Raw genomic sequence first — 71,243 nt, 5'->3', positions numbered from 1 at the left:
GCTGCTTTCTTTCCCCAAATCAGTAATGAATGTTCCTGATTCAGTTCCAATCTCAGTGTCTGTTGTTCTGGGACATTGAACAGTGGAAACACAGCCTGAGAGTGAGGATGTGAGGAGTGTCACAAAGTGCATCTATTGCAGGCACCAGGAGAGGAGTGTGACAGGAGACATTTCAATAATCGGTTATTTTGTTTCGGTGCGTTGAATTCTCTAGAACCGTGTTGCAGGTGATCGAGAGATACATTGTCGCTCCCTCAGATACATCTGTGACATTCTGTTAACTGTACAGGCTCTCGGCTCTGTTTCATTAGACTGAAAACAATTGTTGTACAGCCCAGATACCTGTGGTTATATTCCAGGAAGCGATTCAGAACTTTATAGATTGTCCCATGGAAGTGGGAGATATAAACCTGGACTCTGCCAATCGGGTGTTCCCATTCATGGACCAGTGCTGGGTTTGGGTTGTGTCTGGATGCTGATAACTTACTATAGAACCGTCTGACACAGCTGGTGTGGGGAATCTGATCACTCGCCACACCTCCACCACGACCGTCCCGCTCCTCTGCTCATGGTCGTGGCGGAGGTGTGGTGAGTGATCGAGGCGGAGGGGCATTGAGGGATCGTGGCTGAGATTCGGTGGGTGATCGTGGCGGAGGTTCGGCGAATGTTTGGTGTGGATGTGCGGTGGGAGATCATGGCGGAGGTGCGGCGAATGTTTGTGGCGGAGGAGCGGCGAGAGATTGTGACGGAGGTGCGGCGAATGAGGGTACAGGGCCCAGAAGAGCCGAGGGCCCAGGGGCAGCACAGGCCAGCCCACACTGGGTCTGTGCGCACTAGGTCTGTGCAGCCGAGCAGGTCTCCAGTCCTGGTCAACCCTTGCCACTGGATAAAGGCCGAGCTCTGTCAAGCCCGTGTGGTGGCTGATGTGTAATGGTCACCACACGTTTAAAAAATCCACGCACAGGCATCTTCCACCCTTTCAATTGGAGTTCAGGACTGGAATATCAGGTCCTTCATTGAAACATCTGAACTCACGTGGAAGCAAGTCATCCTGGTTCGAGGGACCGCCTATGATGATGATGATGATGAGAGAATCTGAGTGCCGCTGTACTGCAGTGAGGTCAGACAATGTCACTGTTTGTATCGCGCATTCCTCTCTCCAGATACTTTACTTTGTGATAAAAATACACAGTAATTATAACTATTGTTATAGTCTATGGGCACCTGTCCATGATTTGTACCTAATATTTTTCTCATTATTATTCTCAGAGCAAAATACTTCACCCCCAGAATAAATGTGATCCTTCCGCCACCTGGAACACAAGGAACAGTGCAGGCAGCTCCTTCTCACACACAGTAAGTACATTATCACTCACAGAGGCACAGAACTGATCTCAATCATATTGTCACAGGTAGCAGAAGCTGTCAGTCCCACAGTGATCCGAATCCCAGAGTTACATTATGACTCCCACTGTCACTTGGAACAGTACAATAAGATGATGTTTCAAAGTCCAAACATATCGCTCTGAGAGGCAGATCCATTTTTACTCCCTTACTCACACACAAGGACTGACTGACACGGTGTCAATCCACACTGATGTCTGTACACTGACTCTCAAACCCAGCAACTAACATACAAGAGCAGAGAAACGGAGGTAATGGACTGAACCAAACCTCCTCCTGAGACAATCGCGGATAATCTCAAACTAACATAGGCCTAAAGAAGGAACAGAATCCAACAGTCACACAGAGCAAGAATAGCACAGTACAGTGCAAATAGATGTTAACAAATATGATGTGATTGGGATTACGGAGACGTGGCTCCAGGATGATCAGGGCTGGGAACTCAACATCCAGGGGTAGTCAACATTCAGGAAAGATAGAATAAAAGGAAAAGGAGGTGGGGTAGCATTGCTGGCTAAGGAGGAAATTAAGGCAATAGTTCGGAAGGACATTAGCTTGGATGATGTGGAATCTATATGGGTAGAGCTGCAGAATACCAAAGGGCAAAAAACGTTAGTGGGAGTTGTGTACAGACCTCCAAACAGTAGTAGTGATGTTTGGGAGGGCATCAAACATGAAATTAGGGGTGCGTGCAATAAAGGTGCAGCAGTTATAATGGGTGACTTTAATATGCACATAGATTGGGTTAACCAAACTGGAAGCAATACGGTGGAGGAGGATTTCCTGGAGTGCATAAGGGATGGTTTTTTAGACCAATATGTCGAGGAACCAACTAGGGGGGAGGCCATCTTAGACTGGGTGTTGTGTAATGAGAGAGGATTAATTAGCAATCTCGTGTGAGACCCCTTGGGGAAGAGTGACCATAATATGGTGGAATTCTGCATTAGGATGGAGAATGAAACAGTTAATTCAGAGACCATGGTCCAGAACTTAAAGAAGGGTAACTTTGAAGGTATGAGGCGTGAATTGGCTAGGATAGATTGGCGAATGATACTGAAGGGGTTGACTGTGGATGGGCAATGGCAGACATTTAGAGACCGCATGGATGAACTACAACAATTGTACATTCCTGTCTGGCATAGAAATAAAAAAGGGAAGGTGGCTCAACCGTGGCTATCAAGGGAAATCAGGGATAGTATTAAAGCCAAGGAAGTGGCATACAAATTGGCCAGAAATAGCAGCGAACCCGGGGACTGGGAGAAATTTAGAACTCAGCAGAGGAGGACAAAGGGTTTGATTAGAGCAGGGAAAATGGAGTACGAGAAGAAGCTTGCAGGGAACATTAAGACGGATTACAAAAGTTTCTATAGATATGTAAAGAGAAAAAGGTTAGTAAAGACAAACGTAGGTCCCCTGCAGTCAGAATCAGGGGAAGTCATAACGGGGAACAAAGAAATGGCGGACCAATTGAACAAGTACTTTGGTTCGGTATTCACTGAGGAGGACACAAACAACCTTCCAGATATAAAAGGGGTCGGAGGGTCTAGAAAGGAGGAGGAACTGAGGGAAATCCTTATTAGTCAGGAAATTGTTTGGGGAAATTGATGGGATTGAAGACCGATAAATCCCCAGGGTCTGATGGCCTGCATCCCAGAGTACTTAAGGAGGTGGCCTTGGAAATAGTGGATGCATTGACAGTCATTTTCCAACATTCCATTGACTCTGGATCAGTTCCTATGGAGTGGAGGGTAGCCAATGTAACCCCACTTTTTAAAAAAAGGAGGGAGAGAGATAACACGGAATTATAGACCGGTCAGCCTGACATCGGTAGTGGGTAAAATGATGGAATCAATTATTAAGGATGTCATAGCAGTGCATTTGGAAAGAGGTGATATGATAGGTCCAAGTCAGCATGGATTTGTGAAAGGGAAATCATGCTTGACAAATCTTCTGGAATTTTTTGAGGATGTTTCCAGTAGAGTGGACAAGGGAGAACCAGTTGATGTGGTATATTTGGACTTTCAGAAGGTTTTCAACAAGGTCCCACACAAGAGATTAATGTGCAAAGTTAAAGCATGGGATTGGGGGTAGTGTGCTGACATGGATTGAGAACTGGTTGTCAGACAGGAAGCAAAGAGTACGAGTAAATGGGGACTTTTCAGAATGGCAGGCAGTGACTAGTGGGGTACCGCAAGGTTCTGTGCTGGGGCCCCAGCTGTTACACTGTACATTAATAATTTAGACGAGGGGATTAAATGTAGTATCTCCAAATTTGCGGATGACACTAAGTTGGGTGGCAGTGTGAGCTGCGAGGAGGATGCTGTGAGGCTGCAGAGCGACTTGGATAGGTTAGGTGAGTGGGCAAATGCATGGCAGATGAAGTATAATGTGGATAACTGTGAGGTTATCCACTTTGGTGGTAAAAACAGAGAGACAGACTATTATCTGAATGGTGACAGATTAGGAAAAGGGGAGGTGCAACGAGACCTGGGTGTCATGGTACATCAGTCATTGAAGGTTGGCATGCACGAACAGCAGGCGGTTAAGAAAGCAAATAGCATGTTGGCCTTCATAGCGAGGGGATTTGAGTACAGGGGCAGGGAGGTGTTGCTACAGTTGTACAGGGCCTTGGTGAGGCCACACCTGGAGTATTGTGTACAGTTTTGGTCTCTTAACCTGAGGAAGGACATTCTTGCTATTGAGGGAGTGCAGCAAAGGTTCACCAGACTGATTCCCGGGATGGCGGGACTGACCCATCAAGAAAGACTGGATCAACTGGGCTTGTATTCACTGGAGTTCAGAAGAATGAGAGGGGACTTCATAGAAACGTTTAAAATTCTGACGGGGTTAGACAGGTTAGATGCAGGAAGAATGTTCCCAATGTTGGGGAAGTCCAGAACCAGGGGACACAGTCTAAGGATAAGGGGTAAGCCATTTAGGACCGAGATGAGGAGGAATTTCTTCACCCAGAGAGTGGTGAACCTGTGGAATTCTCTACCACAAAGTTGTTGAGGCCAATTCACTAAATATATTCAAAAAGGAGTTAGATGAAGTCCTTACTACTAGGGGAATCAAGAGGTATGGTGAGAAAGAAGGAATGGGGTACTGAAGTTGCATGTTCAGCCATGAACTCATTGAATGGCGGTGCAGGCTAGAAGGGCCGAATGGCCTACTCCTGCACCTATTTTCTATGTTTCTAAGAGACTGTCAATTACATAATGAATCTCACACTCACACACATCACCAGTCTAACAGATACATAATCAATCTCACACTCAAACAGTAACAGAAACTGACAGTTACAGAATGAACCCCATACCCACAAACAGTGCCAGGGACTGAGAGACACAGAATGGACCCCACACCCACAAACAGTGCCAGAGACTGAGACACACAGAATGATACATACACTCGGGTACAGTGAATGACAGATTGCGATTGAATCACAATCACATATGGTAACAGACTGACTGACTGGCAGATATAGGTTAAAATCCACACACACCTATTGGAAAGTGACTGGTGCAGAGTAAAATGGATATTCACATAACTTTTATTCTGTACCCTTCAGCTTTTGTTAACACATTCTGTAAACCAATAGATACAGAATAAAATACACACTTGCATCCCAGAGTCAGACAGCTATAAAGTAAAACACACACTCACATACCAGAGACTGGAAGATATGACTAATATCCACACTCCTGTACAAGAAACTGGCAGGTACTGATTAAAATACACAATCACATCCTGGAAACTAACGGTTGGAGTGTAACAACAACAGACAAATGCCAGAAATTGACAGGTAAAGATTAAAACCAAACTCACATTCCAAAAACTGACAGATACAGAGTAAAGCCCACACTCACACCATAGAGTGACACATACAGTCTATGACACACTCACACATAAGAAAATGACAGCTACAGAGTCAAACCCACGTTCACATCCCAGAGAGTGACAGCTACAGAGCAAAATCAACAGCCACATAAAAGATACTGATCGATGCAGAGTCAAACAAACACACGCTCACGTACCACAACCTAAAACAGACTCACATATCAGAAACTGACAGATACAGCACAAAAGCAGCACTATCACAGCAGATACTGACAGGTACAGATTAAAACCCCTATTCATATACTAGAAACTAACAGGTACAAAATAAAACCCAACTCAGATTTGAGAAAATGAAAGTTACAGAGGACAACCCAGACTCACGTCGCAGATATTAACATACAGAGTAAAACTCTCACTTTCATCCCAGAGCCTGAATGATAGAAGAAAATCACACTTGCATAGAGTAAAACTCTCACTCTCACATCAGAGAGTAACAGATACAGAGTAAAATCTACACTTGCATCACACAGACAGACAGCTATAGAGCAAATTCTGCACTCCCATATCCAAGACTAAGCAATACAGAGTAAAACTTACACTTACATAAAAGACAGAGAGATACCCACTCTTACATATCATAAACTGACAGATACAGGCTAAAATCCACACTCGCATATCAGAAACTGGCAGGTTCTGATTAAAGCCCACGTTAACATATCAGAAAATGACAGGTACAGAATAAAACCCCACTCACATACCGAAGACTGACTGATAGAGTAAAACGCACACTCACATCCCAGAGACTGAGAACTACAGAGTTTTACCTACATTCCTATACCGGAAACGGACAGAATCAGAAAGAATTAACACTCACATCTCAGAAACTGGCAGGTACAGAGGAAAACCCATGTTACAAATTCAGAAAATGACAAGTACAGAATAAATCCCCAATCACATACGAGAAACTGACAGGTGCAGGGTAATACCTGCATTGACATACCAGAGACCGACAGGTACAGAGTAAAATCCACACTCGCATCCTGGAGACAGGCAAAAACAGAGTGGAACTCGCAGTCATATTCCAGAAGCTGACATGGTGTATAATAAAACCCACTTTTGCCCACCAAAAACTGAAGAAAGAACAACACTTACGTACCAGATACTGACAGCTATAAGAAAATAAGAAATAGCAGACAGTAAGGCCGCTCGAGCCTGCTCCGCAATTCATTACATTCATGGCTGAACTTCACCCTGAACTCCTGCCTGATACCCATTTCCCTTGATTCCCTTTGTTCTCTGTCTTGAATATACTCAATGACTGAGCGTCTCAGACCTATGTGCATAGAATTCCAAGGATTCACATCCCTCTGAGTGAATACATTTCTCCTCATCTCAGTCCTAAGTGCCTGATCCCTTATCCTGAGACTATGACACAGTCTAAGGATAAGGGGTAATCCATTTAGGACCGAGATGAGGAGGAACTTCTTCACCCAGAGAGTGGTGAACCTGTGGAATTCTCTACCACAGAAAGTTGTTGAGGCTAATTCACTAAATATATTCAAAAACGAGTTAGATGAAGTCCTTATTACTAGGGGGATCAAGGGTATGGCGAGAAAGCAGGAATGGGGTACTGAAGTTGCATGTTCAGCCATGAACTCATTGAATGGCGGTGCAGGCTAGAAGGGCCGAATGGCCTACTCCTGCACCTATTTTCTATGTTTCTATGACCCCCTAGATCGAGACTATCCAGCAAAGGGAAACATCCTCACAGCACCTACCCTGTCAAGCCTTCTAAGATTTTTTTTTTAGGTTTCAATGAGCTCAGCTCTCATTTTTCTAAACTCCAGAGTGTATAGGTGCATTTCACTCAATCTCTCTATCCCAGGATTCAATGTTGCACCCCCTCTAATATCCTTCCTTAGGCACTGAGACCAAAACTGTGCCCAGTAATCCAGGTGTGGTCTCACCAAAGCCCGACATAATTGCAGCCACACTTCTTTACTCTTATACTCCAAACCCCTTGTAATAAAGGCCAACATATCCTTTACCTTCCTAATTGCTTGCAGTAGCTGCAAGTTAACTATATGTGATTCGTGTACAATGATACTCAAATCCCCCTGAATAACTACATTTACTAGTCTCTCTTCTTTTAAACATTCGGCTTTTCCATTCATATAAAATTTAACAACACACTCACATCCCATAGTCTGATCAATACAGTGTAAAACCCACACTCACATCCCATAGTCTGAACAATACAGTGTGAAACACACACTCACATCCCATAGTCTGAACTATACAGTGTAAAACACACACTCACATCCCATAGTCTGAACAATACAGGGTGACAGATTGAGCAGAGACAGCGGCCTCTGAGCTTCCAGATCCACCTCCAAACTTCACAATCGAGCATTGAAATACTTGCCTGCTGCCCCCCCGCCCCCGGCCACTCGTCTCCCCGCCCAGTGTTTAAACCGACGGGAAGGGCCTATGCGACCTCCCCTCCCCCAACTCTGCCTGTGGCTGCCATTTCCTCTGTGCTGGGCTGATAATCGTTGAACACATCAGGGAGCGGAGATATCCCGGGCCAGTGTAAGGGAGCAAACAGCAGCCACCTTACAGCAGCTCATCGCGTTGGGACTGTGTCCGCAAATGGGCTTTGTGTCAGGGAATCGGGGGCTGTTTGTAAGAGGCAGAATGGAGCAGGAAGTAGTTCGGGAACGTGGAGTGAGTGGGGGAAGGGAGCGGAGATATCCCGGGCTGTGTGTGTACAGTGTAAGGTAACAGAGAAAGTTAATCACCACACTCTTTCAAATCATTGCTGGTTTCTGTCACCAAACCAGTAGTGAATGTTCCTGATTCAGTCCCAATCTCACCGTGTCTGCCCTTGGACATTGAACAGTGGAAACACAGCCTGACAGTGAGGATGTGAGGAGTGTCACAAAGTGTATCTATTGCAGGCACCAGGACAGAAAGTAGACATTTCAAATTTGGTAATTTTGTTTCAGTGTGTTGAGTTCTCCAGAACCGTGTTGAAGGTGATCGAGAGATACATTGTTGCTCCCTCAGATACATCATGATCCGGGCTCTGTAACATTCTGTTGACTGCACAGGCACTTAACTCGGTTCCAATAGACTGAGAACAATTGTTGTACAGCCCAGGTACCTGTGGTTATAATCCAGAAAGCGATTCAGAATTTTACAGGTAGTCCTATGGGAGTGGAGGATATAAACCTTGATTGTATTAATCGGGTGATCCCATTCATGGACCAGTGCTGGGTTTGGGTTGTGTTTGGTTGCTGATAACTTTCTATAGAACCGTCCTACACACCTGGTGTGGAAAATCTGAGTGCTGCTGTACTGCAGTGAGGTCAGACAAGGACACTGTTTGTATCACGGTTTCCTCTCTCCAGATATTTTACTTTATTATAAACATATACATTCATTACAACTTTATTTTATATTTTCCCCATCAGTTGTCCATATCATAACTAATATTTTTCTGGTATTATTATTCTCAAAGCAAAATACTTCATTGAGCCAGTATAAATATGATATTTCTTCCACCCAGAACACAAGACAAAGTGCAGGCAGCTCCTTCTCGCATACAGTAAGTACATTATCACTCAGAGCGCAGAGACACAGAACTGACCTCAATCCTGTTATCACAGGCAGCAGAAGCTGTCACTCCAACAGTGATCCGAAGTGGCTGAGTTTCATTGTGAATCTTACAGCCACACAGCGGTAGGATCAAATGATGCTTCACTATTGAAACATATCACATTCATATACCAGATACTGAAATATACAGAATAAAACCCACACTTGCACACCAGAAACTGATGGGTATAGATTAAACCCCACACAGACCAGAAACTGACAGCTATGGGATAAAACCAACACTCAAATACCAGGAACTGACAGGTACAGATTAATCCCCACTTTCACATATCAAAGACTGAAAGGTACATCTTAAAACCACTCTCTCATACCAGAAACAGACAGGTACAGAATATCACCCACACTCACATACCAGAAACTAATAGGTACAGATTAAAGCCCACAATAATAGACCAGAAATTGATAGGTACAGATTAAACTCCACACTCATCTACCAGAAACTGACAGGTACACGTTAAACCCCACATTCGCATATCAGAGATTGAAATGTATAGAATAAAATACACACTCACATATAAACTGACAGTTACAGAAAAAATACACAGTCACATACCAGAGACTGACAGGTACAGATTAAAGACCACACTCACAAACCAGAAACTGACAGGTACAGATTAACCCCACAGACATATACCAGAACCGAGAGGTACAGAATAAACCCACACTCACATAGCAAGCTGACAGGTGCAGATTAACCCACACTAACATACCAGAGACAAATGGATACAGAATAAACACCACACTCAAATACTAGGGAGTGACAGGTACAGATTAAAACCCACAATCACATAACTGAAACTGAGGGGTAGAGAGTAACCCCAACAATCATATACCAGTAACTGACAGGTACAGATTAAATGCCACATTCATATACCAGAGATAGACAGGTACAGAATAAAATACACACTCTCATACCATAATCTGACACCATCAGTTCCGGTGAGATCCAGACCGCCGTGCGCCTGCTGCTGCCTGGGGAGCTCGGGGAGCTCGCCAAGCACGCCGTGTCGGAAGGGACAAAGGCGGTGACCAAGTACACCAGCTCCAAGTAAAACTCCACGCTGTCCTGAGAGAACAAACCAAAAACACAACGGCTCTTTTAAGAGCCACCCACAACCTCTCTGAAAGACCTAAAGCGCATCACCCTTTAGACTCAATATTCTGTAATTATTTCCTGAACAAGTGTGTTTGGGAACCTTTGCAGTTCCAGCTGTGGAGTTAGTTTTGAATTCTCATAAGCAGCTTCACTGTCTGGTTCGACGTTAGGACCGCTGTTGAATTTCCCGCCATTCAAGCTACAAACACGATTCCTTGTCGCTCGTTCCCATTTACAGCGCCTGCCGAGGAATTAAGAGCTTGTTTAGGAAATGAGGCTCAGATTTTAATCTGTACCTGTCACTCCCTAGTATTTGAGTGTGGTGTTTATTCTGTATCCATTTGTCTCGCAAGCCCTTTACAAATTTATTTTTCAATTCCTGTTACGGTCAATCTGTTTATTAACTCGGGACTCCCTGCAATGTAAAAACCCAGAATGGGAGTTCGTACAGAGACCAGAACGGGAGCAGTGTGAACACTCTATCCCTCTTCCCTTTTCACATAAGGGCTCCCAGTTCTGGTCTCACTCCCGCCTGTGCGGAAGATCAATCCATGATTTGTGATTCCCAACTTTTACACAGTTTGAGCTGGAATGTGCCCTGTTACAGAATCAGTGAGGATTGATTGCCGTCCGTTACAGACAGATTGACAGTGAACGCGAATTTAATTTTGATTGTAACAGCCTGGAATTAGTAAGGGAAATATGGAATAAAATAAAAGGAAGTAAAACCTGTTTGTAAACCTTTGGCTAATGGTGCATTTATTAACATAATCCGCACTTTAAAAAATTATTGGCGGTGTTTTTGAAATTAAAAATAGTTCGAGGTGTGACTGTTGAGGACAGGAATTTCCGCCGTTGTTTCATTGGTGGTCTCAACAGACAATGGGTAAGGCGAGAGATTAACATTCAGCGGCAATTTCAGTAAAGAATCATGACTGGAGGAGGTAAAGGAGGCAAAGGACTGGGTAAAGGCGGAGCCAAACGGCACCATAAAGTGCTCCGTAATAACATCCAGGGCATCACCAAATCCGCCGCCTGGCTCGCCATGGCCGTGTCAAGCGGATCTCGGGCCTGATCTACGAGGAGACCCGCGGGGTGCTGAAGGTTTTTCTGGAGAATGTGATCAGGGATGCGGTCACCGACACTGAGCACGCCAAGCGCAAGACTGTCACTGCCATGGATGTGGTGTACGCTCTGAAACAGCAGAGCCGCACTCTCTATGGATTCGGCGGCTGAATAACGTGACCCTTTCCCCCAAACACAACACAAAGGCTCTTCTCAGAGCCACCCACCTCTTCACAGAGAGAGCAGTGACCTGGGGAACGGGGGCGAGATCGTTGATTTACATTTTGTTCTGTATAGATATGTTTTTTGCCAAGATCTATATTGTGGTGTTAGGTGTTTTAAATCAGCATATAAACGATGGACAGAATGTCCTTTTAGTCTTCAAATCATCGACATTTACGGGGCATTCCAGATGAAGGTAATACTGAAAAAACTAATGTAGTTAGAACATAAGAACATAAAAACATAAGAAATAGGAGCAAATGTAGGCCATACGGCCCCTCGAGCCTGCTCCGCCATTTAATACGATCATGGACTCTGGTCTACTTCCCTGCCCCATATTCCCTTATTAAGAAACTGTCTGTTTCTGTCTTAATTTTATTCAATGTCCCAGCTCTCTGAGGCAGCGAATTCCACAGATTCACAATCCTTAGAGAAGAAATTTCTCCTCATCTCAGTTTTAAATGGGCGACCTCTTATTCTAAGATTAAGCCCTCTAGTTCTAGTTTCCCCTAGCAGTGGAAACATCCTCTCTGCATCCACCTTGTTAAGCCCCCTCATAATCTTATATGTTTCGATAAGATCACCTCTCATTCTTCTGAATTCCAATGAGTAGAAGCCCAACCTACTCTACCTTTCCTCAAGTCAACCCCCTCATTCTGGAATCAACCTTGTGAAACTTCTCTGAACTGCCTCCAAAGCAAGTATATCCTTTTTGTAAATATAGAAACCAAAACTGCATGAAGTATTCCAGGTGTGGCCTCACCAATACCCTGTACAACTGTAGCAAGACTTCCCTGCTTTTATACTCCATCCCCTTTGCAATAAAGGCCAGATTCCATTGGCCTTCCTGATCACTTGCTGTACCTGCATACTAACCTTTTGTGTTTCATGCACAAGTACCCCCAGGTCCCGCTGCACTGCAGCACTTTGCAATCTTTCACCATTGAAATAATAACTTGCACTTGCACAAATCAAAGAGCATGACCTCACACTTTCCAATATTATACTCCATCTGCCAAATCCTTGCTCACTCACTTAGCCTGTCTATGTCCTTTTGCAGAATTTGTGTCCTCCTCACCCATTGCTTTTCCTCCTATCTTTGTATCGTCAGCAAACTTGGCTGCGTTACTCTCGGTCCCTTCTTCCAAGTCGTTAATATAGATCATAAATAGTTGGGGTCCTAGCACTGATTCCTGTGGCATCCCCTTGGTTACTGATTGCCAACCCGGGAATGAACCATTTATCCCCACTCTCTGGTTTCTGTTTGTTAGCCAATCCTCTATCCATGCTAATATATTACCCCCAACCCCGTGAACTTTTATCTTGTGCAGTCAGTAACCTTTTATGTGGCACCTTGTCACATGCGTTCTGGAAGTCCAAATACACCACATCCACTACTTCCCCATTATCCACCCTGTGCGTGACATCCTCAAAGAATTCCAGCAAATTTGTCAAACATGACTTCCCCTTCATAAATCCATACTGTTACATCCATGTTACAGCAGTGACAGATAAGAAAGGTGTTGAATTAAACGATGGGAGGAAGGCAGCATCAGGGCAGAAGGACAATGAGGGTCCCTTGCCATCATAGAAGGACTCCCAAGTCCTGATCAGAAGTGACCCTCAGGAAATCTCGGTTACAAACCGGTCAATGTCTCGAACATGTAGAAATGTAGATCGACAAACACAGCTGTTCAGATTATTGAATGTATATATAGAAAAAAACGTGAATGAACCTTCCTCATAAGTCCGGCCGTCATTAACCATTTTTGCCTGAGAGCAGAATAGAAACAAAAACGGAATATAAATCGGGAGGTGATGTCATTGATGACCTAATTTAAGAATTTGAGATTGTGGCAAACAATAAATCTGATTGGATGTTTAAAGATACCAATCAGAGAGATACAGAACAATGGAAATTGACAACGCAGCCAATGAACCAATCACAGTCATTGCCTTCACCCATCCCTCATTAGCATAAGGTTGTGGGCGGAGTGTGGGGCTACCTACATAATGCGAGCCCGGAGCAAAATTTCCTTCATATCTACCTGACTGAACAAGACAATGCCTGAGGAAAAGAAACCCGCTTCTCGGCCTTTTGGCTAAGATCATGCGTAACTGACCTGACAGGGGAGTAACCACCATAACCCCAAGGTGGTTCTCCCTGGATCAGGAAGGTATATGCTTGCTTTTTTGGAAATAGGAGGTGGGTGGGGTGGTTTGACCCATCCACCTCCACGGAGGTGTGTGGGGGACCTGACCTATCCACCTCCATGGCACGAACCTGGTATTGCAGTACTTCCAGGAACGGTGCAGTGGCTCTAGGCCTTTTGGCTAAGAGCATTGGCGCAGAGTGATCCTTGAATGGGCCCAAGGTGACCTCTGGCGTTTGTGATTTGACAAAGAATTGGAACGATTGGCTACGAATTAAAAAAAAAAGAAACCAGCTTCTCGGTTTTTTGGCTAAGATCATGCGTAACTGACCTGACAGGGGAATAACCATGACCAGAAAGTGGTTCTCCCTGGATCAGGAAGGTGGTTCTCCTATGCATTTTGGAAATAGGAGGTGGGTGTGGGGCTTGACCCATCCACCTCCATGGCACGAACCTGATATTGCAGTACTTCCAGGAACGGTGCTTGGGCTCGAGGCCTTTTGGCTAAGAGCATTGGCGCAGAGTGATCCTTGATGGGTGCAAGGTGACCTCTGGCGTTTATGATCTCACAAAGAATTGGAAAGATTGGCAACGAATAATAAAAAAAGAAACCAGCTTCGAAAAAGGGTGCCAAAAAAGTCATCAAAAAAACATCACCAAAGGGCGGCAAGAAGCGTCGAAATTCGAGGAAGGAGAGTTATGCTATCTACATCTACAAAGTGATGAAGCAGGTTCACCCCGACACCGGCATCTCCTCCAAGGCCATAGGCATCATGAACTCGTTTGTGAATAATATTTTCGAGCGCATTGCGGGTGAGGCTTCCCGCCTAGCCCATTACAACAAGCGTCGCACCATCAGCTCCCGGGAGATCCAGACCGCCGTGCGCCTGCTGCTGCCCGGGGAGCTGGCCAAGCACACCGTGTCGGAAGGGTCAAAGGCGGTGACCAAATACACCAGCTCCAAGTAAAACTCCACGCTGTCCTGACAGAACAAACCCCAAACACAACGGCTCTTTTAAGAGCCACCCACAACATAATTGAAAGAGCTGCACAAACATCACCCTTTAGACTGAATTTACTGTAATTATTTCCCGAACAAGTGTGTGTGAGAACCTTTGTAGTTCCAGCTGTAGATTTAGTTTTGAATTCTCATAAGTAGCTTCACTGACCGGCTTGACCTTGGCGTCGCTGGAATTTCCTGCAGTGAGTAAACTACAAACACGGTCCCTGGTCGCTTTCCCTTTGTTCTCAGACCCGTTCATTCACAGCGCATGCTGACGAATTTATTTTGGGGGGCGGAGAAACTCCGATTTCAGTCGCATTCTCACTCAAGCCCTTTTCACGAGTTTTTTTTTATTCCGTTGCGCTCAGTCCGTTTATTAACCCGAGACTCCCCGCCGTGTAACAACCCAGAATGGGAGTTCTTAGAGACTAGAACAGGGGCAGTTTGAACACTCTGCATCTCTTCTCTTTTTACAGAAGGACTCTCAGTTCTGGTCTCACTCCCACAGCAGCTCCTGTGAAAACAAGTTGACTTTTACAAAGATGGAGCTGGAATGTGTCCCGTTACAGAATCAGTGGGGACTGAGTCCCGCCCGTTACAGACAGTTTGAAACTGAAGCCGAATTTAATCCTGATTGCTACGGGCTGGAATTTGCAAGGGGAACATGGAATAAGACAAAAGGAAACAAATTGTATAGAAATATATGACTAATGGTGAAGTTACGAACATAATCCGCAATTTTAACAATTATTGGCGGGATTTTTGAATTTAAAAATCGTTAGGTTCTGGCTGTTGGGAAACCAGTAATTTCCGCCCTCCTTTCATTGGTGGACTAGACAGGCTGTGATTGGTCATCGGAAACGGCCAATGAAATCCACGACAGAGTGACCACTCACAAGTTCGCTCCCTGCATCCCTCCAGAAGGAATAAGAAGGGCAAATATGGGAGGAGTTTATCATTCTTTCTCTGAGCCTGTGGATTGTGGAAATGTCTGGAAGAGGAAAAACCAGCGGTAAAGCTCGAGCCAAGGCCAAGTCTCGCTCCTCCCGGGCCGGACTGCAGTTCCCTGTGGGCCGTGTTCACAGACTCCTGCGAAAGGGGAACTACGCTGAGCGTGTGGGTGCCGGAGCCCCGGTCTACATGGCTGCTGTGCTCGAGTATCTGACCGCTGAAATCTTGGAGCTGGCCGGCAACGCGGCCCGCGACAACAAGAAGACCCGCATCATCCCCAGACACCTCCAGCTGGCCATCCGCAACGACGAGGAGCTCAACAAGCTGCTGGGAAAGGTGACCATCGCTCAGGGCGGGGTGCTGCCTAATATCCAGGCTGTGCTGCTGCCCAAGAAAACCACCACTTCGTCCAAGGCCAAGTAATGCGGACAAGATTTAAACTAATAACCCAAAGGCTCTTTTCAGAGCCACTCACAGTATCTGTGAAAGGTCTGCTTACTGTATTAATGGAGACCTTGAGTTCAGGTACCGATAAATTGGTCTATTTCAGACCTCTATGCGGGAGTTTTCAGTTCCTGGTATTTCCATTATGGTTTTCTGCTCACACAAACTGTTCTAGTTAGCAGCTAATAATTAAACTACAGTTGTCAGAGACTCAAAACTTGTATAAATACCGCAACCGGTTCCCTAAATATTTAATCGTATCAATGAAAGCTGTATGAAGAAAGTCGGCGGTTATTAAAAGGGCCTAGTTTAATTCTGGTCTGGTTTGAGAGTTTGAATGCTGGTTCTGTTCCCGGGATCTCCGGGCTGTGTATTTTTCTCCTAAGCCGGTCAGTTTAGGCCTACACTGAGCAGCCAAGCGCAAGACGGTCACTGCCATGGATGTGGTGTACACTCTGAAACGGCAGGGCCGCACTTTCTATGGATTCAACGGGACTCTCTTCCCCCAAGCACAAAGCAAAGGCTCTTCTAAGTCCCACCCACCGCCTCACGGGAGGAGGGAGGGAGATATAGTTAATTTACATTTTGTTCGGTATCGATAGATATTTTAAATCAGCATATGCACGATGGACGGAATATCCTTTTAGTTTCAGAATTATAGATATTTATCATCGAAGCTTACAACACGGAATGAGGCCACTTCGGCCCATCGTGTCCGTGCCGGCCAACAAAAGGCTATCCAGCCGAATCCCACTTTCCAGCTCTAGGTCCGTAACCCTGCAGGTTACGGCACTTCAAGTGCACATCCAAGTAGTTTTAAATGTGGTGAGGGTTTCTGCCTCTACCACCCTTTCAGGCAGTGAGTTCCAGAGCGCAGCCACCCTCTGCGTGAAGATATTTCCCCTCTAAATCTTCTACCAATTACTTTAAATTTATGCCTCCTGTGCTAAGGGAAATAGGCCCTTTACGGTACAGAAGGTACGGCATATTCCAGGTGAAGGTAACACTGAAACAACTAATGTAGTTACAGCAGTGAAAGATAAGAAAGGTGTTGAATTAAACGGTGGGAGGAAGGCAGCATCAGGGAGGAAGGACATTGAGGGTCTTTTGCCCTCATAGACTTCCAAGTCCTGACCAGAAGTGGCCCTCAGGCAATCTCGGTTACAAACCGGTCAATGTCTGTCAAACATGTAGAAATCTAGATCGATAAAGAACAGAGTATAAATCGGGAGGGGATGTAACTGATGACCTAATTGAAGAATTTGAGATTGTGGCGAGCAGTAAATCTGATTGGTCTCTTTAAACATCCAATCAGAGAATTACAGAACAATAGAAATTGACAACGCAGTGAGTGAACCAATCACAATTGTTGCCTTCACCCATCCCTCATTAGCATAGGGCTGTGGGCGGAGTGTGGGGCTGCCTATATAATGCGAGCTCCGAGCTAAGTTTACGTCATGTCTGGGTTGGATTGAACAAGACGATGCCTGAAGAGAAGAAATCAGTTACTGCCAAGAAAGGCGCCAAGAAAGTGATCAAGAAAACACCACCAAAGGGCGGTAAGAAGCGCAGGAAGTCGAGGAAGGAGAGTTACTCCATCTACATCTACAAAGTGATGAAGCAGGTTCACCCCGACACCGGCATCTCCTCCAAGGCCATGGGCATCATGAACTCTTTTGTGAACGATATTTTCGAGCGCATCGCAGGTGAGGCTTCCCGCCTGGCCCATTACAACAAGCGCCGCACCATCAGTTCCCGGGAGATCCAGACCGCCGTGCGTCTGCTGCTACCCGGGGAGCTGGCCAAGCACGCCGTATCGGAAGGGACAAAGGCGGTCACCAAGTACACCAGCTCCAAGTAAAACTCCACGTTGTCCTGACACAACAACCCCTAAACACAACGGCTCTTTTAAGAGCCACCCACAACGTCTCTGAAAGAGCTGCACAAACACTTCACCCTTTAAACTCAATTTACTGTAGTTATTTCCTGAGCAAGTGTGTTTGACAGCATTTAAAATTCCAGCTGTAGATTTAGATTTGAATTCTCAGATAAGCGGTTTTACTGTCCGGTTCAACCTTAGCTTCTCTGATGCATTTTCCTCCCAGTAAACTGCACACACTGTCCCTGGTTGCCTGCCAATGAATTATGATCTTGTTTTAGGAGGTGAAACTCAGACTTTAGTCACCTCATTCTCTCTCAAGCCCTTTACAATATAAAAAAAATTCTAGTTCGGGTCAACCCGCTTATTAATCCGAGATTCCGAGTGCAACAGCCCAGACTGGGAGTTCTTACAGAGACCAGAACAGGGACAGTTGGAACCCTCTGTCCCTCTTTTCACAGAAGAACTCCCAGTTCTGGTCTCACTCCCGCCTGTGCGGAGGATCGATCCATGATCTGTGATTCCCAAATTGTACAAAGATTGAGCTGGAATGTGTCCCGTTACAGAACGTTTGAAACTGAACCCGAATTTAAACCTGATTGTAACATCCTGGAATTTGGAAGGCAATAAAGAATACGGCAAAAGGAAATAAAAAGTGTTTGGAAATCTTTGGCTAATGTTGAATTTATTAACATAATCCGCATTGTAAAAATTATTGGCGGGGTTTTTGAAATTGAAGATTCGTTGGCAGTCGAACAGTAATTTTCGCCCTGTTTACATTGGCGGGCTAAACAGACGGTGATTGGTCAGCGGAAAAGACCAATGAAATCCACTTCAGAGCGACCAATCACAAGTTCGCTCCCTGCATCCCTCCAGAATGTATAAGAAGGGCAGATGTGGGAGGAGTTTCTCATTCTTTGTCTGAACTTGTGAATCGTGGAAATGTCTGGAAGAGGAAAAACTAGCGGCAAAGCTCGCGCCAAGGCCAAGTCTCGTTCCTCCCGAGCCGGACTGCAGTTCCCTGTGGGCCGTGTTCACAGGCTCCTGCGAAAGGGGAACTACGCTGAGCGTGTGGGTGCCGGAGCCCCGGTCTACATGGCTGCTGTGCTCGAGTATCTGACCGCTGAAATCCTGGAGCTGGCCGGCAACGCGGCCCGCGACAACAAGAAGACCCGCATCATCCCCAGACACCTGCAGCTGGCCATCCGCAACGACGAGGAGCTCAACAAGCTGCTGGGAAAGGTGACCATAGCTCAGGGCGGGGTGCTGCCGAATATCCAGGCTGTGCTGCTGCCCAAGAAAACCACCACTTCGTCCAAGGCCAAGTAAAGCGGACAAGATTTAATCTAATAACCCAAAGGCTCTTTTCAGAGCCACCCACAGTATCTGTGAAAGGGCTGCTTACTGTCTTAATGGAGTCAGAGCCCTTTAATTCATGTACCTATAGATGGGCCTGTTTTAGACCTGGAAACATAGAAAATAGGTGCAGGAGTAGGCCATTCGGCCCTTCGAGCCTGCACCACCATTCAATAAGATCATGGCTGATTATTCCCTCAGTGCCCCTTTCCTGCTTTCTCTCCATATCCCTTTAGCCATAAGGGCCACATCTAACTCCCTCTTGAATATATGTAACGAACTGGCATCAACAACTCTGCGGTAGGGAATTCCACAGGTTAACAACTCTGAGTGAATAAGTTTCTCCTCATCTCAGTCCTAAATGGCTTTCCCCTTATCCGTACGCGGGAGTTTTCAGTTCCCGGTCTCTGCATTACGGTTCTCTGCTCAAACATACACTTCCCGTTAACAGCGAATAATTGAACTACAGTTGTCACTCAACAATTGTATAAATACTGCCACCGGTTCTTTAAATATTCTTTAATCTGTCTGAAAACGGGAGAGTCGGCAATGATGAATTAATGTAGTAATAAAAGGGCCTAGTTTAATTCTGGTCTGGTTTGAGATAGTTTGAATGCTGATTTTGTTCTCGGGAGCTCTGGCCGTTCCCGGGCTCTGTATTTCTCTGCTAAGCCGGTCAGTTTAGACCGCACTGGAGCAGCGAGCGATGCACACATACAGGACCCGAGTCCATTGCAGTGCTTCCCAGATCTACCTGCCCCCATTCTCCGGCAACACCGAATGGGGAAATCTGTGCTCTGCCCCGGGGAACTCGAGGTCAGAGCGACGCAAAGCCGATGTCAGTTTCTGAAAATATTAAAAGACTCACCAGTTAATCGTCAATAATTCCCATGTGAACGGAGTTGGTATATGAACACACGATCAGTAATCAGTCCCACACCCTCTGCCCGTCCCTACAATGGGTTAATGAACAACACGAAGCTCTGGTTACAGGAGATCGCAGCTCTTTCCTTTGCTGATTTGGTGGCTCTGAAAAGAGCCGTTGTTGCACTTGGTGCTGAAGCTTGGAGCCGGGGCAGGGGGAGTCTAGGCGCGCTCCCCGCGGATGCGGCGGGCCAGCTGGATGTCTTTGGGCATGATGGTGACTCGCTTGGCGTGGATGGCGCACAGGTTGGTGTCCTCAAAGAGCCCCACCAGGTAAGCCTCGCTGGCTTCCTGCAGGGCCATGACGGCCGAGCTCTGGAAGCGCAGGTCGGTCTTGAAGTCCTGAGCGATCTCCCGCACCAGGCGCTGGAAGGGCAGTTTGCGGATCAGCAGCTCGGTGGATTTCTGGTAGCGGCGGATCTCCCTCAAAGCCACGGTGCCGGGTCGGTAGCGATGAGGCTTCTTCACTCCGCCCGTGGCCGGAGCGCTCTTCCGGGCCGCTTTGGTCGCCAGCTGTTTGCGAGGAGCTTTCCCTCCGGTGGATTTGCGCGCTGTCTGCTTGGTCCTGGCCATTTTCTGAACGGATCTCAACACAATCTGGGACACACGGATTGTTAATGCGGGGACTCCTCTTTGCTTCCATTTAAAGTGTGTGAGGGTCCGCACGGAGCTGTGATTGGCTGCAACCCGACCGCCAATCAAGTTTGAACCAAGCACCGAGAGTGAAAATGAAGGGCGAGGAATACTGGGCCCTAATTGGCTGAACTGAAACTGACATTTGGTCAATTTCAAAAAGCCCGCCAATTTCAGAATATCAACCAACAGAGATTAAATAAAATCTAATTTCCCGCCAGCAATTTAAGAATCCCGCTCTTTATAACGGCGATTGTGCCCCATTATAAGTCACCAATCCCATTCTGTCACATTCCGGTTTGAATTATGTTCCATTCCCTGATCCGTCTGTACCGGGCGGGAATAAATCCCCGGTCACTGCTTCCTGTAAACATAAAGTCCCGCATCGATCCCGCCAGTGCCGTCCCACTTAACCGATTCTCACACAGAAACCTCATATGACAGGAATTATCTGTGAGGGGAGACTGTAATGTGTAAAGAGGACTGTGTATCCTGCCCGGTAATTGTGACTGTCAGCCGGAGTTTCTGATCTCTCATATTTACAATAGTTGTAAAATATTTAATAATTCCCATATTCCTAGAGACTACACTCCAAAAGTACTTCATTGGTCTTGTTCATTGGATGTGGTCCTTGCGGCTGAGGGGGGGGGGCGGGGGTTGGGGAGTGTGGTGGGTGCGTGGGGAGGAGGTGATCAGCTGTGATCTTGTTGAATGGCGGTGCAGGCTGGAAGGGCCGAATGGCCTACTCCTGCACCTATTTTCTATTTTTCTGTGTCTTGAGACGTTCGGTGGTCGTGAAAGGCGCAATATAAATCCAAACCTTTCTTTCCATTAATTAAACAGCCGAAACCATTTCCCAACCAAACTGTCCGCGCTCCGATCCCATGGTCGCTGCTCTCTCTGTGAACCGATGGGTGGCTCTTAGAAGAGCCTTTGTGTTGTGTTTGGGGGAAAAGGGTCGAGTTATTCAGCCGCCGAATCCATAGAGAGTGCGGCCCTGCCGTTTCAGAGCGTACACCACATCCATGGCAGTGACCGTCTTGCGTTTGGCGTGCTCAGTGTAGGTGACTGCATCCCGGATCACATTCTCCAGAAAAACCTTCAGCACCCCGCGGGTCTCCTCGTAGATCAGGCCCGAGATCCGTTTGACACCGCCACGGCGAGCCAGGCGGCGGATGGCTGGTTTGGTGATGCCCTGGATGTTATCACGGAGCACTTTACGGTGCCGCTTGGCTCCGCCTTTACCCAGTCCTTTGCCTCCTTTCCCGCGACCAGACATGATAATGACTCTTCACTTAAACTGCCGCTGAATGAGAAGTGAACTGCTGCCGGCTCCTATTTATAGAGCCGGAGCCGACCTGACTGAGAAAGCGCAGTGTGAGAGAGGCGGGAAGGGGAGGAGACAGAGTCAAGATTGACAGACAGAGCAGAGAGCGGCCTCTGATCTTCCAGCTCCGCTCCAGCTTTCTGCAGCCGCTAATTTCAAACCGTTTTCCGACAATAGAACCGAAACAGACTCGGAATTTATATTCAAAGCTTCCAGGAACCTGAAGCTTTTAAATAAAGTCCCGCTACAATTAACAATCGCGAATATTCCCGCCTATATACAGCCCCTTCCCTGTCAATCTCAGACCTTGTTCCATCTCCCCACACTTCCTCTCACAGACGGGTTCAGCAGTTTTCAAACACCTTATTCCAGCTGATTTGGAGAATGTGGTGTTTGGGGTTTGAGTTGTGAGGCGGGGTACCTCCGCCAGTGTCACCGTCTCACAGCCTCTCCCCCTGAATCTGTGAAATGACAATGACCAGGAACTGAGACTGGAGCTGAACACATCCCCAGTTACAGTGAGGCCCGGGCCGGACATCCCATTCTCTGTGTGTTTTATTGCAGACACTGGGGGAGGGGTGGGTGCAGCCAATGTCAGCGAGTCACCAGGGATCCTGGCTTCATGTTCAATGATTTCTGTCTGAAATCTGAGCCCGGCCCCGGGACAGGGATCATTTGATTCGGGGATCAACTCTTTTCTGAGAGGCGTGGGTGGCTCTGAGAAGAGCCTTTGGGTTCAGATGTTTACAAGTTGCACTTTTTATTTACTTTTTGAGCGCTGGTTTCTTGGGTTTTGTTGATTTGGCCTTGGCCCTCGGTTTTCCCACCTTTTTGGCCGCCTTCACCTTTGCGCCCGAGGCCTTCTTGGGGCTCTTGGGCTTCGCCGCTGCCGCCTTCTTCCCAGCCGCCGCTTTCGCTGTCTTTTATACTGTTAGCGCCTTCTTGGTGCTCGTTTTCTTGGCCGGAGATTTCTTGGCTGCTGGTTTCTTGGCCGGAGATTTCTTGGCTGCTGGTTTCTTGGCCGGAGATTTCTTGGCTGCTGGTTTCTTGGCTGGAGATTTCTTGGCTGGAGAGTTCTTGGTTGCTGGTTTCTTCACCTTCCTTCCCACTTTCCCCTGGTTTTCCTTCTTAGCGACTTTGAAGGAGCCCGAGGCGCCCGTGCCCTTGGTCTGCACCAGGAAGCCATTTGTCACATTCCTCTTGATACTGAACCTGATCTGGGACCCGCGCTTCTCCACATCCACGCCTTTGGCCGCCAGAGCCTTCTTTATCGCGGCCAGAGACATCCCCTTGCGATCGCTGCCATCGGTCACAACCTTGAGGATCTGTTCGCCCAACGTGGGGCCGGCTGGCTTGGAGCGGGGAGCTGCCTTCTTCTTCTTGCGGGGGGCCTTGGCTTGAGCGGCGGCGGCAGAAGGAGCTGTTTCGGCGGCTGAAGTGTCAGTCATGTCGGCGACTCTGTGGAAAATCTCTCTGACAGTCAGAGCTCGGTCAGAAATGAAACGGGAGGCGGCGGCACAGAGCAACTTAAAGGCAGCGAGCGGACGGGGCGAGACATCCTGCTGTCAGCTCCCCGCCCCTCCAGCCTCTCTGTGTTTCTCTCTCCTCATTAACTGTCCGATTCCAATTCAACCCGGGCCCTCCAGATTCCCAGACTGGCCTCTTTCTGTCCCGAAGACCGGGATGTTTGTTGTCGAGAAAGCTTCCTCCGAATTGAAGGCAGCATTGCTGCACTGATCGCGCTCTCTCACCCGATCGCGGACATTTTCTCTGTTTTTCGATTGAAATTTGAAATCACATCAAACTTGACGTTTAATTCCCACTTTAGACCTGAGCAGGGCAGCAGGGCGATCCTGTGACAGGAAAATCTTTGAATTTTACACAAGCGGGACTCTGGAATCCGGCGATGACACAAACAAAGTGACATTCGTCTCACCGGCCCGCCCCTTTAACACACTCTCGCTCACACAATGTTCACATCTGCACATTCACAGCACAAACTGTCCCAGATTTACAGCTCCCAGCACAGGGTTACCTCTCCGCTCGGCCTGTGCTGCCGATTCTCGGGGTTAGTTGTAGTTTCCTAGCTCAGTAAGTGTTAAACACTCTGAGGCCGGCGTTCCTCAGAGTGTCTGTTCCCCAGATTCAGGGGCAGGAGCCAATCACAGCAGAGGCTGGCTTAACCCATATATGCTGTTAAGTTATTACATTGTTCGCACGCAGAAATATGTTTGATTAACGTGAAAATAGAAATTATGAGTTCACCGCCCCTCCACCCTCTCTTTGTCTCTCTCTCTCTCTCTCTCCTCCGAAAATGAGGGACATATAACAGTAACTGGTATCCTATCCATCCCATACTCACCACCCAGAGATGGCTATCAGAGGGAGCGACAGAGAGACAGACACAGAATCAGTCTTAAACTCCCTAACTGTGTCTCAATATTACTCTCAATAATAGTATCACACATTCATGTATAGCACCACCGAAAGAGAGAGAAAGAGACAGACACATTATCAGTCTTACACTTGGTATCAGTGTTTCCATATTACGCTCAGTAACAGTGCCACACCGTCATGTATAGCACCAGAGAGAGAAACAGAAACAGTATCATAGAAACATAGAAAATAGGTGCAGGAGTAGGCCATTCGGCCCTTCAAGCCTGCACCACCATTCAATATGATCATGGCTGATCATGCAACTTCAGTACCCCATTCCTGCTTTCTCTCCATACCCCTTGATCCCTTTCACCGTAAGGGCCATATCTAACTCCCTTTTGAATATATCTAACGAACTGGCCTCAACAACTTTCTGTGGTAGAAAATTCCACAGGCTCACAATTCTCTGAGTGAAGAAGTTTCTTCTCATCTCGGTCCTAAATGGCTTACCCCTTATTCTTAAACCGTGACCCCCGGTTCTGGACATCCCCACCATCGGGAACATTCTTCCTGCATCTAACCTGTGCAATCCCGTCAGAATGTTATATGTTTCTATGAGATCCCCTCTCATTCTTCTAAATTCCAGTGAATATAAACCTAGTCTATCCAGTCTTTCTTCATATGACAGTCCTGCCATCCTGGAATCAATCTGGTGAACCTTCGCTGCACTCCCTCAATAGCAAGAATGTCCTTCCTCAGATTAGGAGACCAAAACTGTACACAATATTCAAGGTGTGACCTCACCAAGGCCCTGTACAACTGCAGTAAGACCTCCCTGCTCCTATAGTGTTGTACTCACAAGTGTTTCCACATCACGCGAAATAACAGTATCCCCCCTTCACAGACAGTACAAGAGAAAAGGATTGTAACAGAGTCAGAGATGGGGGAGAGTGCTAAGTGAGAGATCGGAGAGATCGAGGCAGGACGGTAAGACACAGAAAGACTTACACAGTATCTGTCCCAATTGACCTGTGAGGTCCGGTTTTATCCTGAAAGTTCCCATTGGGGAGACAGAAGATACAGTCCCCTCTCTCACTGATATTGTACCACATACAGACACATTATTAATCCCACACTGCGAGACAGTGTCAGAGAGTGAGAGAAACAAGGTCCCACATTTAACCCTCGCTTGCCTGTTGTACTCCCTGTAATCTTGCAGCTCAGGGCCGTTCGGTATTACTCTCAGTGACCGAGTGTTTCACTCTGATTCAACTAAACTGGGACAGTTTCTGTCAGATATTAACTCCTGCACAGTCCCAGCAAACACTCCTACACCCCGTCCCTCCGATGTTTCGACAGGATTGTTTTGTGAAGACGGGCTCACGAAGAGAAAAACACCCTGCACGGAATGATCCCAAATTGAGCATCTCAAAGGGGCAAGGTTCCCAGCTTTAAACATTCTCTGTCCTTGCCCCCCCAGGCCCAGTTCCTTTGCTCAGATTCTGATAAAAGTAAATTTGGAAAAGTTCACTTTGATTTTTAAAGGCTGAATTATTGCAGCGAGCTGCGCGTGCGCGGATAAGCCCCGCCCCTTGGGTCGATTGCCAGTGAGCAGAAGAGCGCATACGCCCTCCCCTCCCCCAGCCTTGCCTGTGAGCGCCATTCACTCAGTGAGCGGAAGAAGGTGGTTTAAACTACCGGGAATTGAGTCACCGCGGCCCCGGGGTAAGGCAGCGAGCTGCAGCCTCCTTACAGCAGCACATCGCTTTAGGAGCGTGTCCGCAGATGGGCTCAGAGATCGGCACTGAGTCCGGGGGAAGTTCAGGGGGAGTCGGAGTCTGTGTGTAACAGGCGGAGTGGAGCAAGAACTGGTCTCAGTGCGTGGAGTGAGTGGGGGAAGGGAGAGGCCATTCTCGGGCTGTGTGTGAACAGTGTGTGTCCCGGGTAAGGGAGACAGAATGGGAAGGATCTGCTGTTGACAATCATTGCTGCTTTCTCCCTGCAAATCAGTAGTGAACGTTCCTGCTTTAGTTCCAGTCTCATCGTGTTTGTTGTCATTGGACAGCGAGCAGTGGAAGCAGAGCCGGACACTGAGGATTTATACAAGGAGCATCTATTGCAGGCACCGGGTGAGAAATGTGAAGGACATGTTTTAAACAGTGGCTCTTTGTTTTTGGTTGAACGGTTAGTGCCCTGGGAGAGGGGAGTAGCAATCTGAGCTTTGTAAAAGTCCGTGCCCCATCGGGTAGTCCCATTCCTGAAGCAGGGCAGGGGTTGGGTTGTATCTGGATGTCAGTAACTTGCTGTAAATCTGCCCAACACACTTGGTGTGCAGAAGCTCAGTGCTGCAGAGGAGTCAGACACTGACACTGTTTGTATCGCTGGCTTCCCTTTGTGAATGTTCATAATGAATATTAATTGAACGATTACATTCATCACTTTAGTCTTTTCTACCTCTCCTGTTCTTGAATGATCAGAGATACCTTATCCTCCTGCAGGCAAGGAATTGAAGGAACTGGAACAAATGTGAAGTTTCCTCCACCTGAGACATAAGGAACAGTGCAACCAGCTCCTTCTCACACACAGTAGGTTCGGTACCGATCACAGTGTGCGGGTACATAGACAGTTATCCAAATTAAACATGTTTGTGGTGCTGAATGGCCTCCTCCTATTCCTGTGTAACAGGCCCGAGGGGGCTGATGGCCACCTCCTGTTCCTAAATTAACAGACTGGAGATACTGAGTGGCCTTCTCCTGTTCCTAATGTAATAAACACGAGGGGCTTAATGGCTTCCTCCTGTTAATATGTAACAAGCTCTCGGGGCAGAATGACCTTCCCCTGTACCTGTGTATCAGGTTAGAATAGGTTGAATAGCCTCCTTTAGTTCTTATGAATAGCCACTTCTATTCCTGTGTAACAGGTTCCAGGGGCTGAATAGCCTCCTCCAGTCCCGATGGAACAAGCTCGAGGGGCTGAATGCCTTCCTCCTGTTCCCATGAAACAATCCCATGGGGATGATTGCCCTTGTCCTATTCCTAATGTAACAGACCCGAGGGGCAGAATTGTGTTGTCCTATTGCTTTTTAACTCCAGTTGCTGAATGGCCTTCTCCAGTTCCTAATGTAATCGGCTCAAGGAGCTGAATGGCCTTCTCCAGTTCCTAATATAATAGGCTCGAGGAGCTGAATGGCCTCCTCCAGTTCCTAATGTAATAGGCTCGAGGAGCTGAAAAGCCCTCTCCAGTTCCTAATGTAATAGGCTCGAGGAGCTGAATGGCTTCCTCCAGTTCCTAATGTAATAGGCTCGAGGAACTGAAAAGCCCTCTCCAGTTCCTAATGTAATAGGCTCGAGGAGCTGAATGGCCTCCTCCTCTTCCTATATAACATTCTCGACGGGTTGAACGGCCTTCTCCTGCTCCCATGTCACAGGGTCAAAGGGCTGAATGGCCTGCTCATGATCCTAATTAAACATGCTTGGGGGCTGAATGTCTTCCCCCTGTTCCTATACCACATGCTCGAGCGGCTGAATGTCCTCCCCCAGTTCCCATATAACATGCAGGAGGGGCTGAATGGCCTCCTCCAATTCCTCTAACAGGCTCGAGGGGATGAATGGTCACCTCCTGTTCCTGGTTAACAGTTCCGAGGGGTGGAATTGGCCTACTCCTGTTCCTATGTAACAGACCCGAGGGACTGAGTGGTCTTCTCCTGTTCCTAATGTAAGAAGCTCGAGGGGATGAAAAACGTCCTGCTGTTCCCATGTCACAGAATCAAAGGCTGAGTGGTCTGCTCATGTTTCTAATGTTAGAGAGGCTGAATGGCCTCCACTTCTTCCCACATAACAGAATGGAAGGGCTGAATGGCATTCTCCTGATCCAATGAAACAGGCTCGAGGGGAAGAATAGCCTCATCCTGTTCCTGTCTAACAACATTCGGTGCTGAACAGCCACCTTCTGTTCCTGTGTAATAAGTTAGATGGGATGAGTGGCCTCCTCCAATTGCATTATAACATGTGCAACTGGCTTATTGGCCTCTTCCAGTTCCTATAACATTCTCGGTGGGCTGAATGGCCTCCTCCTGTTCCTATGTAACAGGTTCGAGGGACTGAATGGCCTCCCCCTGTTCCTTATGTAACACGTCGAGGGACTGAATGGCCTCCTCCAATTCCAATTTAACAGACTCTAGGAACTGCATGGCCTCCTCCTGTTCCACTGTAACAGGCTCGAGGGACTGAATAGCCTCCCCCTGTTCCTTATGTAACAGACTTGTGGGACTGAATGGCCTCCTCCTGTTCCTTATGTATCAGGCTCGAGGGCCTGAATGACCTCCTCCTGTACCTTATGTAACAGGCTCGAGGGACTGAATGGCCTCCCCCTGTTCCTTATGTAACAGGCTCGAGGGACTGAATGGCCTCCTGGATCCATGTGCTGTAAGGCCTCCGCAAGTTCCAAGATCCAGGGACCGTTCTTCCCTGCTGTTTTGGAAATAGCATCGGGCAGTAAACAGGAGCTCAATGCTTCTTGCCCGCCAGCTCTCTGATTGGGCTCCTCGCACTGATTATGTTTTCTCATCTCGCTCAAACGTCACAAAATGTTGCTTTCTTTTCCATCACCTCTAGAGTTATTAGCCAAGTTTGCATCGAGCACATCGTGATCTCACCAGTAACAGCACTTTCCTGACGGTTATCCACGAGGCTGCTTCTGACATTTTCTTCTGCGTAAATGTTAACCACCGTAAGTAACTGAAAAATTTCATTTCTACAACAACAACAAACATTTGCATTTATGACAGATACAGCATGAATCTCACACTCACTCACTGTACCCCTGACTGTCAGATACAGAGTGAATCCCACACTCACTCACTGTACCACTGACGCATAATAGCTCGTCTCTACTCGAAATATTTCTGAATCGCATTCATCCAATATAATGAGGGAAAAAAATTCACAGATATAGGATAAAACACACTAACATACCAGAAGCTGACAGATACAGAATAAATCCCACTCAGATACTAGAAAATGACAGGTTCAGAATAAAACCCACACTCACATACCGGAAACTGACAGGTACAGAGGAAACACACGCTCACTTACCCCAGAATGAGAGATACAGAATAAAACCCACACTCTCATACCAGAAACTAACAGGTACAGAGGAAACACACACTCACTTACCCCAGAATGAGAGATACAAAATGAATCCCACATTCACATTGCACAAACTGACATATAAAGATAAAAATCCACATTTGAATACCAGAAACTGACACCCTACACATCTACCACAAACTGACAGGTGCAGAAAAAAAACACAATCACATACCAGAAACTGGAGGTACATATTAATTCCTACACTCACACAGCAGTAACTGACCAGAACAGAATAAAATCCACATTCACAAAGCAAAAACTGACAGGTACAGAATATAATCAACACCCAGATTCCAGAAACTGTCAGGTACAGAATGCAATCCACACTTGGATACCAGAAAGTGACCGGTACAGATTAAAACCACAGTCACATATCAGAAACTGACAGGTACCGATTCAACCCCATACTCCCATACCGGAATCTGATAGGTACAGAATAAAATCCATATTCCAATCCGAAAAACTGACAGATACTGGTCAATATCCACACTTACCTTCCAGAAGCTGATGATATAGGTTAAAGTACACACTCAGATACCAGAAACTGACAGGTACAGAATAAAACCCACACTCACATACCAGAAACTGACAGGTACAGAATAAAACCCATACTCGCATATCAAAACTTGACGGGTACACAATAAATCCCAACTCACACATAGCAGAGATTGACAGGTACAGAATAAATCTCTCACTCACTTCACAAAAACTGACAGGTACAGAATAAAACACACACTCTGATACCAGAAACAGAGGTACCGATCACTCATTTCAAGGGGATACTTCACTAGGAGATTGTTTATTAATCCTATCTCATTACACAGGACCAGATCTAAGATAGCCAGCACTTCAGAGAGGGAGAGGAAACCAGTGATTGTAGAATTAAACCCAGCCAGAGTCAGCACCATCAGGGGAGGGAAAGGGAAGGGAACAAGTGAGTTTAGAACTCAATTCGGCCAGAGTCAGCACCTTCAGGCGAGGAGAACCAGTGAGTGTAGAATTGAACCCAGCCAGAGTCAGTACCTTCAGTACCTTACGCCTGATTTCCAAGTGTTTTTCTGAGCGTGCAAAAATCTACACTTACTCCATTCTAAGTTAGTTTGGAGTAAGTTTTCGCTGCCTAAACTTGCAAAACGGGCGTAAGTGGCCAGACACACTCTCCTTTGAAAAAAAATCTGTTCTAAAATGAAACTGTTCTAACTCACTAGAACTGGAGCAAACTAAATGACGAGAATTGCAATTTCTAACATACTCCATTCTAAACTAGTTGCTCCAAGAAAATAGGAGCAACTCAGGCCAAAACTTGATCCCACTAAGTGACACTCATGAGGAAAATTCAACAAGAACTTTCACTCATCTATTTTTAGGGATATCTTCCTTATTTTAAAAATAAATTAGAAAATAGTAGTGTTGTTGCAATAGTAATCCTGCTCAGTACAAGAGGAACCGCAGGTTCAAACATTTGGTGTATGTGCTTGCACGGACGTGTCAAGGAACGGAGGGCCTTGGAAGGCATGTTCACAGATCCCTGAAGGTAGCAGGACAGGTAGATAAGGTGGTTAAGAAGGCATACAGAATACTTGCCTTTATTATCCGAGGCGCAGAATACAAGAGCAGCGAGGTTATGCTTGAACTGTATAAAACACTAGTTAGGCCACAGCTAGAGTACTGTGTGCAGTTCTGGTTACCACATTACAGGAAAGATGTCATTGCACTAGAGAGGGTACAGAGGAGATTTAGGAGGATGTTATCAGGACTGGAGAATTTTAGTTATGAGGAAAGATTGGATAGGCTGGGGTTTTTTTTCTTTGTAACAGAGGAGGCTGAGGGGAGACCTAATTGAGGTGTATAAAATTATGAGGGGCCGAGATAGAGTGGATAGGAAGGACCTATTTCCCTTAGCAGAGGGTCAACAACCAGGGGGCGTAGATTTAAAGTGGTAGGATGTTTAGAGGGGAAATCTCTTCACCCAGAGGGTGGTGGGGGTCTGGAAACCACTGCCTGAAAGGATAGTAGAGACAGAAACCCTTGCAGCATTTAAAATGAACTTGGATTATGCATTTGAATTGTTGAGACCTACAAGGCCATGGACCAAGAGCTGAAAAGTGGGATTAGGCTGGATAGCTCTTTGTCGGCTGGCATGGACACGATGGGCTGAATGGCCTCCTTCAATGCTATAAACTTCTGTGATTCTATGATCCTGTACTGACAGTGATGAAGTTTGTAAATTATGAGAAATATAGAAGATTAAGGGGTGATGTAATTGAGGTGTTTAAGATGATGAAAGGAGTTGATGGGGTGGATGGAGAGAAACTATTTCCTCTGGTGAGGGAGTCCACAACAACGGGACACAACCTTAAAATCAGAGCTCGGCCATTCAGGGCTAATGTCAGGAAGCACTTCCTCACACAAATGCTGATTGGCTGTTTCTCTTGTCTGGAGAGTCTGGAACTAGGGGTCATAGTCTCAGGATAACGGATGGCCATTTAGGACTGAGATGTGAAGAAATGTCTTCACTCAAAGCGTTGTGAATCTTTGGAATTCTCTGCCCCAAAGAGCTGTGGATGCTCAGTCATTGAGTATATTCAGGGCCGAGATCGATAGATGTTTGGACACTAAAGGAATTCAGGGATACGGGGATAGTGCGGGAAAGTGGAGTTGACGTAGAAGATCAGCCATGATCTTGTTGAATGGCGCGGCAGGCTCGAGGGGTTGTTTAGCCTACTCCTGTACCTATTTCTTATGCTCTTAAAGCATAGTGGAAATCCGGAACTCTGTTCCCCATAAAACGGAGGCTGGGGGCCAATTGAAAATCCCAAAACTGAGATTGATAAATTCTTCTTAGGCAGGGGTATTAAGGTAATGGAACCAAGGCAGGTAGACGGAGTTAAAATACTGATCAGCCACGATTAATTGAATGGTGGGACAGGCTCAAGGGGCTGAATGGCCTTTTCCTGTTCCTATGTTCCTACTTACAGTGATGACTTTTGTAAACAGCTTTTACAGGGGATTAGAAGGTGAGGATATTCAAACAGGATTAAACCTGGGCCCCTCCTGTGGCTATGACTCACACACTGGGTGTTACCTTTACCCAGTGAGCCATTGGGAGGAGGCTCCAGTGACCCTGTTGGAAAATGCAGGTGAGGACAGTGGAATAGCCTGTCGACACTCACTGTCGAGGATCACACATGGAGATTGGGCACATAGGTCATACATTGGTGAGTGTAGAACTGAATCCAGCCAGAGTCAGTACCTTCAGGGGAGGAGAGGGAGGGGAACCAGTGAGTGTAGAACTGAACCCAGCCAGAGTCAGTACCTTCAGGGGAGGAGAGGGAGGGGAACCAGTGAGTGTAGAACTGAACCCAGTCAGAGTCAGCGTCTTCAGGGGAGGAGAGGAGAGAAGGATAAAATAATAGGAATATGTGCAATGTGCCTTGCTCTCTCCCTGGATCCTAAAACTACTGAACTCACTCTTCCCATCTGAAGTCTACAGGCTCTAAAACTGAAGCTTGGTGTCCCTCCGTCCCGACTCCTTCATTTACACCTCCTTCCCCCCCTTGGTTGTGTTCCACACTCTAGGCCCTGGTCCTTCCCCGGGGATTCTCAGTATGAACAGGGGGGATGCGTGTTGAGACAGGTTGTCCCAGCTCTCCTCCTTTAAAGGGACAAGGAGAGGACCCGCTGGGCTGACTGGCCCTGCTTTATAACATCACTGCAGTGCCTAGCAACCAACCTCCCTGATCCGTGCTCATTATAGTCTGGGTTTAGCATTTGATGGGACAGTGTAGAGTGAGCTTTACTCTGTATCTAACCCGTGCTGTACCTGCCCTGGAGTGTTTGATGGGACAGTGTCGAGGGAGCTTTACTCTGTATCTAACCCGTGCTGTACCTGCCCTGGAGTGTTTGATGGGACAGTGTAGAGAGAGCTTTACTCTGTATCTAACCCGTGTGTACCTGCCCTGGAAGTGTATAAGAAATAGGAGCAGGAGTAGGCCATTTGGACCCTCTAGCCTGCTCCGCCATTCAATAAGATCATGGCTGATCTGATCATGGATTCAGCTCCACTTCTCTGCCCGCTCCTCATAATCCTTTACTCTCTTATCGCTCAAAAATCTGTCCATCTCCGCCTTAAATATATTCAATGACCCAGCCTCCATAGCCCTCTGGGGCAGAGAATTCCACAGATTTACAACCCTCAGAAAATAAATTTCTCCTCGTCTCAGTTTTAAATGGGCGGACCCTTATTCTAAAACTATGTCCCCTAGTTTTAATTTCCCCTATGAGTGGAAATAACCTCTCTGCTTCCACCCTGTCGAGCCCCCTCATTATCTTATAAGTTTCAATAAGATCACCTCTCATTCTTCTGAACTCCAATATGTCTAGGCCCAACCTACTCAACCTATCCTCATAATTCAACCCCCTCATCTCTGGAATCAACCTAGTGAACCTTCTCTGAATATCCTCCAATGCAAGTATATCCTTCCTTAAATACGGAGACCAAAATATATGAAGGTTAAAATTGCCCATGATTATTGCCGTTCCTTTTTTACAAGTCTCCATTATTTCTTGATTTATGCTCCGTCCAATTGTGTAGCTACTATTAGGGGGCCTACAGATTATGCCCACCAGTGACTTTTTCCCTTTATTATTCCTTATCACCACCCAAACTGATTCAACCTCTTGATCCTCTGAGCCAATATCGTTTCTCATTAACGCACTGATCCCATCTTTTATTAACAATGCTACCCCACCTCCTTTTCCTTTCTGTCTGTCCTTCCGAATTGTCAAATACCCCTGAATATTCTGCTCCCAGTCCTGGTTACCTTGCAACCATGTCTCTGTAATGGCTATCAGATCATACCCATTTGTATCTATTTGTGCCGTCAATTCATCTATTTTGTTGCGAATGCTACATGCATTTAGACAAAGCTTTTCAATTTATTTTTTTCCCCTTTTTTCCCCTTGTTTCCTCTGACTTCAAACTTACTTTCTACATGTTTGATGGGACAGTATAGAGGGAGCTTTACTCTGTATCTGACCAGAACGTATTTCAGGCACACACTCGGTGCTCAGCATACCCGTAGAATACAGTGTAGAACTGAACCCAGATAGAGTTAGCACCTTCAGGGGAGGAGAGGGGAACCAGTGAGTGTGGAACTGAACCCAGCTAGAGTCAGCACCTTCAGGGGAGGAGAGGGAGGGGAACCAGTGAGTGTGGAACTGAACTCAGCCAGAGTCAGCACCTTCAGGGGAGGAAGAAAATAGCGAGAAGGAAGAAATGATGGAGATTGTGCGATGGGTTTGGATTTCCGCTCAGGGAGGAGGGATGGGGATTTACAGCTTTGGGGGGAACAAGACAGAAAAGAATGTTCCATAGAAACTAGAATTGTCTGTTCTGAATTTCTGTCCTGTCCTTACAGTGATGAGTTTTGCAAACTCCTTTCACAGGGTATTACAAGGGGAGGATTTACAGACAGGGAACTCGAACCAAACATTGTGTCAAGATCTGACAGAGTCACTCGATGCATCAGGATCTGAATATCATCGGCCTTTGAAAGGGAAAGGAGAAATGTTTGTCTGTGGGAAAAGATTTCAAACATCAGTGTGACTGGAAAAGCACCAGACACACACACCCGAGTGAGAGTGTTCCAGTGCACTGACTGCGGAAAGAGCTTTAACCAGTTACACAGCCTGAAAAAAATCGCACCATGTACAGCGGGGAGAAACTGCAAACGTGTTATGTGCGTGGGCGAGGCTTTAACTGATCGTCCAACCTGGAGTGACACAAAGATAGCCACACCATGGAGAAACCGTGGAAATGTAGTGACTGTGGGAAGGGATTCGGTTACCCATCTGAGCTGGAAATTCATCGACGCAGTCACACTGGGGAGAGGCCGTTCACCTGCTCGGTGTGTGGGAAGGGATTCACTCATTCATCCAGCCTTGTAGCTCACCAGCGAGTTCACACTGCGGAGAGACCTTTTAAATGTTTGGACTGCGGGAAATGCTTTAAAAGTTCCGGGGAACTGAGGCGCCATAAACTTGTTCACTCTGATAAGGGAGCTTTTAAATGTTCTGTCTGTGAGAAAAGCTTTAAAATCAAAATGGATTTGCTGAGACATCAGCGAGTTCACACCGGGGAGAGGCCATTCACCTGCTCTGTGTGTGGGAAAGGATTCACTCAGTCATCCAGCCTCACTGCCCACCTCCTTGTTCACACCAATAAGAGGCCTTTTAAATGCTCTGACTGTGAGAAGAGCTTTAAAAGCAGAAATCAGCTGATGATGCACCAACACACTCACACTGGGGAGAGACCGTTCACCTGCTCAGAGTGTGGGAAGGGTTTCACTCAGTCATGCCATCTCACTACACACCAACTTGTTCACACTAATAAGAGGCCTTTTAACTGTTCTAATTGTGAGAAGAGCTTTAAAAGCAGAAGTAGTCTGATGATGCACCAACGCACTCACACTGGGGAGAGACCGTTCACCTGCTCTGAGTGTGGGAAGGGATTCACTTGTTCATCCAACCTGCTGAAACACCAGCGAGTTCACAAGTGATTGCAGGGTTGGATTCTGCTGTGAACCACATCGGGACTGAACCGTGTTCATTCTGATAGTCGGGCTGTGTTTCTCCTGTAACTGGGCCGGAGTTTAATTTTCTGGCTATCTGACAAATAAATCAGTTTTGGTTCCAACACACTGTGTCGATTCCTTGATTTCTCCATTATAAGAGGAGACTAATTGTTGTCCTGTTACCAACTGTTCCTTTTTTGGAACTTTTCTCCTCCATTTAACAAAGACTTGTCGTTATGCAGCACCTCACATGACCTCAGGATGTCCCAAAGTGCTTTACAGCCAATGAAGTACAACAATATCAAAGTACATTTGAAGTGCATTCACTGCTGTAGTATAGGAAATGCAGCAGATGATTTGCACACAGCAAGCTGCCATGAACAGCAATGGCCAGATAATCTGTTTGAGTGATATTGTTTGAGGGCTGATGGGGCCTCCGTTGAACGACTCATCTGAAAGATGGCAACGCCGACAATGCAGCAATCCTGTGCTGTATCTGCCCTGTGAGTGTTTGATGGGACAGTGTAGAGGGAGCTTTACTCTGTATCTAACCCCGTGCTGTACCTGCCCTGGAAGTGTTTGATGGGACAGTGTAGATTGAGCTTTATGTATCTAACCCGTGCTGTACCTGCCCTGGAAGTGTTTGATGGGACAGTGTAGATTGAGCTTTATGTATCTAACCCGTGCTGTACCTGCCCTGGAAGTGTTTGATGGGACAGTGTAGAGGGAACTTTACTCTGTATCTAACCTGTGCTGTTCCTGACTGCAGAGTGCTTCAGGCAGACAATATGATCTCAGAATACCCCATTCCCCAGCACTGACATCCATCACCTCGATGAGAACATCAGTTAACCCAAAGATAAGAGAAACCCATCAGTTCCTCCCCTGGACACAGATCCGGAGGGGCGAGTGTCCTGAACATTGTTGTACAGTGTGCTCAATAGTTCCTCCCTGGGTCTGAGCCTTTTGGTGATGATTTGAATTTGATGCCCTCGAGTTACTGACTCATCGACTGGTGGAAATAGTTTATCCTCATTTACATGATCAAATTTTGAACACCTCCCTCAGATCTCCAATTACCCTTTGTTCTAATGAAAAGAACCCCAGTTTCTCCAATCTCCCCAATAACTAAAGGCTCTTGTCCCTGGTATCATCTCAGTGAATCTCCATGGCCTCCACATCCTTCCTGGTATAAGATCCCCAAAACCTGACACAATATTCGAACTGCAGCCTAACCAATGATTTGTGCAGGTTTACATGACCTTTGCCCCATTGTACTCCACATCCCTATTTATAAAACCTCAGATCCTATGTGCTTTTTAACCACTTTATCACTTGTCCCTCCTACTTTTAAAGGTTTATGTATCTGAAGCCCTTGTAGGTTTTAGAGATATTAACATAACATGGCTAAAACACATTGACATAAAGTGGCTGATATAATGTGCATCATGGGAAAGAGAAGTTTAATCTGAGGTAACTCAAACAATCGATTCACTGCAGACAGGTCACTATGGCAACACTGATGAGACATTCCATTCACTGAACCCACTGTTGGAATCTGTAATCAGATCAGGGGAAAGAACAGGGTTTGTCTGTTAGTAACCACAATGTAAGCTCAAACCAGAGTGAGTAACACAATAGATTAGATTATAATGTGTGATGTTTATACCTAGAATTGTGAAACTATAAGAAACAACTACTAACAGCAGGCAGGGGAGTTTAGCGATACTGACAAAATTACTGAAGAAAAGTAACTGCTGGGAACCAGGGAAAGTGTCCTTGTAAATTAGAGAAATTCCAGCTGTCTTTTCCCAGCTTCTTGCCCAAACCGAGCAGAGAAGACAAAGAAGAGTCCGGTGCCAGAGGTGGATCACTGTAGGGTATAACAGTGAGGGGAGACTGATGTAAGGGGGTAATCAGGACTGGAGACACCGGAGATCAAGCTCAGGGTGCCTGAGGTTCCATCCAGCGGGTTGACCTCGTGTCTGTTACTGTGGACACGTGGGACTTGCATGTTTACTCTGATGTGGTAGAGCACAGAGAATCTGGTCAAATTATATTTCTTAAGATATTAAAATTGCTAATAATTAATCATTGAATATATTTAAGGTGGAGATAGACAGAGTTTTGAAAGATAAGGGAGTCAAGGGTTATGGGGAGCAGGCAGGGAAGTGGAGTTGAGACCAGGATCAGATCAGCCATGATCTTATTGAATGGCAGAGCAGGCTCGAGAAGCCAGATGGCCTATTCCTGCTCCTATTTCTTATGTTCTTGTGTTCTAACAGTGGACTCTCAATCCCTAATAAGACAAGGAATTAGCTAGAATCTTACAACCCTAAATCTCTCTGCTCCTCTACTCCATTGAAAGTTTTACCATTTAATGTACATTTCCTCCCAAAATCTATCACAGCACATTTCTTTGCATTAAATTTCATTACACATCTACCTGCCCCAATTACTAACCTATGTAAAAACAATGAAGGCACTTAAAGTCCTCTTCACAGTTGGCCATGGGCCCTTTTTGGTGTTCCCTGGAGATTTTGATCATGTGCCCCATATACCAAAGCCCAGATCATTTCTCTGTATTGAGAAGAGCAATGGTCCTAACACTGACCCTGGGGACACCACTGTTTACATCCCTCCAGTCTGAAGAACATTCATTAACCACTACTCTCTGTTTTCTGCCCTTTACCCAAATTCCTCTCCACACTGCCCCATTCCCTTTAATACCGTGAGCCTTAATTTGATCAACAAGCCTCCTGTCCGGCACCTTATCAAACATCTTTTGACAATCCATCTACACAACCTCCACTGCATTTCCTTTCTCACTGCATTGTGTTATTTCCTGAATCCCTGCTGTCTGTCCTGAATTAATACATTTCACAAACAAATGTTGCAATGTTTGCTCCACCCTTCAGGGTTCCATCTGTTTAAAGCCACAACAGAAAGGTCCCGTTTCCTCCTGGAGTTTGAGAGAAATCAGCTTTAACAATGGGGCAGAGTTTCAGCCAATCAGGGACATCCGGGCTCATCCCCGCCCACTGGGTGCCGCAAGCCCCGCCCCTCGGACACTGATTGGTTGGAGGACCATCCGACTGCTGCTCTGGCCCCGCCCCGCTCTTCCTAATCTCTGGGGGGTCTTCACACACACCGCGTGTGGGCCCAGGCCCGAGAGACAACACTCCGCATTATCCACCTCCCCACAACTACCCGCCAGTTTCAGACACAAACTCCGGGACAACTAGGAAGTGCCGGGAAATCCCCAGCGAGCGTCTGTAAATGGAGGAGAAATGGGGACTGGTCAGGGAGTGTCTATAAATGGAGGAGAATAGGGGACTGGTCAGGGGGCGTCTGTAAATGGAGAAATGGGGACTGGTCAGGGAGCATCTGTAAATGAAGGAGAAATGGGGACTGGTTAGGGAGCATCTGTAAATGGAGGAGAAATGGGGACTGGTCAGGGAGTGTCTGTAAATGGAGAAATGGGGACTGGTCAGGGAGTGTCTGTAAATGGAGGAGAAATGGGTACTGGTCAGGGAGCATCTGTAAATAGAGGAGAAATGGGGACTGGTCAGGGAGCGTCTGTAAATGGAGGAGAAATGGGGACTGGTCAAGTAGTGTCTGTAAATGAAGAAATGGGGACTGGTCAGGTAGCGTCTGTAAATGGAGGAGAAATGGCGACTGGTTAAGGAGCGTCTGTAAATGGAGGAGAAATGGGGACTGGTCAGGGAGTGTCTGTAAATGTAGAAATGGAGACTGGTCAGGGAGCATCTCTAAATGGAGGAAAAATGAGGACTGGTCAGGAAGCATCTGTAAATTAAGGCAAAATTACTATTTTTAGTTAACAAATGTATCAGTGATTTTAATGGGACTCTTCCTGTGCCCCAGCTCTTGTAAATATTGGCTGTAAAAGGACCAGACTCTCAGGAGGCTCCACACCACTGGCTGCTTGTATGTCAGTGATCTCCCATCACATTAATGTGCGTCTGCTGTGTGTATTTAATAAAGTGCCAAGAGCACTTCACAAAAAGTAGGGAACCAGTGAGTGTAGAACTGAACCCAGCCAGAGTCAGCAGTTTCAGGGGAGGAGACGGAGGGGAACCAAAAATTGAGGAGCACCCCTTCAGGTAACTATACAGGGACTGCAACCTCTCACATTGAATATATACATGGGCCATGGACTCCTCTAGGCTGCAAAACACAAACCAGCCTTCGAGTCTGGAAGGGCGTTAAGAACTCTCTTGCTGCTGAAACTCTCATCCATGCCTTTGTTACCTCTAGACTTGACTACTCCAACTCACTCCTGGCTGGCCTCCCACATTCTATACTACATAAACTTGAGGTCATCCAAAACTCAGCAGCCTGTGTCCTAACTCACACCAAGTCACGATCACCCCTGTGCTTTCTGACCTACGCTGGCTCCCGGTTACACAACACCTCGATTTCAAAATTCTCATCCTTGTTTACAAATCACTCCATGGCCTCACCCCTCCCTGTCTTTTTCAGCCTCACAGCCCCACAAGACGTCTGTGCTCCTCAAATTCTGCCCTCTTGAACAACCCTCATTATCTCTACTCAACCATCGGTGGCTATGCCTTCAGCTGTTTGGGCCCCAAGCTCTGGAACTCCCTCCCTAAACCTCAGTCTCTACCTGTCTTTCCTCCTTTAAGACGCTCCTTAAAACCTACCTCTTTAACCAAGCTTTCGGTCATCTGCTTTTGTGGCTCGGTGTCAAATTTATGTTGTGTCTTGTTAACACTGCTGTGAAGCACCTTGGGACGATTTACTACGTTAAAGGCGCTATATAAATAAAAGTTATTATAAAAACCGTTTCACACGACTGTTCCATGCAACACTCTCCACCCCAGATCCCCAATGGTGCAGGGAAGGACCCCTGCGTAGAGAGCCCTCCATTGGGGATCTCCGCCTCGGCTGGACAGCAGGATGTCCCACCATTGCGACTGAGACTGGGCAATGAACAAAATTCATCAATCAATATACACAGACCTGAGTGCCCGGGTGCTCAGTCCTGGAGCCAAGTACGCTGGCCGCCACTTTTCCATCACTAACTCGCACCTTAAGCCCGGCCCAGTCACTAAATGCTTTCTAACTGTGATTCTAACTCTGGTGGAAAGCTATGAGGCCTCATTTTATTGTGCGACCCGAGAGGCTTTTAATGGCTTCAATAAACTGGCAATAAGATTTTTATTTTAAAAATTGGAAAGTGGTGAAAAATGCCACTTGGGCTGCCTCAAAACTCAGAGAAACCCACTTCATCAGCGCCCGTGCCACAGGACTCAATATCCACCCCCTCCCACCACTGGTGCACTGTGTCTGCAGTATGTACGGTCTTACAAAATGACCACGGTCAGGTCGTGTGGAGTCAAAGGTCAGGTAACAGAATGAATGGAAATATGGCAAAAAACTGCCCTCAACTCCAACAAATGATTCCTGTTTTGCAGCCATCTTTCCATCCATTCTGCTGCCTGGCCCTTCACTCCACGTGGCCTGACTTTGATCATCTTGTAGATCTTACATATTGTTGTGGATAGCAAGCTGGTTACAAAACAGGAAACAGAGTAGGGTTAAGAGTAGCTACTCAGACTGGCAATAGGTGGGAGGTGGTGTTCCCCAGGGATCAGTGCTGGGAGCACTGTTCTGGCAATAGGTGGGAGGTGGTGTTCCACAGGGATCGGTGCTGGGACCACTGTTCTGGCATTAGGTGGGAGGTGGTGTTCCACAAGGATCAGTGCTGGGACCGCTGTTCTGGTAATAGGTGGGAGGTGGTGTTCCACAGGGATCGGTGCTGGGATCACTGTTCTGGCAATAGGTGGGCAGTGGTGTACCACAGGGATCAGTGCTGGGACCACTGTTCTGGCAATAGGTGGGAGGTGCTGTTCCACAGGGATCGGTGCTGGGACCACTGTTCTGGCAATAGGTGGGAGGTGGTGTTCCACAGGGATCAGTGCTGGGACTACTGTTCTGGCAATAGGTGGGAGGTGGTGTTCCACAGGGATCGGTGCTGGGACCGCTGTTCACGCAATAGGTGGGAGGTGGTTCCACAGGGATCGGTGCTGGGACCACTGTTCTGGCAATAGGTGGGAGGTGGTTCCACAGGGATCGGTGCTGGGACCACTGTTCTGGCAATAGGTGGGAGGTGATGTTCCACAGGGATTGGTGCTGGGACCACTGTTGTTCACTAATTAAATAAAGGATTTGGACTCGGGAATGAGAAGTAAAATTTCCAAATTTTTAGATGACACAAATTGGGAGGTAGAGTTAATACTGAGGAAGACTGTGACAAAATGCAAGACATTAATAAGTTTGCAGAATGCGTGTGTAATTGGGAAATGAATTTCAGTATAGATCAGTGTGAGGTGGTGCGTTTTGGTAGGAAGAATAAGGAGGCCACATTCTATTTGGGAAATAAGAGTCTAAATGGGGCCGAGGGCCAAAGGGATCGAGCGGTACAGATACACAAATCACTAAAAGTAGTGACGCAGGTTAATACGGCCATTTTAAAAAGCAAACAAAGCACTGGGGTTCATTTCTAAAGGAACCTTCTGTTCCATGCCCAGGAGTCTGAACCATGGAAGAGAGCGGCTGGGAACATTTCTTACACAGCTCAAGATTAACCCGCACGGCGACTTTGTTGTCAGTGCAGAGAGACGAGAAAGACCAAAGTGCTGTTTGCCCCTCTCCCTGAAGGACTGTGTCCAGGCTGAAGTTCTGTTTCACCCATACAATCCTCCCCCCAGATTGTCCTCTCTGAGCTCCAGCCAGGTGATGCTAAACACTCAGGTGGGAAAGACAAAAATCCACAGCAATGTGTTTAAAGCAAAGCTGATTTATTTCCCATTCATCCAGAATATTAAACTCCAGCCCAGTTATAGGGTTATTAAGCAGAAACAAACCCCAACTGTCAGAATGAACATGGTTCAGTCCTGGATGTGACTAACAGCAGCAACAACAGCAGAATCCATCCCCTGCAGTCACTTGTGAACTCGCTGGTGTGTCAGCAGATGGATGAACGAGTGAATCCCTTCCCACACTCAGAGCAGGTGAACGGTCTCTCCCCACTGTGAACATGTTAATGGTACATCAGTTCCCCAGAGCTTTTATAGCAGTTCCCACAGTCCGGACATTTAAAAGGTCTCTCGTCAGTGTGAACTCGCTGGTGTATCAGAAGGTAGGATGAACGAGTGAATCCCTTCCCACACTCGGAGCAGGTGAACGGCCTCTCCCCGGTGTGACTGCGCTTGTGTCTCGATAGGCCAGAGATTCGGCTGAAGCCTCGTCCACACACAGAACACATGTACACTTTCTCCCCACTGTCAACGGTGCTTTTTGCTTCTATATTGAGAGGCCGATGATATTCAGGTCCCGATGAATCGAGTGACGCTGTCAGATCTTGATGCGGTGTGCGATTTGAGTTTCCCGTTGGCAAATCCTCCCCTCCCCTGTAAAATTAATTTAGAACAGGAAAAAGGCAGTGTGAGAGAGAACATACAAAGAGGCAGGTTAGTAATTTAAACTTAATGAATCTGCTAATTTGTGGGGGCGGCATGACAACAAAGTGACCTTGAAAGCGGCCGGATTGTCGTAAAAACCCAACTGGTTCACTAATGTCTGACTCTGGCTGGGTTCAGTTCTACACTCACTGGTTCTCCTCCCCTGAAGGTGCTGACTCTGGCTGGGTTCAGTTCTACACTCACCAGTTTCTCTCCAATATGTGACTCATGTGCCCAATGTCCATGTGTGAACCTCGACAGTGAGTGTCGACAGGCTATTCCATTGCCCTCACCTGAGGCCTCATCATGCATTTTCCAGCAGGGTCACTGGACTATCCTCCCAATGGCTCAGTGGCTACAGGCACTGACCAGTGTGACTGAGTCACATTCACAGGAGGGGCCCAGGTTTAATCCCCTCGGCGTATCCTCCCCTTCTAAACCCCTGTAAAAGCTGTTTACAAAAGTCATCACTGGAACATAGAAAGAGGAATAGGCCATTCGGCCCCTTGAGCCTGTTCAATTGGCCCCCAGTCTCAGTTATATGGAAAACATCGAGTTCTGCATTTCCACAACCCTTTACGAACATAAGAAATTGGAGCAGGAGTAGGCCCATTGGCCCCTTGAGCCTGCTCCACCATTCAGTAAGATCATGGCTGATCTTTTACCTCAACTCCACTCTGGTTACCGACCCTTCTGACACTGAAAATTGTTTCTCCTTCTTAAGAGGGTTGGCGGGCTGGAGGAGGTTACAGAGATAGGGAGGGGCGAGGCCTTGGAGGGATTTGAACAAGAGGAGGAGTATTTTAAAGGCTGAAGTCACCAGCCATCTCCCCCAGTGCAGAATGTGACTCATTACGAACAGGAAGGATTTTTGTTTAACTACTAAAGATGCATAATGAGGGGGAAATCAGTCTCTGTACCTTTAACTAACAGCAACATGGAAAGAGGGAAATCTTTAAACACCTGGTCCACTTGGCACCGAAGTTTCTGAAACTCATAATAGGAACTCCAGGGAAACAAAATAGCTATGTTGATAAAGGATGGAATCACTGCAATAGTGAGAAATGACATTGGCTCGAATGATCAGGATGTTGAAACAGTTTGGGTGGAGATAAGGAATAATAAAAGGGGAAAAAGTCACTGGTGGGCATAGTCTATAGGCCCCCTAACAGTAGCAATTCTGTTGGTCAGAGTATAAACCAAGAAATAGTGGGGGCTTGTAAAAAGGGAACAGCAATAATAATGGGGGATTTTAACCTCTGTATTTATTGGACAAATCAAATTGGTCAGGATAGCCCTGAGGAAGAATTCATAGAGTGCATAAGGGACGGGTTCCTTGAGCAATATGTAACGGAACCAACCAGGGGAAAGGCGATCTTAGATCTAGTCCTGTGTAATGAGACAGGATTAATAAACAATCTCCTAGTAAAGGATCCATTTGGAATGAGTGACCATAGCATGGTTAAATTTCAAATTCAGATGGGGGGGCGAGAAAGTTGGATCTCAAACCAGCGTACTAAGGTTAAATAAAGGAGAGAAAAAGTTATGAGGGCAGAGTTTGATAAAGTGGACTGGGAAAATAGATTAAAGTATAGGACAGTTGATGAACAGTGGCGTACATTTAAGGAGCTAGTTCATAACTCAAGAAAAATACATTCAAGTGAGGAGGAAAGGGTGTAAAAGAAAAAATAGCTATCCATGGCTAACTAAAGAAATAAAGGATGGTACCTAATTAAAAACAAGGGCATACAAAGTGGCCAAAACTAGTGGGAGGACAGAAGATTGGGACGCTTTTAAAAACCAGCAAAGAATGACCAAAAAAATGATTAAGGGAAGGTAGACTATGAAAGTAAACTAGCACAAAATATAAAAACAGATAGCAAAACTAAGACAGTAATAAGAATATAACAGAACCAAACCCTAAACAATAATTTAAAAAATTTATATTTTTTATTATTTAAATCAAAAAACAAAAATTTATGGAAAGTAAGGGAAAAGGAGATATACGGCAGAAAAGAAACAAACAAACCAGTAGGAAAATAAAACATTAGACCCCTCCCACAAAAAATGCCCACCCCAAACCACGGGTATTCAACTCGGTGTGGCATCACATACTAACAGAACAAAAAGATGGCGGGCTTCTACATTTTCACCTAACAAACAGTTGGGCAACAGACTACAAAAACATAGAAAATAGGTGCAGGAGTAGGCCATTCGGCCCTTCGAGCACAGCAGAGGGAGAAATAAGGACCATAAGACCAGACAAAACAAACAATTAACACCACATCACTGAGAGAAGCAGGAGCTTTAAATAGTTCTTGTCCCTGCTCACAGCCCTTCTCGTTTTGACTGACCTAGTGGAAGGTGAGGAGCTGTAAACCCTCCATAACCTCTCACTGTACGTTTTTCATTCTAATACCCTCTGACCCTTGAACCCCCCCCCCCCCCCCTCTGCTTTCCCCGGCCTGTGGTGAAGCCCCAGTCAGGGTGAAAGGTGAGGCCTACAGACCACAACCACACGGATCATGGAGTGAGTATAAATCCCCCCGGACCTTTCCTCCCCCTCCCTGGTGGATTTCTCTCTCACTCTCTCAGATTTCGGACCCACGGTGCTCCTGTCCCATTAGTTACAATCAATGTCAGTGTGTGCCGCCGGGCCTGATGTCTCTGTCCCCTTGCCCCACAACAGGTCATTATTGCCGTGGTACCGGAGTGTACACAGACAAAAACACATCGAAAAACAAGAGCAAAGTGCGTCCTAAACCCCCCGCCCCATCATTCATAAACACAACCCTCACCCAAACAGTTAAAACAAGGTCATTTGTTGTTATTAAACAATTAAATTAAAAATCCAAAAATAAAAATCAGACAATCACACCACCAAAGTACAAAACTCAGTCTCCCCAAAGAACGTAACAGCGACTTAAAATCAACCTAAAAAACCCGGAGACGGATTCCCTTCCCCGGGACCTCCGCTCCAACCCGCCTCCCTCCCGGGCCACACAGAAATCCAGCCCGAGGCTCATCATCGGCACTAGGCCCGAACACACAAACCACCGATTGACCCGAGACACCATCCCGAAAACCGCACTAGCCCCCCGCACACCCTGACCCAGGGCCCGAGGCCCGGATATAGTCGCACAAAAATTAAATTTAAAATAATAAAATAAAGTCGGGAATCTCTGGAAAACAGAGAGTAGCAAGAAACGGCGGCGACCCAGCAAGTCCGAGAAATAACCCCCCCCAACAACTTTGTCGTAGTGTGTTACAACTGAGTGATATTTCAGAGTCAACCACATTGCTGTGGGATCTGGAGTCACATATAGGCCAGACCAGATAAGGGCATCAGATTTCCTTCTCTCAAAAACATCAGTGAGCCAGATGGGTTTTTACAACAATCCAGTAGTTCCATTACTGATAGTAGCTTTTTATTCTAGATTTATTTAATTAATTGAATTTAAATTCCCCAGCTGCCATGGTGGGATTTGAACTCACATCTCTGGATTATTAGTCTAGGCCTCAGGACTATCAGCCAAGTGATGTTACCACTATGTTACCGTTCCCATTATGCAGTGAGCTAGAATGAAAAGGATCTGGCCCAGGTGGATGGGAGGCCTTCAAAGAGGAGATGGTTCGGGGACAGAGGAGACACATTTCTATTAGGGGAAAGGACGGGCATCCAAAGCCAGAGCTCCCTGAATGACTAAACGTATAGAGGTTAAAATGACAAAAAAGGAGCCATTTGACAAATGCAAGGTTCAGATACAGTGGGGAATCAAGCTGAATATAGAAAGTACAGAGGAGATCTAAAATATGGAATAAGAGGGTCAAAGAGAGAGTATGAAAATAGATTAGCAGCTAACATAAAGGGGAACCGAAAAGTCTTTTATAAACACATAACTAGTAAAAGGGTGGTCGAAGGAAGGGTTGGGTTGATTAGGGACCAAAAAGGAGATCTTGTGCAGGCAGAGGGCATGGCTGAGGTATTAAATGAGTCTGTTACAGCTGTCTTCACTAGAGAAGAGGATGCTACCAATGTAGCAGTAAAGAAGGAGGCAGTAGTGATATTGGATAGGACAAAAATCGATGAAGAGGAAGTGCTTAAAAGGTTGGCAATCCTCAAAGTAGAAAGGTTACATGACCCTACATTACTGAGGGAAGTAAGGATGAAAATTGCGGAGGCTCTAGCCACAATCTTCCAATCCTCCTTGGATATCGGCGTGGTGCCAGAGGACTGCAGGACTGCAAATGTTACACCCCTGTTTAAAAAAGGGGCGAGAGATAAACCCGGAAACTACAGATCAGTGAGCCTAACGTCGGTGATAGGGAAACTTCTAGAAACAATAATCTGGGACAAAATTCATTGGCATTTGGGAAACTATGGGCTAATAACTGGAAGTCAGCACAGATTTGTTAAAGGCAGATCATGTTTGAGTAACTTTACCGAGGTTTTTGATGAAGTAATGGGGAGGGTTGATGAGGGTAGTGCGGTTGATGTTGTGCAGATGACTTACAAAAAGCACTTGACAAAGCACCACATAATAGAATTGTTAGCAAAATTAAAGCCTATGGGATTAATGGGACAGTGGCAGCATGTGTACATAATTGGGTAAGGGACAGAAAGCAGAGAGTAGTGGTGAATGGTTGTTTTTCAGACTGGAGGTAAGTATCCAGTGGTGTTTTCCAGCGGTCGTTAGGACCACTGCTCTTTTTGGGCTGGATTTGGGTATACAGGGCATCATTTCATCGTTTGCAGATGACACAAAACTTGGAGGAGAGTAGTAAAAGACTTCAGGTGATAATAGACAGACTGATGAAATGGGCAGCCACGTGGCAGATGGAATTTAATGCAGAGAAGTGTGAAGTGATATATTTTGGTAGGAAAAATAAAGAGAGGCAATATGAATGAAATGGTACAATTTTGAAAGGGATGCAGGAACAGAGAGACCTGGGGTGTATGTATACAAATCTTTGAAGGTGGCAGGAGAACATTGGAATACTGAAGTGTGGATGTAACAAAGGAATGGTTGTGGGTTTCAGCAGTAGATCAGCTGAGACATCCTTTCACCTCCGTAATATCACCCTGCTTCGCCCCTGCCTCAACTCATCTGCTGCTGAAACCCTCATCCATGCCTTTGTTGCCTCCAGACTTAACTATTCCAGTGTTCTCCTGGCCAGCCTCACAACTTCCACCCTTCCTAAATGTCTCAGTTTAGACATTTTGAGCATGCTCTAGGCTACCTGACCTAACATCTCTTTATGTGGCTCTGTGTCAAATCTTTTTTGATAAGAGTCTTGTGAAGAGCCTGGGAATACTTTACTATGTTAAAGGAGCTATATAAATGCAAGTTGTTGTTGTTGACTTCAGAGGAGGTAGAGAAGGATCATACACTCAACATTTCTGGCTGAAGATAGTTATGAATGCTTCAGCCTTTCTTTTGCACTTAGGTCCTGGGCTCTGCCATCATTGAGGATGGAAATGTTCATGGAGACGCCTCCTTCTGTTAGTTGTTTAATTGTCCACCACCATTCATAACTGGATGTGGCAGGACTGCAGAGCTGTGATCTGATCCATTGGTTGTGGGATCACTTAGCTCTGACCATAGCATGCTGCTTATGCTGGTTAACAGGCAGGTAGTCCTGTGTTGTAGCTTCTCCAGTTTGGTAGCTCATTTTTAGGTACACCTGGTGCTGCTCCCAGCATGCTCTTCTACACTCCTCATTGAACGGAGGTTGGTCAGCTTGCTTGATGGTAATGAAGGAGTAAGAATATGCCAGGCCATGAGCTTGCAGATTGTGTTGGAATACAATTCTGCAGCTGTGGATAGCCCAGAGCACCTTATGGCTGCCCAGTTTTGAGCTGCTAGGTCAATTATTAGTCTATTCCATATGGCACAGTGGTAGTGCCACACAATATGATGGTGGTTGTCCTCAGTGTGAAGGCAGAACTTGGTCTCCACATGGGCCAACTTGGTATCCTCTGCAAATTTGGAAAACATGCCACAATTTCTGAGTCTATATAATGGTGAACAACAGTGGTCCTGGCACGGATCCCTGCGGGACATCACTTCTCACTTCCTGCCAGTCTGAGAAACTTCACTTAGCTCATATCCTCTGATTTCCGTTTAGTAGTCATCTTTCCATCCATTCTACTACCTGGCCCTTGACTCCACATGGTCTGACTTGCGTCATCTTATAGACCATAATTACTGCAGAAACAGTACCAATGGTAGAGAGGGTGGATACTGAGTGCTGTGGCAGGGGCACTGTGAACTGGATTTCTCTGTCCCATGTGTTTTGAGGCATCACTAATAGTGTTTTTCACCTCCAAAATTAAAAAAAACTTGTTGCCAGTTTATTAAAGCCATTAACAGCCTCTCCAGTGGGACACACAAACAAAATGAGACCTCGTAAATTTCCCTCAGAATGAGGCCAGAACTCAAGTTACAAAACAGTTAGAATATATTTAGCAATGAACTCAGACACGGTGTGTCCTGAGATGCGAGTTAGTAACGGAAATGTATCAGCACCATGGCTGAGGACCCTGGCACTCCGGTCTTTGTATAATTTATTTATTAAGTTTGTTTATTGAAAAATCAGACTGGTGGGTTATCTTCCGACCGAGGCTGGGTTCCCCAATGGGGGCTTTCTACGCGCGAGTCCTCCCCTGCACCACTGGGGTCTAGGGCGGAGACTGTTACACGGAGCAGTCATGTGCAATCATTTTTCATAGAATCATAGAAAAATTATGACAGAGGAGGCCATTCGGCCCATAATGTCCATGCCAGTCGAAAAAGAGCTAAACAGCCTATGCCCACCTTCCAGCACTAGGCCCGTAGCTCTGCAGGTTGCGGCTCTTCACGTGCACATCAAGAACTATTTAAATGTGATGAGGGTTTCTGCCTCTACCACCCTTTCAGGCAGTGAGTTCCAGACTCTCACCCTCCAGGGAAAGAAATGTTTCCTTATTTCCCCTCTAATCCTTTTACCATATACTTTAAATCTATAGCCCTGGTTATTGACCCTTCAGCTAAGGGAAATGTCCTTCCTATCCACTGTATCTAGGCCCCTCATAATTTTATACACCTCAATTAAATCTCTCCTCGGCCTCCTCTGTTCCAAGGAAAACAACCCCAGCCTACCCAATCCTTCCTCATAGCTAAAGTTTTCCGATCCTGGAAACAGCCTCTTCTCAGAACCCTTTCTAGTGCAATCACATACTTCCTGTAATGTGGTGACCAGAACTGCACACAGTAATCCAGCTGTGGCCAAACTAGTGTTGTATACAGTTCCAGCATAACTCCCCTTTCCGGGCTCCAAGGCCAGATGTGGATTTTTGTGGGGAGAGGAATCCATGGGCTATGTATATATTCAGTGATCGATTTTTCAGCCCCTGCATAGTTACCTGAAGCGGCTGCTCCTCAAGTTTTGGTTACACTTCAGCACCATGCTTTATTCTTCGATTGCCCGATGTGGAGGGTGATGGAATGGAAATGTCGGATGAGTAAGTCAGAGGATCTTCTCCTGGACCTGCTCTTGGGTCTGGCAAAAACATAAAATTTGCAAGTCCAAGATGAGCGGGCCCATTGGGAGGTCACACTGGCTGCCTACCTCGCTTCCACGGTCTTGCCCGGCTGGCTATGGAGAGGGACCATGTGGTGTCCATGTGGAAGGCTTGATAACTTTCGTGACCGGTGGGCACCGCAGGTTAAAGAGGTGATAATTGATCCTCACAATCACTTTATGATTTGTGTGTAAATAGTTATTACTATTTATTTCATATTTGTGGTATACGAGGGCACTTGCTTTAAAGATTTCTGTTCCCATCTGCTAACACTGGAGCAACTTGGTGTGACCCCCTACAGGTAGTGAAAAAAAACAATTTCAATCGGCTGACACAAAATAAATGTTATCTTCACCACCTGGGGCTTTCAATGAATGGAAGGATGTTTACCCAGAAACCCCCGCGAGGCTCAAAGTGGCCTATCAATGACTACAGGAGCCCAGTACGCAGGCGTGCGGCCGGTCTGTGCTCTGGGCATGCGCAGTGCCAGTGGTGAAGATCGTTTGTGACAGAAGATACGGTTCTGCGAGGCGCCGGGAGATTGTGGTCTGAGCGGAGGAATTGGACAGCCGGATACGCTGGGAAGCTTCATAAACAGGTCGCGAAAGCCTCAGGCACTGAATAAGAGCATAGAGGCACCGAATATGAGCGGACAGGCTCCGAATAAGAGCCCGCAGGCCCGTGTTTGCACCGCGGAGATAGGCCCGACCGCCCGGGTTCACTGGCCGCCATCTTGGACAGGGACGTTCAGGGCGGCTGTGCGGCCATATTCGCAAAGGCTTTTCCCCGGTGACAAGCCCGGATTATTGCGACTGCGCAGCCATTTTCGTACAGGAGCAGAGAGTGGGCGGGGCTTCAGGGTCCCAGTACCCAGGAGAAAAACATTAATGCCTCATTGATTTTATTCTCACTTTCCACACAGCGGGTGTAGAACTGAACCCAACCAGAGCAAAGGGAGGGAGCAAACGGTGGAGGGGGGAGGGTAAAGAAATGTTGGAGATGGTGCGATGGGTTTGAATTTCAGCACAGCGAGGAGGGAGAGTGTGCGGGACAGGGATTTACAGCTTTGGGGGAACAATAGAGGGGAAAGACTGTGCCATAGAAATGAGAATTGTCTGTCTTCAATTTCTATCCTGCACTTCCAGTGCTGACTTTTGTAAAATCCTTTTACAGGATATTAGAAGGGGAGCATTTGCAGACGGAAAACCCAACCAAATATGTCAGATCTGACAGAGTCACTCCATTCATCAGGAGCTGGATATCATCGGCCTTTTAAAGTGGAAGGAGAAACATCGCACCATTCACAACGGGGAGAAACCGTACATGTGTGTGTGTGTGGATGAGGCTTCAACTGATTGTACAACCTGGAGAGACACAAGGACACCCACATCACGGAGAAACCATGGGAATGCGGAGATTGTGGGAAGGGATTCAATTGCCCCTCTGAGCTGGAAACTCATCGACGTCGTCACACCGGGGAGAGGCCGTTCACCTGCCCTGTGTGTGGGAAGGGATTCATTCGTTCAGCTCACCTTCTATCACACCAGCGAGTTCACACGAATGAGAGACCTTTTAAATGCTCTGACTGTGGGAACAGCTTTAAAACTTCTCGTGAACTAAATCAACACCAACGAGTTCACACTGGGGAGAGGCCGTTCAGTTGCTCTTACTGCGAGAAGAGGTTCAGGCAGTCATCCAACCTCACTGAGCACCAGCGAGTTCACACTGGGGAGAAACCATTCATCTGCTCCGTGTGTGGGAAGGGATTCACTTGTTCTTCACGCCTCACTGAACACCAGCGAGTTCATACTGGGGAGAGACCATTCATCTGCTCCATATGTGGGAAAGGGTTTGTTAATTCATCTCATCAGCTGAGACACCAGCGAGTTCACAGCGGGGAGAGGCCGTTCATCTGCTCTGTGTGTGGGAAGGGATTCGCTCGTTCATCCATCCTCACTGAACACCAGCGAGTTCACACCAGGGAAAGGCCGTTCACGTGTTCCATGTGTGGTATGGAATTCGCTCGTTCATGCCAGCTCACTGCACACCAACCTGTTCACACCGGGGAGAAACATTTTACCTGTTCTGTGTGTGGGAAGGCATGCACTCGTTCATCCCAGCTCACTGAACACCAACTTGTTCACACCAATAAGAGACCGTTTAAATGTCCTGACTGTGAGAAGAGCTTTAAAAGCAGAAAGGATCTGATGACACACCAACGCACTCACACTGGGGAGAGGCCGTTCACCTGTTCTGAGTGTGGGAAGAGATTCACTCGTTCATTCAACCTGCTGGCACACCAACGCACTCACACTGCAGAGATGCCGTTCACCTGCTCTGAGTGTGGGAAGGGATTCATTCAGTCGTCCCACCTACTGAGACACCAGCGAGTTCACACTGCAGGTGTGGATTCTGCTGTTAATCACATCCAGGACTGAACCGTGTTCACTTGGACAGTTGGGGTTTGTTGCCACTGATGTAATTAATCCCTATAACTGGGCTGGAGTTTAATTTTCTGGAAAGCTTAGAATCATAGAATGGTTACAGCTTTCGACCCATCAAGCCCATGCAGGCTCTCTGCAAGAACACCTCAGCTAGTCCCACTCCCCCGCCCTTGCCCCGTAACCCTGTGAATTTTTTCCTTCAGGTACTTATCCAATTCCCTTTTGAAAGCGACAATTGAGTCTGCCTCCCACCCTTTCAGGAGTGCATTCCAGATCCTAACCACTCGCTGCGTAAAATTTTTTTTCCTAATGTCACCTTTGGTTCTTTTGCCAATCACCTTTTGTCCTCTGGATCCACTCTGTCTATACCCCTCATGATCTTGAACACCTCTATCAAATCTCCTCTCAATCTTCTCTGCTGTAAGGAGAACAACCCCAGCTTCTGCAGTATATCCACATAACTGAAGTCCCTCAGCCTTGGAACCATTCTTGTAAATCTTTTCTGCACCCTCTGTCAAACAACTCTCAAATAAATCAGCTTTGTTTCCAACATACAGTCGATTCCTTGATTTCTCCAAGAGGAGACTAATTGATAGCCTGTTCCATTTTTGAGCCTTTTCTCCTTTGTTAAAGGAAGACTTGTATTTATAAAGTGCTTTTCATGCCAAAGCACTTGACAAGCAAGTGCTTTTTAAGTGCAGTCACTGTTGTAATGGAGGAAATGCAGCAACCAATTTGCACACAGCAGGCTCCCACAAACAGCAATGTGATAATGGCCAGATAATCTGTTTTAGTGATGTTGGTTGAGGGACACTGGGGTAAACTCCCTTTTTCTTTGAATAATGTCATGGGATCATTTACGCCCATTTGAGAGGTCAGATGGGGCCTTGATTGAACGTCTCATGTGAAAGACGGCACCTCTGACAGTGCAGCGCTCCCTCTGTATTGCATTGGAATGCCGGCCTAGATTTTATGCTCAAGGCTCTGGAGGTGGACTTCAATCCACAATCTACTGACTCAGAGACAAGAATGCTACCACTGAGCCATGACCAACACCTCATTACTCTGGATTATTTCAGTTCTCTTGCTGTTGGTTATTATCATGGACAAGTCCGAGCTCCCCATACCTTCCAGAGCGCCGCTCCCAGCCTTGGGATCCAGGGAAGCCATTAGTAACACGCCCGTGTACATGCCCTGGGAGTGTTTGATGGGACAGTGTAGAGGAAGCTTTACTCTGTATCTAACAACTCTCTGCGGTAGGGAATTTCACAGGTTAACAACTCTCTCAGTGAAAAGGTTTCTCCTCATCTCAGTCCTAAATGGCTTACCCCTTATCCTTAGACTGTGTTCCCTGGTTCTGGACTTCCCCAACATCGGGAACATTCTTCCTGCATCTAACCTGTCCAGTTCGTCAGAATTTTATATGTTTCTATGAGATCCCCTTTCATCCTTCTAAATTCCTGTGAATACAGGCATAGTCGATCCAGTCTCTCCTCATATGTCAGTCCTGCCATCCTGGGAATCAGTCTGGTGAACATTCGCTGCACTCCCTCAATAGCAAGAATGTCCTTCCTCAGATTAGGAGACCAAAACTGAACACAATATTCCAGGCCCTGTACAACTGCAGTAAGACCTCCCTGCTCATATACTCAAATCCCCTAGCTATGAAGGCTAACATACCATTTGTCTTCTTCACCGCCTGCTGTACCTGCATGCCAACTTTCAATGACTTATGTACCATGACACCCAGGTCTCATTGCACCTCCCCTTTTCCTAATCTGCCGCCATTCAGATAATATTCTGCCTTCGTGTTTTTGCCCCCAAAGTGGATAACCTCACATTTATCCATATTATACTGCATCTTCTATACATTTGCCCACTCACCTAACCTGTCCAAGTCATCCTGCAGCCTCTTAGCAGCCTCCTCACAGCTCACACCACCACCCAGCTTAGTGCCATCTGCAAACTTGGAAATATTACACTCAATTCCTTCATCTAAATCATTAATGTATATTGTAAATAGCTGGGGTCCCAGCACTGAGCCCTGCGGCACCTCACTAGTCACTGCCTGCCATTCTGAAAAGGACCCGTTTATCCCGACTCTCTGGTTCCTGTCTGCCAACCAGTTCTCTATCCACGTCAGTACATTACCCCCAATACCATGTGCTTTAATTTTGCACACCAATCTCTTGTGTGGGACCTTGTCAAAAGCCTTTTGAAAGTCCAAATACACCACATCCACTGGTTCTCCCTTGTCCACTCTACTAGTTGCATCCTCAAAAAATTCCAGAAGATTTGTCAAGCATGATTTCCCTTTCATAAATCCATGCTGAGGTTTCAGTGCAGTACTGAGGGAGTGCTGCAGTGTCGGAAGTGCCACCTTTTAGACGAGAAGTTGAACCGAGGCCCTGTTTGCCTGGATATTAAAAGATCCCCCGGCACTATTGGGAGGCCTCCCAATTTCCTGGCCAGCATTTCTCCTTCAACCAACACCACCTGATTCTTGGCAATATTGCATTTGCAAAGTTTTCCATGTGACCTATCTAAGCAAGGCTATCAAGGTAGTGGTGGTGAGAGATCATGGCGGAGGTGCGGCGAATGTTTGTGGTGGAGGAGCGATGGGAGCTCATGGCGGGGGTGCGGCTAATGCGGGTACGGCACCCAGAAGAGCCAAGTGCCCTGGGGCAGCACGGGCCAGCCCACACTGCGATATGTGTGCGCACTAGGTCCGTGCAGCAGAGCAGGTCTCCAGTCGTCCTGCTTAACCCTTGGCACTGGATAAAGGCCTAGCTCTGTCAAGCCCGTGTGGTGGCTGGTGTGCAATGGTCACCACACCTTAAAAAAATCCACGCACAGGCATCTTCCACCCCTGGAGTTCAGGACTGGTACATCGGGTCCTTCATTGAAACATTTATGAACTCATGTGGAAGCAAGTCATCCTCGTTCGAGGGACCGCCTATGATGATGATCACCAAAGTGAGCCATCTGCAGATTTTGATCTTGTGGCCCATACACCAAAGCTCAGATAATTTCTCTATATTCAGAAGAGCAATAGTCCCAACATTGACTCAGGGACACCAGAATTTACATAATTCTTGGATAAAGATTATCCATTACATAAGAACATAAGAATTAGGAACAGGAATAGGCTATCTAGCCCCTCGAGCCTGCTCTGCCATTCAATAAGATCATGGCTGATCTGGCCGTGGACTCAGCTCCACTTATCCGGCTGGTCCCCGTAACCCTTAATTCCCTTATTGGTTAAAAATCTATCTATCTGTGACTTGAATACATTCAATGAGCTAGCCTCAACTGCTTCCCTGGGCAGAGAATTCCACAGATTCACAACCCTCTGGGAGAAGAAATTCCTTCTCAACTCGGTTTTAAATTGGCTCCCCCGTATTTTGAGGCTGTGCCCCCTAGTTCTAGTCTCCCCTACCAGTGGAAACAACCTCTCTGCCTCTATCTTGTCGATCCCTTTCATGATTTTAAATGTTTCTATAAGATCACCCCTCATCCTTCTGAACTCCAACGAGTAAAGACCCAGTCTACTCAATCTATCATCATAAGGTAACCCCCTCATCTCCGGAATCAACCAAGTGAATCGTTTCTGTACCCCCTCCAAAGCCAGTATATCCTTCCTTAAGTAAGGCGACCAAAACTGCGCGCAGTACTCCAGGTGCGGCCTCACCAATACCCTATACGGTTGCAGCAGGACCTGCCTGCTTTTGTACTTCATCCCTCTCGCAATGAAGGCCAGCATTCCATTCACCTTCCTGATTACCTGCTGCACCTGCAAACTAACTTTTTGGGATTCATGCACAAGGACCCCCAGGTCCCTCTGCACCGCAGCATGTTGTAATTTCTCCCCATTCAAATAGTATTCCCTTTTTTTGTTTTTTTTCCCAAGGTGGATGACCTCACACTTTCCGACATTGTATTCCATCTGCCAAACCTTAGCCCATTCACTTAACCTATCTAAATCTCTTTGCAGCCTCTCTGTGTCCTCTACACAACCCGCTTTCCCACTAATCTTTGTGTCATCTGCAAATTTTGTTACACTACACTCTGTCCCCTCTTCCAGGTCATCTATGTATATTGTAAACAGTTGTGGTCCCAGCACCGATCCCTGTGGCACACCACTAACCACCGATTTCCAACCCGAAAAGGACCCATTTATCCTGACTCTCTGCTTTCTGTTAACCAGCCAATTCTCTATCCATGCTAATACATTTCCACTGACTCCGCGTACCTTTATCTTCTGCAGTAACCTTTTGTGTGGCACCTTATCGAATGCCTTTTGGAAATCTAAATACACCACATCCATCGGTACACCTCTATCCACCATGCTCGTTATATCCTCAAAGAATTCCAGTAAATTAGTTAAACATGATTTCCCCTTCATGAACCCATGCTGCGTCTGCTTGATTGCACTATTCCGATCTAGATGTCCCGCTATTTCTTCCTTAATGATAGTTTCAAGCATTTTCCCCACTACAGATTTTAAACTAACCGGCCTATAGTTACCTGCCTTTTGTCTGCCCCCTTTTTTAAACAGAGTCGTTACATTAGCTGCTTTCCAATCCGCTGGTACCTCCCCAGAGTCCAGAGAATTTTGGTAGATTAAAACGAATCCATCTGCTATAACTTCCGCCATCTCTTTTAATACCCTGGGATGTATTTTCTCAGAACCAGGGGACTTGTCAATCTTGAGTCCCATTAGCCTGTCCAGCACTAACCCCCTAGTGATAGTGATTGTCTCAAGGTCCTCCCTTCCCATATTCCTGTGACCAACAATTTTTGGCATGGTTTTTGTGTCTTCCACTGTGAAGACCGAAGCAAAATAATTGTTTAAGGTCTCAGCCATTTCCACATTTGCCATTATTAAATCCCCCTTCTCATCTTCTAAGGGACAAACATTTACTTTAGTCACTCTTTTCCGTTTTATATATCTGTAAAAGCTTTTACTATCCGTTTTTATGTTTTGCGCAAGTTTACCTTCGTAATCTATCCTTTATTGCTTTCTTAGTCATTCTTTGCTGTCGTTTAAAATTTTCCCAATCTTCTATTTTCCCACTAACCTTGGCCACCGTATACGCATTGGTTTTTAATTTGATACTCTCCTTAATTTCCCTGGTTATCCACGGCTGGTTATCCCTTCTCTTACCGCCCTTCTTTTTCATTGGAATATATTTTTGTTGAGCACTATGAAAGAGCTCCTTAAAAGTCCTCCACTGTTCCTCAATTGTGCCACCGTTTAGTCTGTGTTTCCAGTCTACTTTAGCCAACTCTGCCCTCATCCCACTGTAGTCCCCTTTGTTTAAGCATAGTATGCTCGTTTGAGACACTACTTCCTCACCCTCAATCTGTATTACAAATTCAACCATACTGTGATCACTCATTCCGAGAGGATCTTTTACTAGGAGATCGTTTATTATTCCTGTCTCATTACAGAGGACCAGATCTAAGATAGTGTTCTGTAACATACTGTTCTAAGAAACAATCCCGTATGCATTCTATGAATTCCTCCTCCAGGCTACCCCGTGCGATTTGCTCAGACCAATCGATATGTAGGTTAAAATCCCCCATGATTACTGCCGTTCCTTTTTCACATGCCTCCATTATTTTCTTGATTATTGCCCGCCCCACCATGAAGTTATTATTTGGGGGCCTATAAACTACGCCCACCAGTGACTTTTTCCCCTTACTATCTCTAATCTCCACCCACAACGATTCAACATTTTGTTCATTAGAGCCAATATCGTCTCTCACAACTGCCCTGATATCATCCTTTATTAACAGAGCTACCCCACCTCCTTTCCCTTCTTGTCTATCTTTCTGAATCGTCAGATACCCCTGTATGTTTAATTCTCAGTCTTGGCCACCCTGCAACCACGTTTCTGTACTGGCCACCAAATCATACCCATTTGTAATGATTTGTGCCGTCAACTCATTTACTTTATTTTGATGTTTTAATACTAGTTTTTAATCCATGATTTTTAGTTTTGACCCCTCCTGCAGCCCCTTTACATTCAGTGGCCCTTTTTGTTTTTTGCTTTGGGTTTCTCTGCCCTCCACTTTTACTCATCTCCTTTCTGTCTTTTGCTTTTGTCTCCTTTTTGTTTCCCTCTGTCTCCCTGCATTGGTTCCCATCCCCCTGCCATATTAGTTTAACTCCTCTCCAACAGCACTAGCAAACACTCCCCCTCGCACATTGGTTCCGGTCCTGCCTAGGTGCAGACCGTCCGGTTTGTACTGGTCCCACCTCCCCCAGAACCGGTTCCAATGCCCCAGGAATTTGAATCCCTCCCTGTTGCACCACTGCTCAAGCCACGTATTCATCTGAGCTATCCTGCGATTCCTACTCTGACTCGCACGTGGCACTGGTAGCAATCCTGAGATTACTACTTTTGAGGTCCTATGTTTTAATTTAGCTCCTTAAATTCATGTCGTAGGACCTCTTCCCTTTTTTTACCTATATCGTTGGTACCAATGTGCACCACAACAACTGGCTGTTCACCCTCCCTTTTCAGAATGTCCTGCACCCGCTCCGAGACATCCTTAACCCTTGCACCAGGGAGGCAACATATCATCCTGGAGTCTCTGTTGCGGCCGCAGAAACGCCTATCTATTCCACTTACTATCGAATCCCCTATCACTATCGCTCTCCCACTCTTTTTCCTGCCCTACTGTGCAACAGAGCCAGCCACGGTGCCATGAACTTGGCTGCTGCTGCCCTCCCCTGATGAGTCATCCCCATCAACAGTACTCAAAACGGTGTATCTGTTTTGCAGGGGGATGACCGCAGGGGACCCCTGCACTACCTTCCTTGCACTGCTCTTCCTGCTGGTCTTCCATTCCCTAGCTGGCTGTTCTCCCTTCACCTGCGGTATGACCAACTCACTAAACGTGCTATTCACATCATTCTCAGCATCATGGATGCTCCAGAGTGAATCCATCCTCAGCTCCAACTACGCAATGCGGTCTGTCAGGAGCTGGAGGTGGATACACTTCCCGCACACGTAGTCGTCAGGGACACTGGAAGCGTCCCTGAGTTCCCACATGGTACAGGAGGAGCATAACACCTGACCGAGCTCTCCTGCCATGACTTAACCCTTAGATAGGCAACAACAATGCTAAAGTTTACTTACTGTTATAGAAGAGAAAAAAGAAAAACTTCTCACCAATCACCAGCCAATCACTTACCCCCTTGGCTGTGACGTCACCTTTTTGTTTCTTTCTACTTCTTTTTTGCCTTCTCCCTATAGCTGCACCGGCTGGGCCTTTTGCAGGCCTCTCGCCGTCCCCGGAACTCACGGCTCTCCACGCACCTCCACACGCTGTTCCCGACTGCCGCCGCATTGGGCCTTTTGTACTCTTTTTGTCTCTGTACCCCCTCCAAAGCCAGTATATCCTTCCTTAAGTAAGGTGACCAAAACTGCACGCAGTACTCCAGGTGCGGCCTCACCAATACCCTATATAGTTGCAGCAGGACCTGCCTGCTTTTGTACTCCATCCCTCTCGCAATGAAGGCCAACATTCCATTCACTTTCCTGATTACCTGCTGCACCTGCAAACTAACTTTTTGGGATTCATGCACAAGGAGGTCGCCGCTCGCCTAGGGCGCTGGACAGGACTGCTCCGAGTGCTGTCCTACAGGGGTCGAGCGCTAGTCATAAACCAGCTGGTGGCCGCAATGCTGTGGTACCGGCTGGTCACTTTGACCCCTCCCCCTGCGTTTGTCGCCAAGATACAGAAGAAGCTGGTGGACTTCTTCTGGAACAACAGGAAGCACTGGGTCTCTGCCGCGGTCTTGAGTCTCCCGCTTGAGGAGGGCGGTCAGTCGTTGGTGTGCGTCAGCGCCCAGCTCGCGACTTTCCGCCTTCAGACCCTGCAGAGATACCTTTACGTCGAGCCCCCTCCTAGGTGGTGTGCTCTGGCGAGGTATTTCTTCCGCCAGCAGCTCAACCTCAATTATGACACGCAGCTCCTGTTTGTGAACTTGGGGGGTGCCAGGACCGCCCTCCGGGAGCTGCCTGTCTTTTACAGGGAACTCATCAGGGTCTGGAACAAAGTCTCCACCAAGCGCAGCTCTCCGCCGGCTGGAGTGGCGGCCGTCCTGCAGGAACCGCTGCTCGGGAATCCGTACCTCCACGGCCGAGGCTTTATGTGGCGGTCGGAAGAGAGGGCTGTGGCTGGTGAGGTGACCAGGGTCAGGGACCTGCTCGATGGCGGAGGAGCGGGCTGGATGGCGCCAGACACGCTGGCGCGGCGCCTAAATTCTGCCAACGTCCGCCACGCGGCCGATGCCATCGAGTCGCTAAAAACAGCTCTGGGCCCTGACTCCGTTCGGTGCATCGAGGAGGCTCAAGCACGTGGGGAGATCCCGTCCGAACTGACCCCCGTCCGGACGGAATTCCTCATCGGCGCCAAACCCCGGAACCTCCCTCGGGGACCGGCGCCTCACAACTTGAGCCGCCTCGGGGAAATCCCCTCCGTGCCTTTCAGTTCCGCGCGGAGGGGTTTCCTGTACGGGCTGCTCCTGCACACCCTCAACTTTGCCATCCTCGCCGGCCGTCCGGACACGCCATGGCGTACCATCTTGCCGTCCGGAGGAGGCGGGGGTCCCCGATGGAGGGCACTCTACGCAGGGGTCCTCCCACTATTCATCGGGGACTTGGCCTGGAGGGTGGTGCACGGAGCAGTGCCGTGCAACAAATTTTTAAGCCGGTTCACGGACTCCCAGGCCGCCTGCAATTTCTGCGGTCTGGAGGAGTCCGTGTTCCATGTTTTTATGGAGTGCACAAGGTTGCAGCCCCTGTTCCACTATTTGAAGGGGCTGCTCCTGAAATTCTGGCTGCACTTCAGTCCCACTCTCCTGATCTTTGGGCACCCTGTGCAGAGGGGAGCGGGTAGGTCCGAAGGCCTCCTCGTAGGACTGCTCCTGGGCACGGCCAAGGGTGCCATCAGCCGGTCCAGGCAGCGGGCGGTCGAGGGGGTCGTTCAACCTGACTGCCTGCCTCTCTTCCGCTCTTACATCCGGTCCAGGGTGTCCTTGGAGATGGAGCACGCGGTGTCCACCGGTACGCTCGCGGCCTTCCGCGAGAGGTGGGCACCGGAGGGACTGGAGTGCATCATCACGCCCGGCAACCAAATTTTAATTTGATTTTACGTTTTTAAGTTTAATTTGTTTTAATTGCCGGTGCTTTTAGTGTCCCCCTCTCCTTTTATAGGGGGCACTGGAAAAAAGGAAAAATTTGATTTTAGTGCCCAAAAAAAAAACACAAAAAAAAACCAAAAAAAAAAAAGGGCCTTGTAAATGTCTTGTGTGTGTCATCCAGGTCGGGTGGCACGGATACATGTTTTATGTTTTCACAGGTAAACTCAAAAGAGTTTCATGCACAAGGAGGTCGCCGCTCGCCTAGGGCGCTGGACAGGACTGCTCCGAGTGCTGTCCTACAGGGGTCGAGCGCTAGTCATAAACCAGCTGGTGGCCGCAATGCTGTGGTACCGGCTGGTCACTTTGACCCCTCCCCCTGCGTTTGTCGCCAAGAAACAGAAGAAGCTGGTGGACTTCTTCTGGAACAACAGGAAGCACTGGGTCTCTGCCGCGGTCTTGAGTCTCCCGCTTGAGGAGGGCGGTCAGTCGTTGGTGTGCGTCAGCGCCCAGCTCGCGACTTTCCGTCTTCAGACCCTGCAGAGATACCTTTACGTCGAGCCCCCTCCTAGGTGGTGTGCTCTGGCGAGGTATTTCTTCCGCCAGCAGCTCGACCTCAATTATGACACGCAGCTCCTGTTTGTGAACTTGGGGGGTGCCAGGACCGCCCTCCGGGAGCTGCCTGTCTTTTACAGGGAACTCATCAGGGTCTGGAACAAAGTCTCCACCAAGCGCAGCTCTCCGCCGGCTGGAGTGGCGGCCGTCCTGCAGGAACCGCTGCTCGGGAATCCGTACCTCCACGGCCGAGGCTTTATGTGGCGGTCGGAAGAGAGGGCTGTGGCTGGTGAGGTGACCAGGGTCAGGGACCTGCTCGATGGCGGAGGAGCGGGCTGGATGGCGCCAGACACGCTGGCGCGGCGCCTAAATTCTGCCAACGTCCGCCACGCGGCCGATGCCATCGAGTCGCTAAAAACAGCTCTGGGCCCTGACTCCGTTAGGTGCATCGAGGAGGCTCAAGCACGTGGGGAGATCCCGTCCGAACTGACCCCCGTCCGGACGGAATTCCTCATCGGCGCCAAACCCCGGAACCTCCCTCGGGGGCCGGCGCCTCACAACTTGAGCCGCCTCGGGGAAATCCCCTCCGTGCCTTTCAGTTCCGCGCGGAGGGGTTTCCTGTACGGGCTGCTCCTGCACACCCTCAACTTTGCCATCCTCGCCGGCCGTCCGGACACGCCATGGCGTACCATCTTGCCATCCGGAGGAGGCGGGGGTCCCCGATGGAGGGCACTCTACGCAGGGGTCCTCCCACTATTCATCGGGGACTTGGCCTGGAGGGTGGTGCACGGAGCAGTGCCGTGCAATAAATCTTTAAGCCGGTTCACGGACTCCCAGGCCGCCTGCAATTTCTGCGGTCTGGAGGAGTCCGTGTTCCATGTTTTTATTGAATGCACAAGGTTGCAGCCCCTGTTCCACTATTTGAAGGGGCTGCTCCTGAAATTCTGGCTGCACTTCAGTCCCACTCTCCTGATCTTTGGGCACCCTGTGCGGAGGGGAGCGGGTAGGTCCGAAGGCCTCCTCGTAGGACTGCTCCTGGGCACGGCCAAGGGTGCCATCAGCCGGTCCAGGCAGCGGGCGGTCGAGGGGGTCGTTCAACCTGACTGCCTGCCTCTCTTCCGCTCTTACATCCGGTCCAGGGTGTCCTTGGAGATGGAGCACGCGGTGTCCACCGGTACGCTCACGGCCTTCCGCGAGAGGTGGGCACCGGAGGGACTGGAGTGCATCATCACGCCCGGCAACCAAATTTTAATTTGATTTACGTTTTTAAGTTTAATTTGTTTTAATTGCCGGTGCTTTTAGTGTCCCCCTTCCCTTTTATAGGGGGCACTGGGGAAAATTGTGATTTTAGTGCCCAAAAAAAAAACCAAAAAAAGAAAAACACAAAAAAAAAACACAAAAAAGGGGGGGAAAAAAAAAAAGGGCCTTGTAAATGTCTGGAGTGTCACCCAGGTCGGGTGGCACCGTTTAATGTTTTATGTTTTCGCAGGTAAACTCGAAAGAGTTTCATGCACAAGGACCCCCAGGTCCCTCTGCATCGCAGCATGTTGTAATTTTGTAATTTCTCCCCATTCAAATAATATTCCCTTTTACTGTTTTTTTCCCAAGGTGGATGACCTCACACTTTCCTACATTGTATTCCATCTGCCAAACCTTCGCCCATTCGCTTAACCTATCCAAATCTCTTTGCAGCCTCTCTGTGTCCTCTACACAACCCGCTTTCCCACTAATCTTTGTGTCATCTGCAAATTTTGTTACTCTACACTCTGTCCCCTCTTCCAGGTCATCTATGTATATTGTAAACAGTTGTGGTCCCAGCACCGATCCCTGTGGCACACCACTAACCACCGATTTCCAACCCGAAAAGGACCCATTTATCTCGACTCTCTGCTTTCTGTTCGCCAGCCAATTCTCTATCCATGCTAATACATTTCCTCTGACTCCGCGTACCTCTATCTTCTGCAGTAACCTTTTGTGTGGCACCTTATCGAATGCCTTTTGGAAATCTAAATACACCACATCCATTGGTACACCTCTATTCACCATGCTCGTTATATCCTCAAAGAATTCTAGTAACCACTGCTCTCTGTTCCTATCCACGTGGAACGCATTGCCTGAAAAATGGTGGAAATTACTTTCAAGAAGAAATTGGAAATGTACTTGAAAGGGAGGAGTTATGGGATTCTGGGGAAAGAGTGGGGGTGTGGGACTAATTGGAGAGGTTTTCAAAAAGCCGGCACAGACTCGATGGACTGAATAACCTCCTCCTGCACTGTATGATTCCATGATTATTGGTCACTAATAAAGTAGATAAGAGATTGTCAATGGATGTTGTCTAGAGACTTCCAGAAGGCTTTCCATAGAGTGTCACACAACAGATGTGGTCCTGAGCTGTAGTTGGCCTTCTGCGACTGGTGGGTACCGGAGGGACTGGAGTGCATCATCACCCCAGCAAACAGAACTCTAATTTAATCTGCTAAGTTTCCTTTTAATTGTGGTGAAGTTCCAGTCTTTATGGGTTGTGCCCTTTAAGAAGGGGGCATCTGCTTCCCTCTGAATGGCTGATGGCGATTATCATCCACCAGTGGAATCAGAGTGAGCTGCAGTTGGAAAATAAACATTAATTGAAGGCGTCAGTTACAACATTCAATAAATCTAAATTAATAAAAATGACTGGAAAAAATATTTTCCAGAGTTGACTAAATTGTGGGCGCGTCTACACTGAGTGTGACAGTTTTTAATGACACCAAGTGCTGGGGTTTCAGTTTATTTTGTTGTCCTTGCTCCAAACACATTTCACCTGCTTCCAATCACATTCTCGTTAGGTGGAAGATCAAGACATTTAATGGCGGCTGTCTCACCCAGCCTGCAGTGCGATACAGAATGTGCCACCCGACTCTCTGACACCTCCTCCTACCTCCCCCAGACCATGACCCCGCTACCCAACATCAAACCATTGTTTCCCAGACTGTCACTGATCTTAATGCCTCTGGAGATCTTCCCTCCACGGCCGCCAACCTCAAAGACCCCCAACCACGCACAGCCCGCTTCTACCTCCTTCCCAAGATCCACAAACAGGACTGCCCTGGTAGACCCATCGTTTCACCCTGATCTCAGCTCTATTTGTTCTCCCCTTGTCCAGTCTCTTCCCGCCTACATCCATGATTCTTCTGATGCCCTCCACCATTTTAACAGTTTCCAGTTTCCTGGCCCCAACCATCTCCTTTTCACCATGGATGTCCAATCCCTCTACACTTGCATCCCCCACCAGGACAGCCTGAGGGGGCTTCGCTTCTTCCTCGAGCAGAGGCCCAACCAGTCCCCATCCACCACCACCCTCCTGCGCCTGGCTGAACTTGTTTTCACATTGAACAACTTCTCCTTTGACTCCACTCACTTCCTTCAAATTATGGGAATCCTATGCCTGCTTTTTTGTGGGATATGTGGAAAATTCTTTGTTCCAGTCCTCCTCAGTTCCTTCCCTCACCTCTTCTTCTGGTACATCGATGACCGTATCGGTGTGGTTTCCTGCTCTCACCCTGAACTGGAAAATTTCATTCACTTTGCTTCCAATTTCCACCCTTCCCTTACCTTCACATGGTCCATATCTGACTCTTCCCTTCCCTTCCTTGACTTCTCTGTCTCCATTTCTGGGGATAGGCTATTGACAAACATTCAATGACTGTCTGCTGGCTGCCACAGCTACCTGGACTACAGTTCCTCCCACCCCGCTTCCTGTAAGGACTCCATTCCATTCACCCATTTCTCATCTCCGTCGCATCTGCTCTGATGATGCCACCTTCCACACTAGTGCCTCTGATATGTCCCTTTTCCCTTAACCAAGGATTCTCCTCTGCTGTGGTTAACATGGCCCTTGACCGTGTCTGTTCTATTTCCCGCCATTCTGCTCTCATCCCTTCCTTGCCCTCCCAGAACCAAGATGGGGTTCCCCTTGTCCTCACCTTTCACCCCACCAGCCTCCACATTCAATGGATCATCCTGCACCCTTTCCGCCTCCTCCAGGGTGGTCCCACAACCAATCACATCTTCCCCTCCCCTCTCAGTATTCCGAAGGGATCGCTCCCTCTGAGACATGCTGATCCACTCCACAGTCACCCCCAGCATCCCTCCCCTTTCCACGGCAACTTACCGTGCAAGCACAGGAGCTGCAACACCTGCCCTTTTACCTCCTCCATTCCCACTGTCCAGGGCCCCAAACACTTCTTCCAGGTAAAACAGTGCGATTTACTTGTACTTCTTTCAATTTATAATGTATTCCCTGCTCACAATGTGGTCTCCTCTACAATGGGGAGTTCAAACACAGATTGGGTGACTGCTTTGTGGAAAACCTCCATTCAGTCCGCGAGGGTGACCCCGAGCCTCTGGTCGCCTGTCTCCGGTCCACTCCCACTCCCACATCTCTGTCCTCGGCGTCCTACACTGTTCTAATGAAGCTGAGTACAGACTCGAGGAACAGCACCTCATCTTCTGTTTAGGCCTTCTGGACTCGACATAAGAGTTCAACAATTTCAAACCATAACTTCTGCTCATATTTTTTTTCTTTTCTGTTTTTTTGTCTTTCCCATGGCAGCTGTTGATGATTCTGCCATCTCCATTTACGCCCTATCAAGACTCATAGAAACATAGAAAATAGGAGCAGTAGTAGGCCATTCGGCCCTTCAAGTCTGCACCACCATTCAATATCATGGCTGATCCTCTATCTCAACACCACATTCCTGCTTTTCCCCATACCCCTTAATGCCTTTTGTTTCTAGAAATCAATCCATCTCCCTCTTAAATATATTCAGTGACTTGGCCTCCACAGCCTTCTGTGGTAGAGAATTCCACAGATTCACCACCCTCCAAGTGAAAAAATTTCTCCTCATCTCGGTCCTAAATTTCCTACCCCGTATCCTGAGACCTCCTTGTTCTTGACTTCCCATCCAGGAGAAACATCCTCCCCGCATCCAGTCTGTCCAACCCAGTCAGAATTTTATACGTTTCTATGAGATCCGCCCTCATTCTTCTAAACTCTAGTGAATACAGGCCTAGTCGATCCAATCTCCTCATTCGACAGTCCTGCCATCCCAGGAATCAGTCTGGTGAATCTTCGCTGCACTCCCTCTATGGCAAGTATACCCTTTCTTAGGTAAGGAGACCAAAACTGCACACAATACTCCAGATGCGGTCTCACCAAGGCCCTGTACAACTGTAGTAAAACATCCTTGCTTCTGTACTCAAATCCTCTTGCAATGAAGGCCAACATACCATTTGCCTTCCTAACTGCTTGTTGCACCTGCTTGTTTACTTTCAATGACTGGTGTACAAGGACACCCAGGTCTCTCTGTACATCGACACTTCCCAAGTCATAACCATTTAAATAATACTTTGTCCTTATGTTTTTCTTGCCAAAGTGGATAACTTCACATTTATCCACGTTATATTGCATCTGCCTTGTGTTTGCCCACTCACTCATCCTATCTAAATCGCCTTGTAGCGTCTTTGCATCCTCCTCACAATTCATAATCCCACCTAGTTTTGTGTCGTCAGCAAACTTGAAAATATTACATTTGGTTCCCTCATCCAAATCATTTATATATATATATATTGTGAATAGCTGGGGTCCAAGCACTGATCCCTGTGGTACCCCACTAGTCACTACCCACCACCCCAAAAAAGACCTGTTTATTCCTACTCTGTTTCCTGTCAGATAACCAATTTTCAATCCATGCCAATACATTACCCCCAATCCTATGTGCTTTAATTTTGCACACTAACCTCTTATGTGGGACTTTATCAAAGGCCTTCTGAAAATCCAAATACACTACATCCACTGGTTCTCCCTTATCTATTATATCAGTTACATCTTCAAAAAAGCTCCAGTAGGTTTGTCAAACGTGATTTTCCTTTCATAAATCTATGTTGACTTTGTTTAATTCCGTTGATATTATCTAAGTGTGCCGTTATCACATCCTTTATAATAGACTCTAGCATTTTTGCTACTACTGATGTCAGGCTAACCGGTCTGTAGTTCCCCGTTTTCTCTCTCCCTCCTTTTTTAAATAGTGGGGTTACATTTGACACCCTCCAATCTGCAGGAACTGATCCATAATCTAAAGAATTTTGGAAGATGACAACTAATGCATCTACTATTTCCATGGCTACCTCTTTTAATACTCTGGGATGCAGATCATCAGGCCCTGGGGATTTATCGGCCTTCAGTCCCATTAGTTTCTCCAGCATTATTTTCTTACTAATACTCATTTCCATTAATTCCACTTGCTCACTAGACCCTTGGTTCCCTAGCATTTCTGGGAGGTTATTTGTGTCTTCTTCCGTGAAAACAGAACTGAAGTATTTATTTAATTGTTCTGCCATTTCCTTGTTTCCCATTACAAATTCTCCTGTTTCTGTCTGTAAAGGACCTACATTTGTCTTCACTAATCTTGTTTTTTTACATACTTATAGAAACTTTTGCAGACATTTTTTTATGTTCCTTGCAAGTTTCCTCTCATACTCTATTTTTCTCCACTTAATCATCTCTTAGTCCTCATCTTTTGTTTCTTACCATCTTCTTTTGCCTCGCACCATCATCCCTTTTGTTTCTTAATCTCTTCTGCCTTCCACTCTATCACAGACCTTCCCTTTTGTTCTTTCCTCACCACCCCCCCCCCATATCCCTGCCTCTACACTTGCTTCAAATCCTGTTACAGCTCTAACTTTTTCCAATTCTGATGAAGGATTAACAAAATGTTAACACTGTTTCTCTCTCCACAGACGCTGCTAAGTTTTTCCAGCATTTTTTATTTTTATTTAAACATAAGCGTGTCCCTTACAACGGAGGCAGCACGTGCCTGGAGCAGTTGGAGGGAGTTTGGAACCTGGAACAGCAGGAGGGAGTTTTGAACCTGGAACAGCAGGAGGGAGTTTTGACCCTGGAGCAGCAGGAGGGAGTTTTGAACCTGGAGCAGCAGGAGGGAGTTTTGAACCTGGAGCAGCGGGAGGGAGTTTTGAACCTGGAGCAGCAGGAGAGAGTTTTGAACCTGGAGCAGCGGGAGGGAGTTTTGAACCTGGAGCAGCGGGAGGGAGTTTTGAACCTGGAGCAGCAGGAGGGAGTTTTGAACCTGGAGCAGCAGGAAGGAGCTTTGAACCTGGAACAGCAGGAGGGAGTTTTGAACCTGGAGCAGCTGGAGGGAGTTTTGAACCTGGAGCAGCAGGAGGGAGTTTTGAACCTGGAGCAGCAGGAGGGAGTTTTGAACCTGGAGCAGCAGGAAGGAGCTTTGAACCTGGAACAGCAGGAGGGAGTTTTGAACCTGGAGCAGCTGGAGGGAGTTTTGAACCTGGAGCAGCAGGAGGGAGTTTTGACCCTGGAGCAGCTCGAGTCTGGAGCCAACACAGGTCCTGTCAAGGGGACGAAATGAGAAATAAAAAGTAATAAAATTAGCACATCACAAGGATGGAGATTGTTTCTTCCAATATTAATTGAATCACTGGACAGGGAATGAATCTTAAAGAAAGCTAATAACTGATTTAATTTGCTTCAATTGCTGAGTTTCTAATTTTAACTTAATTTATAATTATGGTATATATTATTTTTGTTTAATTATAATTAATCTTTATTATAGTGATTTTACTATTGTATACTCCTTATTGTATTATTTACAATGTAATTTGAAATTTTTTTTAAAAGAAGTGTTTTTGCCTGTCTATCTGCTGCACATTTTGGCTGCCGCTTTGGACCCGAGCCATTTACCTCTTCTTACACTTCCTTCTCATGCTTTTTCTCTCTTTCCCTCAATGGTCAATATCCAACATGCTGTAAAATTGTTGTGAAGCACCTTAGGATGTTTTACTGCGTTAAAGGCGCTATATAAATAAAAGTTATTATTTCAGGTTCAGCACGGATTAGACGTAGAGTAAAGCTCCCTCTACATTA

At 47.0% G+C, this 71,243-nt stretch overlaps 4 protein-coding genes, 1 long non-coding RNA gene and 2 pseudogenes across 7 annotated transcripts; 5 read left to right on the top strand and 2 right to left on the bottom strand.

The window, feature by feature from the left end:
• Positions 1-13,390: 13,390 nt before the first annotated feature.
• On the top strand, positions 13,391-13,629 carry LOC139241581 (U2 spliceosomal RNA; annotated as a pseudogene).
• A 122-nt stretch (positions 13,630-13,751) lies between these two features.
• On the top strand, positions 13,752-13,952 carry LOC139241580 (U2 spliceosomal RNA; annotated as a pseudogene).
• Positions 13,953-14,069: 117 nt separating this feature from the next.
• Positions 14,070-14,429, top strand: LOC139241579 (histone H2B 1.2-like; the record flags this gene model as incomplete). The annotated part of the gene is made up of 1 exon (XM_070870060.1): positions 14,070-14,429. A coding segment is annotated over one exon (360 nt), but the record flags the coding sequence as incomplete, so codon positions are not given.
• Positions 14,430-17,342: 2,913 nt separating this feature from the next.
• LOC139241573 (histone H2B 1.2-like) lies at positions 17,343-17,720 on the top strand. The gene has a single exon (XM_070870056.1). It carries the CDS (start codon positions 17,343-17,345, stop codon positions 17,718-17,720), a length of 378 nt encoding a protein of 125 aa, XP_070726157.1.
• A 5,181-nt stretch (positions 17,721-22,901) lies between these two features.
• Positions 22,902-23,426, bottom strand: LOC139241578 (histone H1-like). Its single transcript, XM_070870059.1, has one exon. It carries the CDS (start codon positions 23,424-23,426, stop codon positions 22,902-22,904), a length of 525 nt encoding a protein of 174 aa, XP_070726160.1.
• A 2,584-nt stretch (positions 23,427-26,010) lies between these two features.
• Positions 26,011-54,163, top strand: LOC139241575 (zinc finger protein 420-like). Of its 3 annotated transcripts, XM_070870058.1 has the most exons (5): positions 26,027-26,483; positions 26,853-26,939; positions 28,968-29,082; positions 34,953-36,052; positions 52,600-54,163. In XM_070870058.1, the coding sequence occupies exons 4-5, from the start codon at positions 35,306-35,308 to the stop codon at positions 53,587-53,589; spliced, it is 1,737 nt and encodes a 578-aa protein (XP_070726159.1). In that variant the 5' UTR covers positions 26,027-26,483; positions 26,853-26,939; positions 28,968-29,082; positions 34,953-35,305; the 3' UTR covers positions 53,590-54,163. The 3 variants fall into 3 exon arrangements, 1 of the variants encoding a protein (XP_070726159.1); XR_011588935.1 differs by lacking the exon at positions 34,953-36,052 and having other exon boundaries at positions 26,011-26,483; positions 52,325-52,608; XR_011588934.1 differs by lacking the exons at positions 26,027-26,483; positions 26,853-26,939; positions 28,968-29,082; positions 34,953-36,052 and adding an exon at positions 51,492-51,749 and having other exon boundaries at positions 52,325-52,608.
• Positions 42,908-45,573, bottom strand: LOC139241576 (uncharacterized). The gene is made up of 2 exons (XR_011588936.1): positions 44,508-45,573; positions 42,908-43,536 (listed from the first exon to the last, which is right to left on the bottom strand). It is a non-coding gene; the product is annotated as an uncharacterized lncRNA (long non-coding RNA).
• Positions 54,164-71,243: the final 17,080 nt, after the last annotated feature.

The sequence above is a fragment of the Pristiophorus japonicus genome, unplaced genomic scaffold, assembly GCF_044704955.1.
Source record: "Pristiophorus japonicus isolate sPriJap1 unplaced genomic scaffold, sPriJap1.hap1 HAP1_SCAFFOLD_1114, whole genome shotgun sequence".
Lineage (NCBI taxonomy): Eukaryota > Metazoa > Chordata > Chondrichthyes > Pristiophoridae > Pristiophorus > Pristiophorus japonicus.
The sequence above is the reverse complement of the archived record's forward strand: the minus strand, read 5'-3'. Positions and strand labels throughout refer to the sequence as shown.

What these genes read in the sequence shown, in the direction of transcription:
- LOC139241573 (XM_070870056.1), top strand. Translation starts at nt 17,343, where the DNA reads ATGCCTGAAGAGAAGAAATCAGTTACTGCCAAGAAAGGCGCCAAGAAA.
- LOC139241578 (XM_070870059.1), bottom strand. Translation starts at nt 23,426, where the DNA reads ATGACTGACACTTCAGCCGCCGAAACAGCTCCTTCTGCCGCCGCCGCT.
- LOC139241575 (XM_070870058.1), top strand. Translation starts at nt 35,306, where the DNA reads ATGGAGAAACCGTGGAAATGTAGTGACTGTGGGAAGGGATTCGGTTAC. An exon ending in ACCTGCTGAAACACCAGCGA is followed by an intron (nt 36,053 to 52,599) that starts GTTCACAAGTGA and finishes TGCCCCTCTGAG; the next exon opens with CTGGAAACTCATCGACGTCG.